The 71749-nt window shown below is 40.3% G+C and overlaps 4 protein-coding genes across 15 annotated transcripts; all 4 read right to left on the reverse strand.

Moving 5' to 3' along the window:
* Positions 1 to 12418: 12418 nt before the first annotated feature.
* Positions 12419 to 15574, reverse strand: LOC141613553 (sm-like protein LSM1B). The gene is made up of 5 exons (XM_074432293.1): positions 15368 to 15574; positions 13410 to 13478; positions 13194 to 13309; positions 13032 to 13094; positions 12419 to 12750 (listed from the first exon to the last, which is right to left on the reverse strand). Exons 1-5 carry the CDS (start codon positions 15426 to 15428, stop codon positions 12673 to 12675), a joined length of 387 nt encoding a protein of 128 aa, XP_074288394.1. The 5' UTR covers positions 15429 to 15574; the 3' UTR covers positions 12419 to 12672.
* A 3140-nt stretch (positions 15575 to 18714) lies between these two features.
* On the reverse strand, positions 18715 to 23456 carry LOC141613559 (protein NEGATIVE GRAVITROPIC RESPONSE OF ROOTS-like). Of its 4 annotated transcripts, none has more exons than XM_074432307.1 (7): positions 23370 to 23455; positions 22708 to 22797; positions 22511 to 22583; positions 19833 to 20389; positions 19511 to 19685; positions 19335 to 19391; positions 18715 to 19056 (listed from the first exon to the last, which is right to left on the reverse strand). In XM_074432307.1, the coding sequence occupies exons 2-6, from the start codon at positions 22711 to 22713 to the stop codon at positions 19372 to 19374; spliced, it is 831 nt and encodes a 276-aa protein (XP_074288408.1). In that variant the 5' UTR covers positions 22714 to 22797; positions 23370 to 23455; the 3' UTR covers positions 18715 to 19056; positions 19335 to 19371. The 4 variants fall into 4 exon arrangements, with proteins under 4 accessions (XP_074288408.1, XP_074288403.1, XP_074288397.1 ...); XM_074432302.1 differs by having other exon boundaries at positions 22708 to 23237; XM_074432296.1 differs by lacking the exon at positions 23370 to 23455 and adding an exon at positions 23133 to 23231.
* LOC141613576 (putative nucleoside diphosphate kinase 5) lies at positions 23279 to 35820 on the reverse strand. Of its 7 annotated transcripts, XR_012529259.1 has the most exons (8): positions 35611 to 35820; positions 34208 to 34432; positions 32357 to 32464; positions 32059 to 32153; positions 31681 to 31714; positions 27029 to 27083; positions 26195 to 26294; positions 23279 to 23456 (listed from the first exon to the last, which is right to left on the reverse strand). XR_012529259.1 is itself a non-coding variant. In XM_074432320.1 (7 exons), the coding sequence occupies exons 1-5, from the start codon at positions 35673 to 35675 to the stop codon at positions 31683 to 31685; spliced, it is 525 nt and encodes a 174-aa protein (XP_074288421.1). In that variant the 5' UTR covers positions 35676 to 35820; the 3' UTR covers positions 23279 to 23456; positions 27029 to 27073; positions 31681 to 31682. The 7 variants fall into 7 exon arrangements, 5 of the variants coding, with proteins under 5 accessions (XP_074288421.1, XP_074288416.1, XP_074288432.1 ...); XR_012529258.1 differs by lacking the exon at positions 26195 to 26294; XM_074432320.1 differs by lacking the exon at positions 26195 to 26294 and having other exon boundaries at positions 27029 to 27073.
* A 1865-nt stretch (positions 35821 to 37685) lies between these two features.
* On the reverse strand, positions 37686 to 47175 carry LOC141613590 (uncharacterized). Of its 3 annotated transcripts, none has more exons than XM_074432335.1 (13): positions 46620 to 47175; positions 42623 to 42775; positions 42250 to 42459; positions 42075 to 42164; positions 41843 to 41959; positions 41144 to 41413; positions 40753 to 40906; positions 39998 to 40075; positions 39467 to 39567; positions 38892 to 39062; positions 38615 to 38689; positions 38304 to 38411; positions 37686 to 38127 (listed from the first exon to the last, which is right to left on the reverse strand). In XM_074432335.1, exons 1-13 carry the CDS (start codon positions 47022 to 47024, stop codon positions 37792 to 37794), a joined length of 2268 nt encoding a protein of 755 aa, XP_074288436.1. In that variant the 5' UTR covers positions 47025 to 47175; the 3' UTR covers positions 37686 to 37791. The 3 variants fall into 3 exon arrangements, with proteins under 3 accessions (XP_074288436.1, XP_074288439.1, XP_074288438.1); XM_074432338.1 differs by lacking the exon at positions 46620 to 47175 and adding an exon at positions 44247 to 44280 and having other exon boundaries at positions 42623 to 42762; XM_074432337.1 differs by lacking the exon at positions 46620 to 47175 and adding an exon at positions 43876 to 43927 and having other exon boundaries at positions 42623 to 42762.
* Positions 47176 to 71749: the final 24574 nt, after the last annotated feature.

Genomic DNA, 71749 nt, shown 5'->3' on the forward strand with positions numbered 1-71749 from the left:
AGATTATACTTTCAAAGTTTCCAGGTGTAAAGAATAAGAATGAATGTATATTGATTATATTAACAACTAGATTTTGTGCCCGTGCGTTGCACGGGTTATAATATTGGTTCACCTCTCAATATTAATTAAAAAGGTAAGATATTGTAAATGACATGAACAGAAATGTGAAATTATTGTTGAAGTCAAATTTAAGTTATCAACCTCTTTATTTTTAAAAAATATTTAAATTTAAATTTTTATTTTATAATTTTTAATTTAAATAATAATTATCTAATCAAAACTAATTTAATCCAGATAATTAATAATTGCGTTAGCAATAATTATCCTCTTTATATATAGATAGAGTCCACATTATACCTAAAATAATTTCGCCAAATACAATTGCACCATTCTTTTTTTTTTTTTTTTTGAAGGACAATTGCACCAATCTTAATTCTAAACTATGAGTAAAAATTCAACGAAAAGCAAGTAACAATATGACCCGGTATTATAACCCAGGGTTTATTTATTAACCAAGATAGAATAAGATTGTGCAAGGATGAAGTTTCCAGATACAACAATCTTAGTCAATTAACTCAACTCGATAACACCCGAGGTCGCCCTAACACTTTCAATAGCATTATAATTGTTTCATTGAGATCTCTTCTTTAACAAAATTTTATCTTATTCAAGGTAATTAGCACATGTATCCAGTATCCAACCAAATATGCGGATCTTTCAAAGAATTTTTGACGGAGCATAGCCGCATAACTAATACTCCACGTAACTGTGTTGCCTCTGTCAAATTTTTCCTCATAAGTTTGTGCTTTTTGAAATTTGAAACACTAAAAAAACCCTTCGACTTTGAGGCTATTGTCTCATGTTTCCCCCTTGAAATCAATTATAGGAAATTAGGAAGCGTATAAGACTAAATTTTAGGACTTGTATCATTATCGCAATTGTTGATATGATGAAAGCTTTTACATTGTATATTAGCGTTTTCTTTTTCACAAAAATAAAAATAGAAAAGATGCAAAACAAAATGATAGTCTAGATCTTCTCTAATTCATATTCGGATCCGCTAAGTTTTAGCTGCATCGCTACTACAGAATCATATTTCATAATAATGTTACGTCATCCATTTCAATCGTTTCTATACACTTGCTATAAATTTGTTGAATATAGGTAAGTTATATTTTAATCAAATGTATAGAATTGATGGGAATAGAGGGAGTATATAGGAAGGGAGAGGAGGATCGTTGTTCTCTGATTTGAGACCTCGAAGCCCAGGCCAAATAATCCATATAGATAGAGTTATATACGTAAAATTCTATGCCTGGCCAAATTCATCCCACCAAGATTTGCATTATCTTAAACAAAATTTTATCTTGAGGTAATTAACACCTATTTATTTTTTCTTTTCTTAATTATTTTATTATACGGAGTAACATATTCATATCTTAACAGTAGTCTCAAAGTAATAACAGGAGATTAACATACTAACCTAATCTTGGTTGAGGTATAAATTGAACCCTCACGAAACATGTTTCTAAAGTAATCTGATTTTAAAATGATCCGTAACAGCCTATAACAATGATTTAATACATTATTAAGAGTAGAATATTGATTATTTTGTAGACAAGTACGGAGTAACTTATTAATAACTAATGTTGGTCACGTAGACAATCATGGTAGCTAGTCGACAATAATAATCCATGGGGTAATAAAAATCTCTCCCAGCAACGGTCATCTTAATGGACGATCATCTTCATGTACAAACTGCCGCAACCTAATAATCAGTTATACGCACATAATGAAGAATTCTGTAAAAAAAAATTCCTGTTAGAATCTGAATACAACACTAAAGAGTCCTCAGGATCATTGTTATGATTAGAATAATCTAAACTCTAAAGATATCATCAATAGATTTTGCATTAGAAAATACTGAAAGACACGCCTGGATTTGTGTATAGTGTGTCATTTTGGTGCGTACGAAAATAAAAAAGGTGACCTACTCATCTAGGAAGCATATAGAGCAATAAAGAAGAGATCAATTAAAATCATCCTAGTAGAAGCTCACGAATTCTCAATATCTACAAAAACATAAACCATAAATAATAATCTTTAGTCTTCATCAATATCAATTCAAAGAACCATCCTTCATAAGCTTTAAACTGAGGTTATTAAATCTGCCTCTTGAATAATGTCGAGATGCTTTTTTCCAATCAGTTCCAGTTTTCATCATTGCCACAAACTCGTCGTAGCTTATCTTCCCATTCTAAACCGTATAAATTTTGTTTAGGCACGCATTTTGATTTGTAGTACGAAAACTCTCATGCATGGTTTATATATATATACCTACTTTGTAATTAGTGTTTTAGTTCTTAACAAATTCAAATGGAAAATAAATCTTTTGTAGTTGTGATTAATTATAATATAATAATTATATCTTCTGCATTATCTGTGTGGCCAAATTTATATCTTTTCGTAGATATTAATATTTAAAGTATATAGGTGTTTTACAAAAATTGGAGACTCTAGAATTGTCTGAAAAAAGCCTCTTTTATATATATATATTGATTACAGTGTACAAGGGATGATTATATACTAAAGAATAGGGTGAAACCTAAGCTAACTAAACTCCTAGAGAATAGGTAACAGAAGAGTAAAAGAAGGAAGTACAAGCTAAGATTATTGACTAAGCTTTAACAACTAAGACTAAGTCTAGCTAAAGATTAATCACGTGGGATTTGAAGTAGTAGACTTAGTATCTTTAACATGCTCCCTCAAGATGGACGGTCGGAGAGTAAGGCCAATCTTGGATGATAATAGTAGAAACCGGGCCATTGATAATGGTTTAGTGAGAGTGTCTGCGATTTGATCGTCACCATTAACATGTTGAACTCGTATAGACCCACGTTAGACTTGTTCCCGAACAAAATGAAAATTTAATGCAAGGTGTTTCATACGGGAATGAAAAATCGGGTTGGCGGAATAGTTTTTAGCACCCAAATTATCACAGAATATAACCGGGGGCGATGGGACAGCAATGCCGAGCTCACTAAATAATGATTTTAACCATAAAAGTTCCGCACTGGTATTGGCAACATCTCTAAATTCCGCTTCAGTAGATGAGCGTGATATAGCCTTTTGCTTTTTGGACGACCAAGATATAGGATTTTGTCCAAGAAATACTACATAACCGGTGGTCGAGACATAATCATGAGGATCACCTCCCAAATCCGCATCACAAAAGGCATGAAGATTGAAGGGAGTATTCTTGAGTAAATGTATACCATGATGAATCGTACCTTTGAGAAACCGAAGCAATCTTTTAAGCGCGGTCCAATGATTTGTTGTCGGGTGCGTCAAGAATTGAGCTAACTTATTAACAGAAAAGACAATATCGGGACGCGTAAGTGAAAGGTACTGTAAGCTTCCAACAATGGCGCGGTACTTGGACTCGTCTTGAATTGGGTTGGAATCTTCACGATGCAGGGGTGGAAACGAAAGCATGGGAGTCGTAGAGGGACTACAATCAAGCATATCGTATCGGGTAAGAACATCAGTAATATATTTGGACTGATTAAGATGAAGGCCGGCTGATGTCGGGGTGACCTCCATTCCAAGAAAGTAAGAAAGGCAGTCGAGATCTTTGAGGGAAAAACGCACTGATACGGCTGCAATGAATTTATTAACTTCATTCGAATGAGAACCTGTGACAACTATATCATCAACGTAAACAAGAGCATAAATACGGACATTAGTTTTATCGTAAATAAATAATGACGGATCAGACAAGGAATTGCGAAACCCGTATGACAGAAAATAATTTTTGAGCTCAGTAAACCAAGCACGAGGTGCTTGTTTGAGCCCATAAATAGCTTTACGTAATTTACAAATATGAGACGGAAAGTTGGGATTTATAAAACCTGATGGTTGTTCCATGTATACATCCTCGATTAGCGTGCCTTGCAAGAAGGCATTGTTAACATCGATTTGACGAAGCGACCAACCATGTAAAACAGCAATGGAGAGTATAAGGCGGATGGTGGTTGATTTAATGACGGGACTAAAGGTTTCAGTATAGTCTAAACCGGGTCGTTGATGAAAACCTTTAGCAACTAATCGAGCTTTGTGTTGCTTTAGGCTGCCATCGGGATTATACTTGAGGCGAAAGACCCATTTGCAACCGATTACATTCGGGGCAGAATCAGGGGGAACAAGGGACCAAGTTTGATTGCGAGAAAGGGCATCGAACTCGGCCTGCATAGCTGCTCGCCATAAAGGGTCAATAAGAGCCTGTTTAACAGTCGATGGGGTTACAAATTGGGTGGAAATAGTGGAGAGTTGGGCATATTTCGGGTTAGGTTTGCGGATGTTGTTGCTTTGGCGGGTAACGGTTCGGGTAGGAGGAGGTGGAGGTGGTGGAGGGGGTGCGGCAGAGGCAGGGGAGGGAGAAACAGGGGAGTTTTCGGGTTCGGTGGGAGAGGGAGTGGTGGAACCAGGGGTGTGCGTGGGGTTGGGAGTCATGGCAGGGGTGGGTGTGGTTGAGGCAGGGGTGTCGGAGCTGGAGGAGGTTGAAGGGATAGGCGTTGGTGATGGGGTTGAAGCTATAGGAATAGCAAAGTTGCACCAGTCAGTAGAGGTAAGGGTTGGAGAGGATGCAGTAGGTTTTAAAAGCTCAGTGTAGGGAAATTGATCATCTACAAAACGAACATGACGGGATGTATAAATACGGTTAGTGAGCGGGTCAAGGCATAAGTAGGCACTTTGGGTCGTGGAGTAACCAATAAAAATGCATTGAGTGGAGTGGGGCTGGAGTTTGTGATCCGTGTAAGGTCGAAGCCAAGGAAAGCATAAGCAACCAAAGCTATGAAGTTTTGTAAGATTAGGAATTTTATTGAATAATTTAGTAAAAGGAGATGAATTTTGAAGGGACGGGGTAGGAAGTCGATTTATTAAATAAACGGCGGTTGAAAAGGCGTGAGGCCAAAAGGAAGTAGGTAATTTAGCGTGAGTAAGGAGAGACATACCCGTTTCGACGATATGGCGGTGCCTACGTTTAGCAAATCCGTTGTGCTCCGGTGTATGAGGTGGACTCGTTAAATGGTTAATACCCGTGAGATTGAGATGTGACGTTAATTTTCGAAATTCCCTACCATTGTCGGAATAAAATTGCTTAATTGGCTTATTAAAATAATTCTCAACAATGGAACGAAATTTAAGAAATGTAATTTCGGTGTCGGACTTACGTTTTAGCGGGTATAACCAAATATAATGAGTAAAGTGGTCAACAAAAATGACATAATATTGAAACGAATCGGTGGACAAAATAGGTGAACTCCAAACATCGGAAAAAATAAGATCTAATGGTGCCTTAGAAATTAAAGTAGTTTGTCCAAAGGGTACTTTGTGACTGTTATTAATGTTACACGAAATGCATTGCTCGGAATGGGAAATTCGAAAATTAAATTGCGAACTAATAACTTGAAGAGTTTTATTTGATGGATGGCCAAGTCTATGGTGCCACGAAGCTTGACCTGGGGCGACAACTATTTGAGCTTGAGGCGATGTCGGATGCCAAACGTAGGAACCGTCAATAAGGGGCCCTTGAAGAAGGACCGCTCCCGTCGGATTTGCCTTAATACAAAAAGAAGTAGGTGAGAAAACGGCATAGGCATTATTATCGGTACAAAATTGCGAAACGGATAATAATTTTCGTGAAATTTTAGGAACTACGAGAACATTAGTAAATTTAAGAGGAAATGAAGAAGAAGGCATAGTAAAAGAACCAGAGTGAGTTATGTTGAGCGCGGAGCCATCGCTGATGACGAGATCATCAGCACCATCATAAGCTTGATGAAGGGACAAAGTATTTAAATCATTAGTGATGTTGTGCGAAGCACCACTATCCACGGTCCAAGAAGTGGGTGGATGGGTAGAGGGATGAGTGGCGGAATGGGCCTGGGGTTGAGGGCCGCGGCGTTGACGAGTTGGGAAGACTACATTCGGGTATTTGGCCTGAAAGTCATGACAATTAGAGGCAACATGACCAACTTCGTCACAAAAATGGCAGCGACCCTTGTAGAGTTTGGAGTAACCGGGTTGAGGGGTTTCGGGATAGGACTGTTTGGGCGGATAAGATTGGCGTGGTTGGGATTGACGGGTATTGTAGTTATGGCGATTATTATTATTATTGTTGGGTCGATAGGTAGCAGCATGAGCGGATGGATTAAAAGCTTGGGTATTCGGGTTTGGGGTGTTTTTCAGACGGAGTTCTTGCTGTATCAATTTCTCATGAAGAGATTCAAAAGAAATTGATGTGTCACGAGCACGAACTGCCTCAATGACGGAGCGATATTTATCGTAGTTTAGGCCGTTGAGGATTTTATTGGTAACATCATCGACATCCATTGGATGTTCTAACTGAGCCAAATCATCGCTACATGCTTTGATAGCAGTCATGTACTCGGTGATGGTCATGTCATCGGTGTGAGATATGTTTTCCAAACGATCTTTAATTTGGAGACGATGGCCACGAGACGAGTTGGCAAAGGTGCGAGTTAGGGTGGTCCAGGCTGCGGTGGAGGTGGTGTCATTAACAATAAGGGCAGCAATCGGAGGGGCTAGGATACCGGTCAGGACGCCTAGTATAAGCTGATCTTGCCTATACCAGGTCGAAAAGGCAGGGTTGGCAGCGGTAGTGGATTCGGTTGCGGGTGGGACAGGGTCGACAGTGATGGTGCGTGGTGGTACAACGACGGTTCCATCGAGATAAGAGAAGAGTTCAAGTCCGTTCATAATAGCACGGACTTGAAACCTCCACTGTCGAAAAGTGATAGTGTCTTTCAACTGAATGCAATTGGCAAAGGTTACGAGGGTAAGGGGTCGGGTGGGTTCAGCGGTATTGACGATTTGAAGTTGATTGTTCGACATGGTTGGTCGGTGTTCGAAAAAGTCGAGTTGCTAACGTAAGAAGGTAGACACGGATTTGGTTTGATCGTGAGTTTGATCGTGAGGATCGGAGACTCGTGATACCATGTAAAGAATAAGAATGAATGTATATTGATTATATTAACAATTACAGTGTACAAGGGATGATTATATACTAAAGAATAGGGTGAAACCTAAGCTAACTAAACTCCTAGAGAATAGGTAACAGAAGAGTAAAAGAAGGAAGTACAAGCTAAGACTATTGACTAAGCTTTAACAACTAAGACTAAGTCTAGCTAAAGCTTAATCACGTGGGATTTAAAGTAGTAGACTTAGTATCTTTAACACCAGGTAAGGACTTCTAAGCAAACTCTGTCAAACTTCTCCGTTAATAATGCTTTAATCCCAGTTACCCTTAATACCTTGAAAAAAGATGCATAATACCTTGAATAAAGATGTAAATCTCAACAATGTCTAGAATTCAAGAATCTAATTGATGATGTAACTTCTGCGGATTGAAGGCCAGCAAAATATAAACATAAAAGATGAAAGTTACAATTTTAGAATACTTTGATTCCCAAGATTTAAATCTTTGATTGGTGGCACTGTCGAAAGAAAAAATGAGAAAAGAAACGATGACAAATTGACAATAGCCACTCTATCAAAGCAATCTTTAACTCCTCTCTTTATACTCACACTATTTTTGCTAAGCAACCACGGTAGAAGCCATATACTCGTCGCCGTCTAGCTTCATCAATTCGTCATCATTGTTACTCCGTTCGTCGTAATTCATTGAGCTCGGTCCCATAAAAATGCCCCATCCCTCCTCTCATTACAAGTTAATAAGCGGACTTCACCATAAGTAAGTCGTTCGCCGTTGGTCTAGTAAAACAAAAAATCGGCCCGTTTTTAAAATAACAAGCTCAAAGGAGTCGGGCAACAACGACAGTCTCTGATTGTTCAATAATCTCCAAACTGGAAATCTCATTCATAGGCTAACTTAACTGATTCATCTTCTTGATTTATAGTTCGTTTGATTGTGAAATGTGGATAGTAATGAACAAGGAGAAATATGTTGGTGATGGCAGGATCAATTAAGATGAGATCAACATAAATTTTGTAAAACCATGCATTGTGTCACGGTCCGGTACTTTTGCCGGATCGTGGCGCGCACCCTTGCCCGTCTCAAGGCAAGATGTAAGCGACAAGGATCTTCGAACTAGTGATGGATCGCTCACTAGCACGTTACTCGGGTCTCGGCAACACTCGACGGGATGCAACGAGAGCGTTAGGTTCTAGTGTTTGTCAGGCACTAGGCACTCGTAATCGGTCTCGGGGGTGTGAGTCGGGATCCTAGTGTCGATCCCACAAACACGGCTTGTTAGTAAAGTGAAGGCTAAGAGTCGTTCACAACAAAGCAACAACAAGCAATACGAAGGCACAAGGTAGGAAGCAGATTTTCATTCACTAGTACTCCCTAAAGAGGGAAATATGATAGTTACATCCTGGTAGCAGGAAACATTGATTTTACAAGTTTAGTTCAGAATAGCGATATACCTATTTATGGAAAGAAAAGCTATTCTAAAACTATGCTAGACTAAGAAATTATTTACTACAAATGTACAAGAGAAATGAAATTACATAAGCATAAATAAATCTAAGGGTTCAAGTGTGCGGATCGTCACACTCTCCCCCACCTAATCTAGCTGTTGACACCCTCGGCAACACAAAAATCTTGAATGGTGCTTCAGTGAGACATCCTCGGTGAGCTCTGACCGTCCATGCAGTGTTGGGGATTGGCTTGTACAACTCGGCTTGAATGTGCGTTTCGTCCCAAACAATGACTGGCCTCTTCGTCCCTTCAAGGATAGGCTGGAGTTCCTTGACATAGAAGTTGCCGAACATCATGTTCTCCAAGTCCACCACGTGCTCCTTGTCTATCGGGAAAGTCCACTTTGCCGTTGCTTGAAAAGACCTCTCTCGGGATTCCTTCAAGTACTGGCCCCAACGGACCTTCATCTTGTCTCTCGTCACTTCAGCACCTGCATTCAAGGGAATGTGAGATCTCCAGGACGCCGAATCAGCACTTCGGCGCGGCCCTCTTATGGTACGAGGCCTTATCTCTTGGGTCGACTGACCCGCAAACCAGGACGTCGATTCAGCACATCGACGCGGCCCCCTGATGGTACGAGACCTTATCTCTTGGGTCGACTGACCCGCAAACCAGGACGTCGATTCAGCACATCGACGCGGCCCCCTGATGGTACGAGGCCTACTTCTTTGGGCATCTCGGCCCTCATTGTCTACTCCTCGGTGAGGAGGTAGACTCTTCTTTCGTCCCCCAGGCCACTTAGCATTGTAGTTAGCCTGGGTCTTGTTCGCCCTCGGCTCCACCGAACCTTTAGGCATTCTCCAAGGTCGCATCCCTTGTTTCGGCGTCGGTATCACCCTCATAGCCGAAATTCGATGCTGCCCCTTGTCTTCGTCGCCGTCTACCGTCTTCACTACGATAGACCCCATTAGTAGCATCGATCCGTCACTCGGTTTCAATACCACCAAGGCTTTCTGAAAGAACTGCATCCCGAGTACTAACTTGAAGTCATCCAGCTGAACGGTGGTGAAGTCGAGCTCCCCCGCCCACTCACCCACTTGGACCGCGACCTTCTTAGCCACTCCTTGGACGCGTCTCAATTTCCCATTGACCGCTTCAGCACTGTTAGCATCCCGAGAACTAGCCCCAACCGATCAGCTTCCTCTTTCGTAACAAAGTTGTGGGAGGCGCCCGAGTCGATCAAGGCTCGTGCTTGCTTCCCATTCACCATCAAGTCCACGTACATGAGCCCGTTGGATTTCTTGGCGGAGGAATCTTCGTACTTCCCCATCGCGCTGATCCTTTGAAGTGAGTCCATCCGCTTTCTTGTGAAATTTACGGGGTTTTAAGATTAAAAACTCCGATAAAAGCGTTGAAATACCTTTGGTTAAAATGTCCTTGATCTCACTCGCTTACTATAGAGACGTAACACCAGGTCAGAGGACACTTCTTCATTCAGGGGGAAGGAAACTAGCTTTCCACTGGGTTGGTCTTCACCATCACTCGAGTCTTCGTTACACTCTTGGTGATAGTCGGCCAACGCCCCATCAAGACGTTCTTGAGCCCCTTTCGGCATCTTCTTGAACATGGCATTGAACTCCGCTTTGTTCGGACAATCGGCCATCTTGTGAGGACCCTTGCACACAAAACACGCGAACGGTCTTTTCGTTGTGGAAGCAGTATAGTTTCCCGCCTTCGAAGACGAGCTTGAGGGCGAGTTTGTAGTGCTCGCCGATTGGGCTTGACTTCCTTGTGAGCGAAACCGACTGTTCCCAACTGAAATGGCGCTGTTTTGTGGCCTTTGTCCGTTACCTCCACTTTATGACGCACCAGTATTCCCCGTTGGTGCCACAATTCTTGGTGCCTCTCGCTCCCCGTGAAAGTCGAGCAGGCGCTCCGCAGCCGATATGGCCGAAGACAGAGTTTTGGGATTTTGCCTCATGACCTCCTGTTGTGCCCACCTCTTCAACCCATCAATGAATTCGAATGTCCTGTCCGTCTCGGACATTTCGGTAATCTCGAGCATGCACGCTGAGAATTCCCTCACATATTCCCGGATTGATTTGGTGTGCTTGATTTCCTTCAACTTCTTCCGAGCAACAAACTCCGTGTTCTCGGGGTAGAAGTGATCCTTCAAGATCCTCTTGAAATCGGCCCACGATGTCACCGTAATCGTGCCCGCATCGATTTCCTTGTACCTAGCCCTCCACCACATCTTGGCATCGTCGACTAGATACATGCTTGCCGTGACAACTTCCGCGTCTTCGTCGAGCCCACTTACTCGGAAGTATTGCTCCATATCGAAGATAAAGTTATCGACCGCTTTCGAATCCCTCGCCCCATCGTAGGCACGAGGTGGAGGCGCCTTCACCTTATGGCCCCCCACAGATTTCCCGTCATTGGCCACCGATTTCATGAGCGTGGCGCAAGTATTCTCTAACATCTTGACCTTTCGATGCAGATGATTGATCTCTTCCTCCCGATCATCGGGGATCGCACCACTGATCGTTTGGATGCGGGTGTTCATCCCGTCCACCTTCGTCTCAAGGTCACAAACCGTCTTTTGCAACTCCTCGAGGCTCGCGGCCATTCGCATAACGATGCCCTCGAGTTTGGGAAGCTTGACGTCGATTGAGTCCTCTAAGGCATCCACTCGGTCCTCGATTGTTTCGCCCATTTTCTCGATCTCGATGAACAAATGCGGCGAGCAGAAACCCGTCCGAAGACCGGGCTCTGATACCAAATGTCACGGTCCGGTACTTTTGCCGGATCGTGGCGCGCACCCTTGCCCGTCTCAAGGCAAGATGCAAGCGACAAGAATCTTCGAACTAGTGATGGATCGCTCACTAGCACGTTACTCGGGTCTCGGCAACACTCGACAGGATGCAACGAGAGCGTTAGGCTCTAGTGTTTGTCAGGCACTAGGCACTCGTAATCGGTCTCGGGGGTGTGAGTCGGGATCCTAGTGTCGATCCCACAAACACGGCTTGTTAGTAAAGTGAAGGCTAAGAGTCGTTCACAACAAAGCAACAACAAGCAATACGAAGGCACAAGGTAGGAAGCAGATTTTCATTCACTAGTACTCCCTAAAGAGGGAAATATGATAGTTACATCCCGGTAGCAGGAAACATTAATTTTACAAGTTTAGTTCAGAATAGCGATATAACTATTTATGGAAAGAAAAGCTATTCTAAAACTATGCTAGACTAAGAAATTAATTACTACAAATATACAAAGGAAATGAAATTACATAAGCATAAATAAATCTAAGGGTTCAAGTGTGCGGATCGTCACACATTGCGTAGCACTTATGGAAAAGTTAACAGAATTGGCATAGAGGTCCTTAAACGGATAATTTTATAGTACAATCCCTTAACTGGAAAAAAATGTATAGTTTGGGTCCTTATCTTACCGTTATCTCGTAAATTTTGACATAAGTTCACTGTCAAGTGTCTAGTGTCAAGTGTCCCCTTGCAGCGGGTTGTCACCACCCACATCTTTTGGGTCTTTTGAGAACATCCAAGGCGCCTAACCGTGTTCCAAGCGTGTCCGGGGCACTCAACTTTAATCCACACCAGCTCAATACGAGTCCAAGCAAGTATAGTCAGGTCACGCTGAGTAGAGGTTAGCTCACACCAAGTCGAGGTTATCTGGAGCAGCTCAAGCCTAAGTCCACCCGAGTCCACCAAGCTAGGTGGCTACTTATATACTGTAATACTTTACGATTATTCCGCATACATATTGTTTCGTATAAGTATATTACTTTGACTACGATTTCCAAGTGATGCTTGTTGGTTTTTGCCTGACTCGCACCAAGTCGATAGTTTGGCACGAGTGGCACACGCCCTATTCTACTCTCAAAATTCAAAAAGTAACGACGTGACAGGGTGCTCTTAAACGGCTGGCCAAGAATTTAAACAAATATAAGCATTAAAACAGGTGTACAGAAGCTTATACAATCGATCAGCATGTCAGACGAAGATACTAAACAACAATGAAGAAATATAGAACCTACAGATTTCATGGTGGAGTGAAAATTAAGACGACATGCCGGGTGATATCATGGCACATCTGGGCATATCAGGAGACTAAGTCTACGACTTCAGAGATTTCAGGACGACCAGCAGATGATGTCAGTACGTCAACTGAAGATATCAAGATATATTTCAGTCCATATCCAAGAACTCCATTCTCTTTCTCATCGTTCCTTTAAGATCACAAGCATCCCTCTCTGCTTTTTGGGCCTGAAAAAGGAATGGTTAATGCGTGATGTACCAAAATCAGTTGAAAATAATGTCAGAAATATGAATTGGTCTAATTGGACAAGGCTAAGTGACTTTTTTCAATTCCTCAAAGCCACCGAGTTAATGAAAACTAGCCACGAGCTTGCTGTAAGACTGTCTACTTCTAACACAGCGCATCTTGCATCTTTGATCAACAATTCCAATGATATGTTCTAGGGAGTCGAGAACACTTGATGGTAACGAGTAACTTCAGATAAAGAAAACAATTCACTGATACCGACCTTTCTAATCTCAGGGATGGGTACACGAGTCATATGAGGCGGAAGATCATCCTTCTCTGAGTCCTAACCATTCATACAGAAGATAACAATAAATAAAGTTTGACAATTTAGTACTCAAAGCTAAGTTAAGAAAAACGTTGAATCGTCGAACTTATTACATACCAATTCACCAATCAAGACCACATTCTCCCCACGTATAACATACAGACCTAACGGGATATCGCAATAAAGTTCACCGACGATGACTCTTTCACACGCACCTTCAAGAACAGCATTAGCTGCAAAAAAACAAAAAATAAAAATAAAAAAGTCCTCAGCATAATAGGCACATATTTAGCCTAAACTATGCAAAAAAATAATTCAGGGGCGAAAAGATACCAAATTGATCAAATGAACAAAGTGTGCCCATAAGTTTTCTTCCATCTCGCAGCAAGACAAGAATTTTTCCTACACAAAGTTCGGAGATAATTTTAGACCAAAATGGAGTAAACGCTTCACACCAAGAAATTATGTAAAGATATATGGAGTACTTGGTAAATACACCCTGTAAGCAAAGTTTGAGCGATTTCAATATGACGAACATCAGTCACTGATCATCAGTCGCCTATTGTGCTTAAAACTACTATATGATGAGTTGTACAATGCCACAAAGGTGGCCAAAAATTGAAAGTGACGCACCATTGACCATACACACCATGCTGGATAGCATGGAACTTTTGTAAAACAAGAATAACAAAATACTAACCTCCATTTCACCGTGTTTTTCTCACAATTCAAAGTAGTGAGGGGGATTTCGGAGGGAGGAAAAAACTCAAACTAAATTCCCGAAATTAGGCGACAAAGATCAGAATTAGAGGGACGATCCTAGATATTGAGCTCCGAATCTACTAAAAAATAACCCTAATGCCTCAAGGGTTCCTACCCTGGCCTCCCAAGGGAGGAAAAGGGTGGACGACTGTACACAACCTCACTCCAATGTTAGATAACATAGATAATTGTTTCTAAATGATTCATAATGATGATTTCCAATTTCCAATTTCCATCATTGAGAATTGCAGTCTGGCTGCTGCTCCACATCACAAGAAGTGCACAGAGTTTAATGTGCCATTTTTCTTTAAATCATCATCTTCCAAAGACAAACGGGGAGTCTTTTGCTCAAAAGAAATATATTTGTAATTTTGTATACATTCTGCAACAGAACCACAAGATTTCATACCCCCCAAAAATTTACCTAAAACCTTTAACACGAGCCCTAACCCTCCAAAGTTATGCATACTGGTAGACAATTGAATGTCAATGGAAAAGCTCCAAAATCGGATCTTCATTACCATTTCAGGTCCCTAAACCCTGCATTTCTACATTTTGAGCAAAAGTGCAAAACTAACCAACGCACAATACAACTTTGCAGCTAAAACAACTTAATGACTAGGATATGAGCACAGTAAGAAAGTCTTCCATTCCTGAACCCACGATTTCACGCTACAACAATGCAGTTAGACTGTAATCTACTGCTTATGAAATAAGTAGCATCTAATCATGCCTTATCTCGTCCACTATATTTTTCTTAGCTTCCGTAACAATCTATGTGCAAAGCTAATTCTCTACAAGGAGTTATGTCTGTATATACATATATTAGTTCCTGTTAGGGTGCAAACCCTTGTCCCACATCGGTAGAATAAAGATGGAAGATCATCTTTATAAGTGTCTACAAAATATAATAGTACGAGGCCTTTGGGGAAGGAGCCCTAGAGTAAATCCGTGAGGGCTTGGCCCAAAGCGGACAATATCGTACTATTATGGATTGTGGACACAGATGCAGCAGAGGCCCAACACAAGGATATTCATGCTTCCCCACAACAGTTCCCAAGATCCTTGAGTATCTAGTTCGATTCTACCTTGATTGACACTACACTTAAAGAAACCAACTACTTCTGTACTACCACCGTGCAATCAGTTGCTTACCTTTTCTATTCTCTATGACGGGTATTTTAATCAAAGGTAAACAAATGATCAGGACGGAGGGAATATAACTTCAATCTCAAAAATTCCAACCCTTTGATTCAAACCTTTCAAATTTACTCTTTTAATATCTAATTAAACTTGAATCACAAAATTAACCAAGACCCAGATACCCAAAACAATACATAATCAAACCCATCAACCTAAAATTGATACCAAACTCTGAATCTTGGAAATATGAATTCAACAAATTCAATTAAACAATAGCACAAACATAAGAAAGATGGAAACTTTAAGCATAAAAAGTCATTAAAATAGCAAAAAGATGAAATCTTTAAGAATAAAAGGAAGAATTAAAGAGACAAAGAGGAGATTACTATCAAGATAACTGGCTAAGGAAGTTGAAAGGTAGAGATCTTCAGGGCCTGCCCACGACATTGCAGCAACTCAACTATTGTTGTTGTTTCTTGTTCTTGTTCTTATTTTGTGTTTAACTGGTTTTTTAAGGTTTCTTGTGTTTCTTATTTGAAGATTTGACGCAAAAAAATGAAACGGAAATTGTTTATGGCAAATTGGCAATAATCAATCGGTATACAATAATTCAACTCGGTATATTATTATTATTATTATTATTATTATGATTTTTTTATTTATTTTGATATATACCCGTTATTCACTTTGCTTGCTCAAGGACATCCTTGCGGATGAGAAAGGTAAATAAAATTCAAAGAGTATTCGTTTACTATAAAGAACCACAAAGTAAAAAAAGGGTTTTTGTGAGAAACTACCTTTTATTTAGGGTTATTTGTAAACAACTACCTTTCATTTTATTTTTGGCATTCAACTACCTTTCATTTCTTCATTTTGCGAAAGACTACCAAAAATCTACTTCCGGCGCCATTTCAGGTTGAATCTAACTCTTTACTTCATAACCCTAATAATCGATGATAAAGATTGATTAAACCCAACATTAATCACCTCAATTTGTCTATCTCTTACCCGAATCAAAGTCCTAATCCCCGAAACAAAATCATCATTGATATTGATCTTAATATTGTAAATAATTTTTCAACAATAATGATCAATTATGGCCTTGTTGGCAAAATTAACTCTGAGTGTTAACTATTCGAAAATAATCATGGATTCACTCTTAGGATCACTTGTGTGCTACTATCTCATTAGTTTTCTTATAACCACCATCTTACCATGAAGAGAGAAAGAATGTACTTTAATATGACTTAAATGGACAGTAGGTTGATGAATCATGAGTAGTGTATAAGGTTGTTGAAATGTAAGGGTGAAGGTGACACTGGTAGTAAAGGTGACGACGGAGATAGAGATGAAGATTGAGATGGTTTATGCGTTGGTATTGCTTAGAACAAATTTTTGATAAAGTGTTGGGCATGGAGATGGATTTTTTCATATTTTGTTTGGTGAATAAAGGGAGAAATATAAGTTATATGTTTGAAAAAGGGATAAAAGAGCAAGTCAACGTCGGAAAGTTGACATTTTTTTCGCCAGAAGTGGATTTTTGGTAGTCTTTCGCAAAATGAAGAAATAAAAGGTAATTGAAAGCCAAAAATAAAATGAAAGGTAGTTGTTCACAATGACCCTAAATAAAAGCTAGTTTCTGACAAAAAAACCCTAAAAAAAAGGTAGAAAAAAGGAGACTCTCATCGAAAAAGTTCGTCACTTTAAAACCCAAGAAAAGAATTAAAAAATAAATTCATCACGATCGGATATAAGCTTAGAAGTCATTGTATTTTTAATTATTATTTTTTTTTTACAGAATTTGACTATTGTATTACTCCATATGGGTCGGTCTTGTGTAAGCCTTTTTTTTTACTCACATAGCTATAGCTAAAATGAGAGGGGATCCTCTCCCTTTCCTATTCTCTCCATTTCCTTCCATTTCCTCTAATAGAACAATATTTAATCATTATCCACTCTCAACCTTTTCATTCAACTGACCGTTAGATCGTTTTGAGACGGAATCTAAACCATTAATAGGAAATGGAAGGAAATGGAGAGAGGAATAAATGGAGAGAAACTCAATTGAGCTAAAATGTACTCCCTCCATTCAACCCCACTTTGCATGTTTCTTATTTGCACACTATTCACAAGCGGACATTCAACTTCAATTTTCTCTCGATACATAAGTTAAAATATATTCATGTGGGATCTTATTTGATTCGTCTTTAAGAGTACATTAAAAATATCCAACTTTTATAATTTTTGCAAATGCGTAGCTAAAGATATTTACCGCGTAAAAGTCGCGTTGACAAACGTGATAAAGCAAACATGTAAAGTGGAGTTGAATGGAGGGAGTACTTCGTAATTACTAAAAGATTCGTTTTACGATAAATTTATGTAAAACTAAACCACCTTCTTACACATGTATTTCGGATAATATAAGATATATATACAAACATAAGATTGATGTAGGAGAATTTGTGATTTTTTTTCTTTTTTTTTTTTTCTTTTTTTTTTTCTTTTTTTTTTTTTTTTGTGACGAGGAAACCTGACGCCGCTATCTTCGGTGTGCACTGGGTAAACCTTCGGGTATACGAGATAGCCTGCAAACCCCGTAAACCGGGTAAGCCCCCTGAGAGTGACAGACTCAAAGCACAAATTCAATATCCGTTTATAGTTATAGACCGGCCAAATATCCACCCACTTTAAGCAAAACGGGCCAAATGTCACCACCTCAACGCCAAATGTCACCAATGCCATTTCCTAACTACAACAGGTAGTTTATCACATGGAAACGGAAATGGTAATGGTGACTTTTGGCATTAAGGTGGTGACATGGTCGTTTTGCTTAAAGTGAGTGGATATTTGACCCGTCTATAGCTATAAACGGATATCCCCGTCTATAATGAGAAGCTTTGGACTCAAAGTCCATTAGCATAAACTCAGGCTATAAATACTCACGAATTCTCCGCAAGATTGCTCTAGGAGGCTTGAACTTTGGTCTTTGAGAAATTTCATCCAAATTTTAACTACTAGACTCCTCTTTCAAAATTTTACAATTGCTTATTGTACCCTGAAGAGATTCTATATACGGAGTACCAAATAACAGTAAATAACCTATACAACCAGTTGTATTGGTTGTATAGAAAAGAATCCGAGCTTTAGAATTATTTAGTTGAGTTTAGACCTATAGATTACGAGCTTTGTTTAAAAGAATCCGAGTTTCATTATAAAAATATTGAACTTAAAAAATTATAATGAAACTCAAAAACAATATATAGGAGCTCAACTAAATTTTAATTTTTGACATCAAAAAATTAAAATATAAATAAAAAATTATAAAAGTTCGACAAAAATACACATAAGCTCGACAAGATTGATTATGATTGTACAATGCTCTTGTACAACCAGTTGTATAATAGTATTTGTGACCAAATAACCATAACCGTATTTTTTTAAAAAAATTCTTGTTTAAGATGGTAAAATGGAATCAAATAGATAATTAGATATCACATAACAAGGATAATTGTCTAGGTAATACCAAAAAGCTTGTGAGCTTTTCATTAAAATGAGATGAGTTAGCCAAGCTGTGTGCACCCTCATGGCCACATATAGCTATAATCTACTTATGTAAAGAGAGCGATCTTACACGAAATTTGCGTGATACATCGTAGTATTATGTAAATAGAGCGATCTTACAAGAAATTTGCGTTATATACCTTATTCGAAAATCTATGTAAATGCTCGGGAATTAACAACTGCACGATCTAAAATCTTTTTGCTATCATATAATCCACATGGTAGGTGTTTACAGATTACATACGCAACAGAACGTAAAAAAGAAAGAAAAACAGAAAGTTACGTAGTAAAGAGTACATACATAACATGAGTTGATCTGTGTATCACCAGATGCAACCATGAAAAAAGGGGTAAATTTCCCCGTTTCACAAAAGAAATACATATAGCTATAACCCCTTGTACTTTTGAAGCATAATCTGATTTTTTTCGTTTTATTTTCAGCTTACAGGAACTCAATCTTCTTGATGAATCCAAGTTATTGAGTCAAAAACGCATATGCATACGTATACCCAATCTGCAGAAATAAGAGTTGCAGCAAGTTAGACACGAATCAAAAGTCATCTAAACTGAAGACATTAACTGGCATAGTATTAATCTCGGTTTCGTATGTCATGGCAACATTTTGTTTGATGCTGTAAATATCCTCTCAAAAATGTAGTTAAGCTTTGGGTTACTAAACGATCGCACATCAGTGCACCGTGCACAACCTTAACTTAAAGCCATGCTACTTGGTGTACCCGTTTACAGTTTATTGTTAAGCTTTGGGTTAAAGCTTGAGAAGAAACTATTTACCTTGTATTAAAAATTTGTAGGAAGTGTTGATGCGATGTTAAATATCTAGAACAATAACTGCAAACAACAAAATAAAAAACACAAATTAATCTCATGATAATCACATAGATCTGGCTTTTGTGCAGTAACTTTTTTCCTCGCAAATAAGCATGATACTAGATATGCATTGGACTTACATTCTGAATCCGTCTTGTCCCATTTACATGACTCACTTGCTCTTGGTCTCTCCTCCGATTCCTCTTCGTTATCTCTCTTTTCTGAATCATGTTTGTCTCCAAGATATCTCTTCACTGTTGATGTGCGAGAAGGGGTTTTTGGGTACATCTTCTTATGAAGGATAGTCCGTAACAGCTGTATTCAAACAAGACATAATGCACCAACTCGGCAAGTTTGTAAACAAGACAGAAACTTATATACAGTACATTTTCTGATTTATGTAAAACACAGAGCGACTAATAATTAAGTAAAACGCAAAGTAACAGAGTTAGAAATTTATACCTTCTCCATTCTGGTTTCTTGGAGAGTATCTCTCAAGCTAGGAGTTGGTGAAAACCCATTTGCACAAACAAACATCTTCTTGAGCAGGAAAGTGAGAGACTTCTTCCCAATCGCATTCTTAGTCTTCTCAGCACGAACTTCTTTGCATTTACCAATAATTACACTTATAGTGCGCTCAATATCATCCTCCTTATTCTCCGGGTCCGTGCAAATCACAGCATTTGAGATCCTTCGGCTGACCTCCAAGCTTGAAGGGCAGTTGAGGAATCTATCCAAAGGAAGGTCTGCGTTCTCCTCCTCTTGCTTGGCTGATTTTCGCTTCAAGAGCTTTGTTAATTCCTTTTGCAATTGTCCAACCTCTTCAGGGGTGAATTCTGACAAGTCTGGAGATGAAGCCGTGGTCGGACCCTGTTCTTGTTCTTGTTCATAGCTGGCTGTATGGATCTCAGATCTAACGGCTTGATCTTTGAGATTATTGTTCCCAAATGTTCCAATCGTTAGTAGTCCTTGAGGCCAGTCATTGAACTCTTCTCTCTGAGGAGCTTGCTTTGATAAATCTGCACAGAGATAAAACAAACAAAAGAGGAGTAACAATTTTTTTTTTTTTTTAAATGCAGATCGATCTCAACAACTTATTAAAGAGGCTATTGAATGCTTAAGTCCAGAATGTCAAGAGACACCAGTATAACTATAGATGCACCAGCACCCTAGATATCACCAAAATGGAGACGGACACGAAACGGACACGTGACACGACATTCCATGAAATTTATGACATGGGACATGTTATTTAAATTTAATAAAATATATATTTTATAGTTATAATTTATAAACGTACGATTTTATTTTCGTAAAAGTTTGATATTAAATTTGAATTAGTGAAGGTAAAAAACTTGACCTAGACTATAACCCATTCTCATTTCCCACCCAAACCCATATTCTAATCAATCTCTTTCGACATCTCAATCTTCGTCTAAAGAACATCATTCACCCCAATTCAACTCATTTCTCCACCATAAAACAACGCACACTAATCATCTTAAATTCAAGGTGGGTCTAAAATGTGTCCAAATACCACGGACACATGTCCGAGACGTATCCAAATACCACGGACACGTGTCTTACACATGCCCTAATAAATGAAGAAAGTTAGACACGGCTTTATAGGTGTCCGACACGTTTAGGCGTGTGTCCTATGAGTGACGGTGTCGGACACGAGACGACTAGTTAAGAACAATGTCCGTGCTACCTAGCCAACACCACACAGCTTGATAAATAATCAAATTTCAGACGCTGTGGTAAAAAGATTTAGACAGGGCAAGGCAAGGATAGGAGTCAATTTACAAAAAAAAAAAAAAATTACTATGCTATTGACGACTGACGAGAGCGTAGAGGGACCCTATGCCTATGTAAATTTATTTCTAATACAGAGTAATTTATTATAGTTTCAGAGGATGATTAAATAAATAGATATAAGAAACCGTGCTTATTGTGCGAATATTGATGTTCAAGTATGACTAGAGATTACTGAAACTATGAAGACGTGATACAACAGACAAAAAAAGTTAATCTTTGGTTAATGGGGAATTGGGGATGAACTTGCAAATCGAGGATTATGCACGAGAACCAATCAACACCGATTTAAGAAGAGTACTATGAGATGAGAGCACTCAATCTCATACCGAATATAGATGTAAAATATGTACACCATTTCATCGGGTAGTCAATGGTGTAGACAATTGATAATTGCGGTCCAATTTTCCTGGGAGATCCACCGTAATAAACAATGCCTTGGACTAAACTATGTTTCAGGAAGAGTTATATATATGAACATAAAATAAACATCCAACACAAATTCGTGCAGGGGACAGTTAACCTACATAACCAAGCAAGAATGTTGGCTTGCCTGTAGCTAGAAGAAGAAAGGCACTTGTTTTCCAAACACGGCCAACATATTTTTTAAAAATCCTAGAAGAAAATCACGTATTTATGGCGACCAGATTAAACAGGAGGAGTCCTTACAGACAGAAGGGTAGCTTATAGTCAGACAAACAACGAATCCCCAGATAAGCAGCCGCTAAATTATTTACCTATTATTATTATAATTGTTTTGGTGATTTAAATGGAGGCTTAAGGTTTTACAAGTAGTATGAAAAGCTGTCCGTCCTCTAGCACAAACAGTGTGTAGTTTATTCGTCTCCTATTGTATGAAGTCTTGCTTTAAGGGTTAAACAACACATCACGGATTATGTTATATGCATGGATCTGAATACTTAATACGAGTACCTTATTTCATCTTCCAGACCTCCAAATATAATATCTTCCACAATCTAACATGCTGAATCCAAAAGCATGAGTTTCTAAACACACATACTCGTGTAAGGCAGTTTTACAAAGTTTTCGTAGTGATAGTTGGGTAAATAACACGCGGTATCCTCTCATCCATCCTATCCTTATTACCAAATTAGATTGATATATTAGCTCACATAGCTAAAGCGGACTTGAAGTTAAAAAAAAAAAAAAAAAAATGCGCCATGAAGCTCTAAAAATTAATGCATTTCTCATGCGATACGGGTTTCATCAGGAGTAGGGTTTTCATGGTTGTATGGACCTGAGAAGTTGCATGATAAGTTGTTAAGAGAAAAATAAGTTGGTGTAAGAGAATGAGAGAGTCATACTATTAAGTGGAGGTGTACTTTGTTTCTGGTTCCCTGGTTTTCCATTGATCTTGTTCTGCATCCAGTTGAAAAACTACAAGAACAATAATGATAACAGCAACCAAATAAAGCTCAGTTAACAAACAACACCGAATTATAATTTATTTAATTTCTATAGCAAAATATTACGAATGCTGAAACATTTGTCCTTCTCTAACCTTCATTGCTGTGGAAGCGAGATTCAGTAAAGCAAAACTAGGACTGCTATTTTTTAACAAAGGAGGAGAAACCCTTCACTAAACAAGATCCTGGAAGTCAATAAGAATCAAGCTGTGAAAGAATGAATAAGAATAAGTAAAACTAGGAGCTCTCTAATGGCTCAAGTTCCTAAATAGGGCTCTTGCTTCTCTCTCCTTCTTTCTCTCTTTCACATCGACTCAAATCTTTTTTTCAATGTTCTCTTAACCCTGTTTTCACATCACCTATTATACTCCCCCTCCCATACCTCTCTCCAACTAACATGCTTGTCTAAACTAAGGAACATTCTATTATAATATTGTCGATTAGCAAAATGTGAATCTTTAAAATATTATTATGTGATTGTGAGCATTTGTCGTAGGCATGCTTCCCTAAGAAAACTTACTTAGCCGCGTGTCTTAACACAGCTCCTTAGATAATTGGGATTCCTTATCCCGAAAAAACCTTGCTTTCAGCAAAAATGTTCAAATGCAATCCCCATAAATCATACCTTACAAAGATAAATATCATGCAAAATATCACTAAGAAAGCTTTCAAAGACGGATAATTTCATTCATATCTATAAATTGTTATCTTGAAGTTTCAGATTACAGTGATCGACAGATTGTAAACGACGTCAAACCTCTCCACAGATTACTTTGAACTAACTAGAATGCACTTTTCAGTAACGCTGATCAATGATGCTCTCCTTGCAGAACAATTCCACCACCTGTAATCACATGCAACATACGGAGCAGCATTTCAGTTTTACAAAGAACACGGAAATATAAGTGATCAAGATAAAGATAAATGCAAACAGTTTTTAGATATACAGAAAAGGAAAAAAAGGAACAGTCTAAAGAACTTTAAATGACAGCAATCCTTTCACAAAAATTTCGTGATGCAACTTCCAGATGATGGTACACTGTGAGATGGTAATTCAGATAATTATTGACAGTATTAGAGGATGGATTATATCCGGTGCAAAAATTACTAGTTCTTAGACAAGCATATGCAATTGGAAATCCCAGAGTTCGTCTTTGAAAAATGAAGTGAGATGCACCGATACAGAATCCAGAAAGTTTATAGGGCATTTGCAAAATTGCAAGCAGTAAACCTGTATTGTCATCATATGAACAAGGAAAGTGAAATTCTATAATCCTGCCATGCAAAGTGTACGAGGAAGCAAGGCATGCATGTTGCTAAAACGTATGCCTGAAGGTATACAACATATTATATTCTTAATTTCACTCTACTAATGTCTCTTACTAAAGTAAGAGTATATCGGGCTATCAGCTATACATGTATTGGCCACTAGCAATTTAAAATTCTCATATTTATGAACTACTATAATAATTCAATTTGTGCCCTAAAAATGAACTCAATATAAGGGAAAGATTGATGAATTTTTTTTCTAAACTGGTCGAAAATTGGGTAAAAAATTTGGCAGCGTCATTTTAATTTGTAGTGAGATGATATAAAATAGACAAATAAGCAAAAATAATTCAAATTCATAATAGCAATTAATGTACTTAGTACTTAAGAAAACAATAATAAAAGAGATTTAGGTTTCACAAATTTCAATAAATCTACTGCAACAAGGGTTTAAGCTTCCACAAAAAGCACAGCAGTCAAAGAAAATGCACCCTAAAAATTTATTGAAACCAGAGAGAGCAAGCAAAAGAATGACACAATAAGCGACATAGAATATACTTCCTCCATTCAACTCCACTCTACCATATTAGTTTTTGCACACTATTCACAAATAAACCTTCAATTGTAATTTTCTCTCAATACATAAGTGAAAATATATTCAAGTGGGATCTTATTTGATTCGTCTTTACGAGTACATTAAAAATATCTAACTTTTATAATTTTTGCAAATACGTAGCTAACGATATTTACCACGTAAAACACGCGTTGGCAAACGTGAAAAAGCAAAGTGGTAGAGTGGAGTTGAATGGAGGAAGTATTTTTCTTGACATTGTAGTCTATTGTCTCGTGAGATCAGCGGAATTCAGAAAATTTTCATTTGAACGGGGACAAATAAACAAGATAAAACACTATGCCTTCCGGAAGGTGAGCAAAGTACCTATGCACGCACTTCACACAATACAAGCTCAGCCAAGCAATGTTCGGTCTTTGGCGTATGATCAGAACTACAATATGTTGCAAGGGTATTTAAGAGTGCATCCATTTATGTTTTTTTCTTGGTTTTTTTTTTCAATCACTCTATATAACTACCAAGAAAATCACCATGCCAAACTGAGAACAACAGGTTGAAACCCCTAGATGATATACTCATATGGTATTTTCAAGTAGGACACCACAGTGTGATTCATACCACCCTCTCACACGCCTAATGTAACTTCCACATAAAAAAGAATGATTAGGTTACTAGGTGGGTGACCGTTAAACTCAATATCACGAGATGATTGCTTTCAGATTCAGTTTTGCGTTATTTTAAGAAGGCCTGAATTAACCATTGATCCAGAAGGCAAGTATAAAAACAAACTAAAATACATTCGACAATACAGTAAGCAATCTTGGTGGCAGACTTTGGTTTAATTTGGGCAAGGGGTCGACCCTTTAAGTCCACTACATCTCTTATTTGTCGCACTCTATCATTTGCTCAAAAATATCAAATCTTTGATGTTAATTTGGTTGAAAAGCACTAAATCTACATCAATGAAGTTTCCTTAACACTCCCTCTCATGCAAAAGCTATTTGGACTTCAAGCATGGATCAAATTCACAAGCCCCAATATCCTGTGCACAGTGCACTAATGTTACATTATTTGGACTAGACTTTAAATCTACAGCTAAGATACTCTAGCTTAATGTAACTAATATGTCATGTGAAACTCGATCAAAAAGATATGTGGTGGAGGAGATTGTAGAAATTCAGCCCTCCTAATAGTATCCAAAATTGAATAACTAAAATAGAACTAGCAAAATTCGGAACAACTTAATCCTTTATTGAGCAAGCAGACGCAAATATTTAAGTTAACGCTGCCATATTGTGCGACTCCGGATTAGAAAGACCGGCTATCACGTCTTAGTTTTCAGTTTCTCCTACTCGAGATTATACTCTTTTAATAAATGTTTTCTAAGGTGAAAGATATAGAACTCTTTAAACCAAACGTAAACTACCTACAAGAACAGATGAATTATAAATATTAAACCCGTTATTTACTAGATGTTAAAACAAAACGGAATATTTAGAGAAAATAAGTAACATGAGGCGCAAAATGTAAGTTGAGATAACAGGTTGAAACCCCCTAGATCACAATTCACAAATAACCATAGAAAAACAAAATATTTTAGTTAGAAACTTCATGCTTTCAGCAGAAAAGAGAAGTACAATCTTTACTATTGGCGAAGGTAGAAGATCAATAAGTCAAGCCATACATGCACAAATTTAGCAGGAATAAAACTAGAAATATGGCTATACAGAGATGCACTCAACTAGATAATCTGATTGGCAGACACATATCACAGCTGCCTGGACCACCTAAAGCAACTCCATGGTATCCTTCTAAAGTTTTGCCAAGATGAAATCATGAAAACTGAAAAGGATAATCATTTTAAAATGAAGAATGAAATTGTTTTGAAGATTGCCACGTATGTACCTCTACATTAATTATGTTGAAACACCACATTAAGCTATGTGTAAGACATTCTGTGGCTAACAGAATACTTGAGAACAGTGCTTAATCACAGATAATGAGCACATAACCAATCAAGTTTAGCTTAAAGTCCTAAATATTTCATAATCAAATCATGAAATCATTTCACTAATTTGGCTTCCGTCTTTCCTGGACACTTCCCTTCAAATTTCAGAAAACTCCACCTCGAGATGCAAGAGATAGAAGTTGCAAGAAAATAGTAGAAAATCCAAAAGAAATTCTTTTACACCCACCAAGAATGCAATATGTAGGAACTTTTTTAGGTAACTGGGAAATCTTGCATGTGGCAACGGCAGCTATTGGATGAAAATATATTATGTTATTAGGTATTGGGGGATCCGCCATAACCTAAAATGGCAAGTATGAGCTAGTCTATCCAAAAATGGAAATTCCACTTGACCAAAAGCCAATGATGTGGACCTCAATCCTCCAAGTCAGTGGCCGTAATTATTAAGGCTTTGACTGTCTCGCCCTCTCCCATTGGATCTTTCACAGTAAAAAAAAAAAAAATATATACTTTACTACACAAGTAGTAGCACAGATGTTAAGTGGCTAGCATGTAGACAAAAGTTGAAATCCTAAAAAGTAGTAAAATGGAGAATTTGGGTGGTCACCTTGTTTAGCACTTGATGATCATAGCCCGACTTTGGTGGGATAAGCTGTTCCTTCCTTATATTAGTATTGAGAACCAAGAAGATATTAAGCAATCCCATAGTTACAAGTTAATTTCAATAGCATAATCTGTATTATTAATCTAATTACTTTTTTTTAGTTAGAATTTTTTAATTAAAAATAGAGGTTCATTTCTATATAAAGGTAATAACGGGCTAAGCAAGCTTGGCTTTGCTCGGTTTGAGCTTAAGGAGTAAGCCGAGCTCACCCAAGCTTTGAAAAAATTTAGCTCATCGTCAAGCTAGCCAATTTAACCCAAGCTCAAACCAAATTCGAGTTTAACTTGAACCTATATATTATTAAATTTTTGTTTTTTTTTTTCCTTCGATATATTTTAAGAATTTGAGATTCGAAGGTTATATATAAAAATATACAAATCTATGAGAACATTTGATATGATGAAACAAATGTACAATCATGATATATGATGTTATAAATTAAGAGCGAGATATTATCCAATCACACAAGCCCGAGCTCCTCACGAGCTTTTCAAGCCGAGCCAACATTAACGCGACTTGAGTTAGTAAGTTCTCAAGCCACCCTAACTCGAGTTGAGCTCACACACACCGAGCTTTGACCAAGCTACGCTCGGGCTGCTCGCTAACTGTCTCGTTTCATTATCACCTCTATCTTTACATAATGGTTCAAACTTGCTTACAAATGTTTTCTAAGGATCCATACATGATATTGTAAAGAAATGAAAAGATGATATGAAGAATTTATAATAATCCATCAATTATAACCTTTAAATGACATTTATAAGATAAATTATGACCTCTAAATGACATTAATAAGTAAATTGGACTATTAAAGAAATAAAATAGACCCTTCATTTATTTGAAAAAATGGTACGAATTCCAACTTGTTCTTCAACATGCCATCAACAACATCAGAGCCTTAATCTCAAAATGATTTGTTGTCATCCTTCAGAACCGGACATCGCACGCCTCAAAATGCGAAAATATAAAAAAGAACCGTCCCGGGTTTTCTTCAACATGCGATACTAGTAAAAATATGTATTAAGGGTGGGGACCGTGGGAGCATCTCAGCCAAGATGTTAAGTATATAAATGAAGAAAACATATGCCTCTTCGCGCAAAAGTTTGGGTTAAATTTATGAAAAAAGGTCTTCGCTATACTCATAAAGGGGAGAGAAAGTTCGCTTCATAAGCCGAAGAGGTTTCATCTAAAAAACAATTGGTGATAAGAGGAGTAACTCCTTAACTGATAAAAGTAGTGAATCCCCTCCTAATTTTGTCAATGTAGGTCACTCACATGCGGGTAAGCCATATAAGGAACTGATCTCAACATCCTCCCTCTTATGTGTGATCTCTTAAAAACCTCGGACTATGCCACAGAAGAGGTAAATAAAGTCTCACCCACCTTGCTCTGGTACCTTGTTAAATCAGCTCTGAGATCCTGTTGAACTTTTAGTAAGACCAAGTCAAAGTATCTATACTGTATTACTGTTGGACACCTTATTGATGTTTCTTTTTCATAGGGGTAAATCTTTTTCATATAGACAATACAACAACAACAACATCAGAGCCTTAATCCCAAAATGAAAACTGGCCCATTAAAAAGAGAATGTTAATTACTTAACTCATCTCCAAGGGTCCAATATTAAAACTCGTCATGTATTCCCTTGGAGAGAATAGTGAAGACAAATCCCCTTCTGTATAAAAGTAGGGGACTTTAATACTAGCCATTATAATTTGTGAATTAGAACTTAAAAATCGCAAGTATTGATGGATTACACGGTCTTTTCATGCAAATATATGCAATATTGGAAGGACAATTTCAACAAGAAAATGAGAGCCAATTAAACTGTTTTATGCTTAACAGACCCCCTCATACTAGGTTTAGTACACAATATACATGGACCACTATGCATTGAGCTATTATTTTACGTTGACGAGCTATAAGCCCTCAAATTTCACAGCTCATGCTTTGCATGTACGAATGTCATATAAATAAAAGATATCGACCAAAACTTGAAATAAAGGTCAAAATCCTTTGATGATTTAAGTCTAATTAATGTGTTACACTTTTCAATTACATATATATGTATTAGTGTACAAAGCATTTTTTTTTTATATTTAGTTTGAGCCAAATTATCAAACTCCTTGTACCTAGTTAGCTATTGAAAAGTGAAAACTATTCAACAAAATGAAAAATTACAAATACTCGCACTACATATTCTGATATAACTATAAACAATAAATTAATACTCACTGCATTCTTTATTTTATACCTAGAGGCTAGAGTATTTAACACTGATAACACTTATATCAATGTATTAGTGTACTGCACTCCTAAGGAGTAGTACTACACCTAGTAGTGGACCAATACTAGGAGTAACGAGTAATGAGTAGTAGTGATTAGTCTCACAATTATGTTTAAGAAAATTATAGAATAAGGCGGTCTCTATTACTAGTGAAATTTAGGATCACCTCACAATTTAAGACCATCTTATGCAATAACTACTATTGTATTTATACAAATACAAATTATAGAGTAAGATGGTCTTACGCTGTGAGACGGTCCATTCTTGTAAGAAAAGTATTCATTTAGTACTAATACAAGAGTGACGAGTCTTCTTTTCACAATGGAACCGTCTCACAATGTGAAACCGTCTCACGTGATAACTCTTGTTATACTACTAAGGTTGGGGTAAATGAGCTTATATAGGGTTTCTTTTTCATAGGGGTACAACAACAACATCAGAGCCTTAATCCCAAAATGATTTGGGGTCGGCTGACATGAATCATCCTTTAGAACCGTCCATGGGTGAATGCACACCTCAAAAATGCGAAAAACAGAAAAGAAAAAGTGAAAAACAAAAGGGGAGTGAAACATAATACGAAAGCCAAGTAAACTTATAGGTTTTAAAATCGAAGTCCGGATTTCTTTTATAAAAACTTAGAATTTAAATCGAGAATAAAGATTAAAACGATTTTGAAAACCGAAATAAAACTTAAGGGTCCGGAATACCTTAAAAGTGAACCAAGTATTAATATATAAGAAAGTTGTTGGTAAAAAGGTGTAATAAATCCGAAAGAAACAAATAAATTTAAAAATTAAATAAAAAACATTAAATATATCAAAAAACGTCAAATACTAAAAATCCACATGTCAATTATTTTTTTGAACAAATTCCAAGATTTGTTATGTGAATTTAAATGAATAGGCGATTCATTACTTCTTAAACAGATTGATGATGGAGGTCAAGCATTAAAGCAGAGAGTATTTAAGTTGCATAATTTTCATCATCCTATACTCCGAGACTTCTATGTGGCAACAAGAGCAAATGAGCAATTAAATGTACACAGAAAACAGCAGATTAGTGTAGAAACAATCTACAACTCACAAGGCAAGAAACTAGGTGGGTGGAACCATTAAAGAAAAGAAAGCTGATGTAATCGCTTATGTCACATCAGAAGTAGAGTTACCCCTTTGGGCTATTGGAAGGATCAGAGACTCTAGGAGAAAAGGTTACATCAAGTAAAAAGAGCCAGTTTTGGTATAATTGCTCAAGAATACATAATAAAGTCAACGTCCAATATGGATTTCAAGAGAGTCAGTAGAAACATGGGAGAATGTTTAGGCATTACTTCTCCTGTCTGCCCCTTGGTTATGATCTCTAAAAAGAGGGTGCTAGAGAGTAAAGACCCTTATCACTCCCTGTGATTTAAGTGTTAAACTGCTGATTTGATCAACATGATAAGCAAGCTTTGAACCCTAACCTAATTAGGAAATGATGTAACCTAAAGATGCTAATATGATGTTTCCGTTGCCATGGGCATACTCGACTTCAAACCTCCAACCAACCACATTCAGAGTAGTATTGTCCTAGAGCAAGCATCCGCCTTCCCCTTCCTTCAGAAAAAAAAATCTAGAATGACTGCACCTTCTATAATAAGAATACGTCAATCCCCTACTGTGTTATACAGAACAGTCTGTACGAAGATTGTAAAACCTTTTCGGTGCTAAAAAAAGAGCAAAGAAACTGACAGTTCTACACCCCTTAACAAACATTTACTTATATAGGCCACACCCCTTAATTTTCAAGCAAAATACCATGAAGGGGATTCATGTAGACAGTCAACTAGCCAAGAGGTGTCTAGTCAGCTAATCCAATCCATCCACAAGTCCCAATTTCTGGGAAAAACATAAGCCGCTTGTATATATTATACGTCTAACCCCATCTCTGGAGAGGTGTGATATAATCCCTGTTTTTATAAGGTGTTTCCTGGTTTCTAAGTCAACATGCAATATATAAACTACTAGAATAAGCAGAAAGACAGGGAGAGATTAAAAAAATAAAAATCTAGGTCTCTTCAGATAACTAAAAACATACAAATCAGTCCTTATATACTCTACGCAAAACTTCAAGCAACTTGTTGAGATGTCCTAGCTGCTAGATTCAATACCTCAAATCAAAATCAAGAACTGGCAAAGTTTACTGGGGGGATCATAGAAAAGGTAGACCTAAGTATAATCTAGCACCAAGGAGATATTACATCACATTCCTATGAGCACATGGGGGATAAGCAGTATAGTAAACTGTAAAAGAACTGGTTTAAGTTCTTTACCTTCACAGCTCATCATGCCTTGTCTCATGTATATCTGTAATTTAGAAGAATAAATGAAAATAAAATAAGAAAGTCATTCACCATCAAGATATTAGTATATTACATAATTTAAAGCACGAACGACCCTCAACAATAACTAGCTTCTGGATCACAGAAATATCAGCCTCCGACCTATAGAGACACACGGTAAAATACGAAGTCATACCAAACAAAAACAACATCATCCCTAAAACCACCAGAAGGAATATAAGCAGAGGGTAACCAAGGCTTTCACCCTCATGCTATTTAGTATGGTTCTAGACTACATGACATAATAATCATGTGAACGTATCAACTGCCAACTTAAAATAGAATATATAATTGGGTAGAAATTTATACCAAAGAAAAATGATATCTCCCTAGTAGCTGATTGAACAGAATCTGAACCATGGACACAATTCCTTTGTGAGTTAGAGCCACACACCGCCCTAATGCTGAGGACAAAACAAAACAAAACCAAAATTGTAATGCAAATAAAACAACAGTAATGCCTTAGTCTAAATGAAAATAATAATAATAATAAAATAATTATGTAAATAACTACTCCGTATTATAAACTGCTATAAAAAGTACTGTACACAATTTGCTGTCTACACAAACGAATGTAACCTCTAGTCCTTAACATTCAAATAACAACCTTTTAGGATGAGTAACTCTAGCCTTCTCAGCATCAGTTGGTCCAATCAGCATACGCCAGTCAGCAACGGCATTGTCTTTCTCCAGAGCCATTACCAACACCGGGCCACTAAATATAGAGGGACAAACTGGTAAGAGAGAGGAGAAAGGGTGTACTGTTTACATTATATTACCTCTGTCAACGAGTATGTGCCAAAGCGATGAATATTCATAGCCACATTCATCCAATAACCACATTGTCCGTTTACCTATGTTATTTGGATTATTGGATACCTCGTTTTACGCAAAAATATCCAAATTTTTCATGAAAATAGCCGAGTCTCACACTTTAACACGCACCCATGTCGAATACTTCTAAATGAGTCTGAGTAACATAGCTCTATACATCTTTCATACAGAAAAAAATCTGCTGGCAGTATTAAGCTTTAAATGGCATGCCTATCATCAAACACTTCAACTTCCTTCTCAAGATCACTAGGAAGTAAAAGTAAACAAGAGAGCATCATGACACTTTGATCAAAAAGTTAAACAGCATTGTGGTTGGGATGGAGCATGACATGTGCCCAAAATACTCAAAAAGTATACAAAATTTGCCGCAAGACTAGGACGTCATTCTCACTCAATAGGTGAAAAATTATTGATATCCATAGTGCGATGGCTGAGTAGTGTGGCAAAGGCAAAGAGGTGGTGCATGCGTGGGTGATGGATGGGATGACAGTAAAGGTTCAAAATCTTGGCCGAGTTGTATCGTATCGGCCGAGTTGTATCGGATTTTCACTCTACCGATACGAGATATCACCCGAGAAATCACCGAGATTCACCGCGATCTGTCTGTGATGACCGATTATACCGATAACGCGACTACGACCGATACCGAGATTTAAAATCATACAAAATGGGGTGGCTGAACTGATATCTAGTGATATAATTTGGGGTAAAGGTGGACCAAAGCACTTCTACCCCACTTGCATTACCCAAAAACATGATCTAAACCAAGCGTAACTATGGAATGAGACAGATAATATACTAACTATATCCTTCGATTATAGAAGAAAGAAGAATTAAAGACAAATCAATGCTTTTTTTTTATGAAAGACAAAGTAATGCTCGGCGATGGATACAAAACCGTAAGAGGATTAGTAGAAATGAGCAGCTATCCCATCACAAAGAAACATGATGGGTAATTGAGCTCCAGTTTCATGATACCACTTAAAAGAATTAACAAGATGATATACCACAAAAGATTACTCTTCTAGGAACTTAGGTTAACATAACAGATTACCAGTTCCAAAACAATTATAAATTTGGAACTCGCTATTTGTTCTGACGGGAAGATAGGAAATGGAGGAGGGGGATGCGCAGGGATATAACTAACAAAGTTCTCTTATTGGATAAAAGCGTGGAGGGAAGGGGAGGTAGTAGTAGGGATCAATTTCACCTTTGTCACCAAATATCTCCACAGTTGGTGATAATAGGGGAAAAAATGGAACACTCCGTCCCTTCCCTAGCTCAACTCCTCACTCCCTTTTCCATCCTCTGCCCTTCAACTTAAGTATCCAAACACTCACTTAAAAGATACTAGTGTTAGACGCACAATCACAAAACCATTGTCCTGCTACCATGGGGCAGTCACAGTAACCCACCAAAATATAGTGGATGATCACACTTTTCTCTTTAAATGTTAAGTATATGAATAAAAAACAAGGTGCAGTTCATCAATAAGCAAACAACTCCCAAGGAAATGTACAACTCTCCGTAGAATCATGCGAATCCTAAAAAATAACCTATCTCCTAAAGAATTCATCTGAAAACAATAAGTTAAAAGTTGAACTGCTCAGCCATGCCCATATACCTCGTCATATACTTCACGAGATTAACGAAAAAGCTTTTGGAAGAATGCTCGGCGTAGAATCTTCCAGCAGTATCTTCATCAAGCTGGATCGTCAACTCCCTTGTAATGCTAAATCCAGAATCCAGAATTACTTTTTTGATTCTATCACTGTAGTTACCAGACAATCCATCTGGTTTTATCATAGCCAATGTTTTCTCTTTCTCAATTGCTCCGCAGCAAGAAAAACTGCAAGATTTTAAGTGTTAAATAATCAAGATTTCAAATCCTACATGATAGAGACTCTGAACCAATGCTAACTATGAAACCAAAGAAATCAAGATTCCCTAGGCCAGAAATTATGAAAATTCGATGAATAGGAGAGTCGCGTTCCTGGAGAAAGTATCACAAGTGTTCTATTTGGAGGGAATCCCGATAATCCAAACATGATGGAAATACAACAGTAAGTTTTTGTTAACTCCAGTTCTGAGATAACTTTGTTGCTATGAGCTAACTGGAACAATCTTGGTGTCGCAGTTCATGGAAACTTCATGCAAAATATGCTTCGGATAGACAGCTACTAGTTAAATAATGTACGCTAAGTAGAATAAGCAGAATACAATAATTTCTCAACTATGGCTTTCCATACTATAAATTTTCAGTTCTCTAGCCACAGTGCCACACTCGAGCACTCAAGCAGTCAAACAAAAGCTATTTCGCTTCCAACTCGTCAACAAAAAAACAATTCAAACTCCTCGGCCTCATTATTATTGTCACTTCTCCAACAAAACACCCAAGAACATACTATTTTTCAAAGAAGCTTACACCAAACATTTTTATTATGATCCGAACAGTTGTATCCTAGGATCTCGACTTACATCAAACACTCTTCGACATATTTGACTAACTCCAAATACAATTTACACACACACATAAACAACACGAACTCTAATTTACATCATTCCTGGTTTAAGGCCGTTCTAAATGTCACATTACAATGCATCAAAATACTAGTAACCAAATCAAAGATTCCTAGTGCCAAACAATTAAATAAGCTACAAGATATACTCATTTTCAGCAGAAATTTTAATACTAACACGATTAGGAAACAATTATTCATATAAACCTAAAATTACAACCTAGCAAAAAATCGACATCATTTCAGTGAATCAAGAAACAATAATTCAAGGATTTCTAGTGCCAGAAGAACAATTAAGCTACAATAAACGCTCATTTTCAGCAGTGTTATTAATTCTAACACAATTAAGCAACAATTATGCATATAAACCTAAATCAAAATCAATCGACATCAACATCCGAGTAAAAAAATAAAATAAAAATTACAAATTGAAGATAAAATAGAGCGAAAAGTAGTTAAATTTGAGTGAATAAACTCGTGAAAAGGAGAGAGAAAGAGAATAATATACCTGCAGGTATGAAAAACGGCGAAAAGGAGGAGGGAGGAGAGAGAAATGAGCATAATGGAAGCCATGGATGTGGCTTGAAGTACCAAATTAGAGAGAATTCGAGTGATATGAAAAGGTCAATTTCGTAGATGAAACGCCATTGAAATGAAGAGACCTTATTAGACTCTTTAAGAGTGCGAAGAGAGGTTTAAGGTAAGGCAAAGGCGCATATCGTCTATAGCTATAGACGGCACATATTCGTTTATCACATGGAAATTGTACCGATAACATTTGAGGGTGTTTGGTTCACCCAATATAGGTATGAGGTATGAGTTTGAAATAAACTAAACCCATACCATGTGTTTTTTGACGAAAATGAAGGTTTCATACTCATACCTCAAACCCATGTATAGGTTTCTCATACCATGGGAGGAGGTGGGTATGAGATTAATACCCATGGTATCAAATTAGAAATATTAAAAAGTGATAAAAACAATTGTAAAAAAATCTTTTTATATATTTATTTGATTAAATTTTATCTACATGATTTAATAGTATAAAAATTATTATTAAAAATATTGTATTTTGAAGATTTTTTTGCTTGATTGATTTCTAACCTCATACCCCTAAAATTAAACCAAACACAAGGTATGAGGTATCAAGTTCCAACCCGATACCACCCAGGTATGATTCCCGATTCTAAACTCATACCCACGCGTGAACTAAACACCCCCTTGGTCCGTTTTGCTTAAAGTGGGTGGATATTTGGCCCGTCTATAGCTATAGACGAATATGCGCCGTCTATAATGAGAATTTGTGTAAGGCAAGAGAGAAACTTTTTCCGACACTAGTTCTTAAAATCACAAATTATCGTTGTAGACGGATAATATCCGTCTCTTTGAATAGACCTCTCCTTAAAATACGTGAAATTGACCCGATTTGAATTTAATTTAATTTAACTTAAATATTAATTATGGACGTACAGTACAATTTAAGTTGATACGGACAATTTGATAGGTGTGGACTCGAAAATAACCATTTGTGACTTGGATTTTACATTTTATGCAGTAGGTGAATTATACATCTGATGTATTACCACTAATTTAATAGTTTCTGAGCATTTTAATAAAAATTTTGAGTTTTGTTTTAAAAATTACTCCCTCTAATTCACCATATTCTTCCCTATTTCCTAAAACGGTTATTCAGGTTTTCTTTCCCTTTTTATTTTTGGTAACTTTTACTCTTATTTTATTCATAGCTCTCTCCTATTATCACACCCCACCCAACTCTTTTAATCCTATTTTATTCCTTACTTTAATATTTGTGACCCACAATTCATTATTTAACTCTTAATTATTCATCTCTCCTGTCACCAAACCCCATCCAACTTTTTATCAATATAATACTCCATTTCTTAATCTTTGTGCCCAAACTAAAGAGGAAGAAAATAGTGGATTGGAGGGAGTATGAATTTACTATAAAGTTTCTGAGTTTATTCACTTAAATATTAAACTCTAAAAAATTACAATAAAACTCAAAAATATTACATATAAATTTAGTAAAATTTGAGTTTTGAAGGAAAAAAATTTAAATCTAACTTATAAATTTTAATAAGCTCAAAAAGAATATACATACTCAAAAACAAATAAAGTTTGAGGTAATAAGCTCAAAAAATATGCATATGCTCAAAAACAAAAAAGTTGGAGGTAGTACCTCCGAGGCTCCGATGTATGTTCCTTTTTCTCCATTTTATGGACGGAAGGACGGGTTAGCGGGTTTAAAATGAGCTATCTGAACAGGGATAAATACTATCAAGTTTATTTCTTGAAACGGTTTTTTTCCTTGGTCGCGCACGTTTAGCCTATGAACCAGATGGTGGACGATAATCTATAATATTGATAGATGAGGGATGTGGTGCAAAAGGTTTTAGGTTTAGATTTTCACTCCTTTTTAATAGTCAAAGTGGGATTATTGAAATTTTTTACTACTAGTTTTCGTAGTACTATCTCATTTTCCAATCAGGTTACCATATGTCGCGAGAAGTCGAAAAACATGATCTTAGTAAACTATTGCCAAGACCACTAGAACGCCCCTGGAAATCTGGAATGCATCAAAAACATTGACATTTTCAAGTACAGATATACTTACATAACAGGCACTTTTCATACATGTAACATAATACATATTGCATCTATGGTACAGCTAACAGTTGTCGCATAGATCATAGCAACATTCGAGGCATTCGCAGCAAGATAAGGCTGCGACAATTTGGGAGAGAGTAATTACAAAGCGATCGCTCACAGCCGAGAGTGCCTGAATGAAGCACATGCAGCAGAAACGATCGAGGAACTGGTGGCAGCATCCAGTTGCAGCTCTAACTATCTTATCTGTTGCATCCGGGTCTTTTACTGTCACCCCTGGTGGTAGGTTTTGGGCAGTCTTTTTTAAGTCCCCAAAGCCAATACCGAGACTCTGCAAGGGTAACAGTTTCTTACACCTCACCATTTGCGGCAGGTTTTGTTTGTCATAAGCCTCTTTCTGCACATTCAGATGAGCAAGCACAATTGTTAGTGAAAGAAAAAAAATGTCGTATTGGAAGGAGTGTCGTGTTGACACAAGACACACATGCAAAGTTTAGCGTCAATGAAACATAAGTAGCCGTTTTGTTCTTAGCAATGAAAGAGAGGGACAGTGACAAACTCCTGCATACATACCCCTTGGATGGTAATGAAATCCGACCCTTGATCTCCACTTTCTAACCGGGCTAAAATCATCCGAGTATACTCTGATGGAAACCCTGTTTGCATACTTAACTCCGCAACCTACAGAGGTTTCAAAATGAACAAGAACTCAGTGAACACATACAAACAATCAACTCAAGACTGGGTATGACCATGTGTATGACTATCGTCAGCTGAAGCGTCTCTAAGTTACACTTACGATGATGACATGTTATCCCGTCAATCAATGTTCTTGATTAATAAAAAAAACCATGAGACGGGAGAAAGACTGTCCTTGAACATACCTGTTTTTCCACTTCCTTGCTGCCAGTAAACCAAGCTAATGCTGTGAGCACATTGATTTGTGTCTGTGCATTTACCTACACGAAGGAAACAATATTAAGGGGGCATTATAGCCATACTATTTAGTTTTTACCATGACTTTAAAATAAAATAAAACAGAATAATAAGGACTTCTGAAACCAGGGAAAATGCTCGAAGGCCTTCACTAGCTAAACCCATCGCCCTTTTCTGCTTTTATTTTCTAAATTTTCGTAGGAGTCATTTGTGATGTTCCATTACCTTGTCCAGAGGTATATCTTTGGCCACCTGTTTTTTGAGGTTTGTCGTGAAACTACTCGTATCTGCGAAGGTAGCACGTATTTCAAGAGACTCTGGTAGTTTCCCTTTGTATCTTCCTGACGCTATCAGTGGACATTCATATGAAAGGTCTTGAATGGAAGCTGGATATAACTGCACTTGACAGATACAGAAAACCGTCAGTTGAGCAAACAAATCATTTTGCCCAAAGGAACAATTTATTTGTTGCCAACGATAGCAAACATACACACAGGAAATGTAACCTGCAGAGTAAAAGTTGGAAGAGGAAAGGCCAACGGCAAATTCACAAGTTGTTCAGTTTGACGAAGAGAAATCTGAGAATTGTCCTTAACTCTTTGTGTAAGAATCTTAACATTTTTTTTGGATCAAATAGAATACATGTTGTGAGACTTCCAAGGTCCGGTTAATGAGGTACCAGAAAGCAGAAAATTCTCTAAAAATGGAATTTGAACAAGGCAACTAAAAGTCGAGAGACCGGTCATTCACAGAACTAGTTTAAAGAACATCTATCAAAACTCTCAGTAAGTGCAACTCACCGTTAGTGATTCCGCTTGGTCCAAGCAATCAACTTCTATATTGGAAAGAATTACAGACGAAGACACTGTCAAAAACCTTTGCAATCGAAGAGCAACAGAATCTGCCCAGGAAAGTTATCAAGGTTAGACAGGTGATAAGACGTTAATAATCACAAACGTCCAGAAATCGGAAATATAGCACCCATGAGAGTTGGACTTGAGTAAAGAACAAGTTACAATTAAATACCATCCCAATTCCCATTCCATACCATTTATACTGTTCTCATTTGACTTCGATGGTCAAATGGTGTCAAATTTAACTTAATATTTTCTCCCAATGTACAAACAAAGCTACATCTTTCCAAATGTTATAATATGAAATAACTATTTTGATAAATCAAATGTTACAAAGTTTACATTTTATAGAGGTTAATCGTCAAAGCTGACATGATCACCAAAGTTAAATGGGAACAATATTAAGGAGATTGCGGAAGTATCAACCAGTATGCTTGTAGTTTTCAGAGCTAAACCAGAATGCTTAATACGAGTTACCTGCATCATAAGCAGAATCATACTGGCCTCTCCCTAGTTGTGCCAACATTTGCAAGAAGTAGTGATTACAGTATGAACCTGAAATATTTTAAATAGTTGACTTAGAATCTTAACTCAATGTCATGTAAACTGTGCATGTCAGTCAGATACTACAATGGGACAACAGTAAGGCAGCTCATAACTGTCATAACTTAGAACTTATAAGCACATACGGCCAGCAAAACAAGCATCGAATATAAGATACAAATACTTGTGTAAACCCGTCTTACTTAATTTACCATTAACCACTTTGGCTACAAAATAAAAGTCACCCCGTTTATATCATTAGTGAGTTAGTGACCCTTTTTAAAACTAACAATGACCATCTTAGTACTCATCATTCTCCTATTAATAATCAGTCAGTCGCCATTTTATCAGTCAGCAGTGATCTTCGTTGATTTACGGAGTAACTTGAGTTGAATTATTAGTGATCTTTTGACCAGTGTAAAAGACCCTTTTATTTTTAATCGTTGTGCAGTTTTACTATAAGTCGTATGACCGACAGAAGAGACTGATCAACATAAGGATCTTAGTATAACTGTATAAGAACAAAATGCAAATTTTAACCGTTGAGATTGAAGTCAGGCAAAAAAAGACAAGACAGACGCTATGAAGTACTACAATTTATAGATCCTGGTTCAGCAAGTGAGAAACGATAACTTATCGCATCCTCATATCGAACAAAAGCTATTTGAAATGAATGCTTAGTTGCTTACCTATGCCAAAGGTAGATATACGGGGAGAAGACGACCTTTTCATGCAAGAATCTTTCACCATATTGCAAATGTCAATTTCATTTTCAACGGCCCCATCAGTAACAAGAAACACAAAAGAAATGGAGTTGTCTTCATGCGAGACCATTTCTAGAGCCTGTATGAGCAAGAGGAGAAAACAAAAGTTTCAACAAAGCTCAAAAATGCTGAAATGCAGTGTGTGACAATAACCTTAAGCAGAATAAAGTAGAACAGATGGGAGTAAGAAAACGATGCAATGAAAGGACAACTGCCTTAACTGACATTGTCATCAACTCATCATGTAAAGCTGAGAAGAAAACAATAAAATAGCTAAGTTTGCAGTAAATTGGATCCATTAGGGAGAGCCATGAACCTGTTTCATAGGGAGCATAATGTTTGTATCTCCCTCTGCTACTAACTTACAGCTGAACCACTCACTAGCTCGTTCCAGCGCTTCTTGGGTTGCGAGTTCCATTGATGAAGAGAACATGTAAATTTCTCTATTAAAAGCTATAATGTTGAAATAATCATTTTGGCTAAAATTAGAAAGAGCTCCTAAGACTGCTTGCTTGACATTTTCAAGAGGTGCTCCTGCCATGCTTCCACTTATGTCAATGAGAAATACAGCTCTCTTCCTGAACACCTGACAGATCAACGAAAAGATACTCTTTAAGTAAAATATATTTTGTACAGACATAGCAGCAACAACATTAAGTCCATGGCTCAATGGCTCATGTCTGCGGCTGGGTAGAGAAAAAGGGGTGGGGGTACGCAGCCTTACCCTTTCTAGATGACCCATAACGAAAACTGCATCGTAAAATGCTTGATTCGCTGCACCTTCACGGTACAAGTATAGATAGTTTAGTGAGCCATTTTACTTTGTTCCTTCAAACTACGTGTACAGAGCTAGAGTTAACATGATAAAATCTTCATAATTAATTCAAAGACCAGGTGACACAGGTGAAGATGGTGGTTCATTAGGTTCTAGCTCTGAGAAAAATTAACCGAAATAGCGATATTAACCAGTAAAGACTAAAGCTCATGAAAGAGGTCAAAGTACAATGAAACACACCAGACAATCTTGGGGGTAACCAGGGAATAAATAGAAAGTGAAAATCTCCCTTTGATCAAGATCATTTGAAGGAGGAGTTTGAACAAGCATTCCACCGTGTATGTCTTTGGAAGAGACCTAGATTCAGCAAATTGATGACGTAAGCAAGCCCGTGAAACTTAGCCCAGTGCATTCAGAAACAGGGTTAAACTCTTAAAACAGTATGAAAATTGTAACGTGTATAATGCCTTACACGGTATGAGAATTCAAAATCAGTCTTTGACCACGTATCAGCCTTGGATTCATATGAGAAACAAAGTTTGCCAACCCCATGACTCAGTTCCTGAAAAGATTCAAATAATCATATGTAAGATTACAGGCTTACAGCTGACAGGAAAATTGAGATACGATTGGACTATAAATCATACCTTCAATGGATGAGTTACACTACTACATAGAGCTTCTGTCCGAGTACAAGAGTTCACATTCACTATTATTGTCTCTTTACTCATAAATTTCCGAAGTGGAGTGACATAGGATGGAAAACGAAAAGGCAAACTCAGGCACAATTGACCTTCACGGTAGGTTAACTTTTGAGACCATCTTGCTTTCACCGAAAGTGTTGATCCTCCATCCACCTTACATTGAAAATAAAGTTATTACAAAGCACTAAATTAACAAAATACAGACGACAATACGACATTCATTTCCTCCATTCACCTCAGCGGGACATTAAATCCAGAATAAAACTGAAGTAACATAAGTCATGATGATAAGAACGACAGTTCGTAAGTTGAAAACCTTGGGGATCTTCAGGATGAAAATATTGGGGTTCAGAAAGCCTCCATTCTCAGCTTTGATCAATCCACTCAATTCTGTTGTATCTTCCACTTTGACTAATTGAGAAAGGTATGATCCACTGGAGGCCTCGACATCAAAACCTAGAACTGAACCCTGTTAGCCAAATCATGATTTCTTGAGAGCTCAAAACAAGATTTTACAAGAATCACAATATAAGATCGCAATGTAATGTGCTAGATATGTCGGTCTTAACATCACGGTTCATGGACAGCAATAGAATTCAGGAATAATTTTTCTACTAAAAACTATCAAAGACAAACATGGGCTCTGTCCAAAACAAATTAAAGAGTCGTGCTGCTCAAACTGCAAGATTCAAGAATAACTATAGCTTGATTTCGAAGTTGAACCCCTCATCATTCATATGTAAAGTCAGTGGTAGGCGTAGCCAAAAATCTAAATAATGTGTAGGAGGTGGGATGTGAAAACTTGAACGCGTCCAAGTTTAAGTCCATCAGACCATTAATAGCTTTTATACAGACTGCAGAGATAAAATGGTACATGGAATTCCTTCAAAAAACTTGTAAGGGCCTTAACCTGACTATCTATCTTTCCTGATTTACTGATTTCTTTCCTTTTATACAGGCTGTGGAGATACATGTTATTGGTGAGGAGACTGTTCTAGTGATCCATTTGCAAAACCAGAAGCAGAGTAACCAAGCAGCCAGGTAATTAGAAAATCGTTAAAGTGCGATCCTTATGACCAAAAACGACAAGCAGCTGCACAGTGGAGATCCTAAAAAGAAACTACGAATCTTCAAAACTAAAACAGTTTCTTGCAAAATTTCATAATGACAGCAAAATTGTCTAATATAGACAGCAGAAGTCAGTTACATAATTTTTAGGTAGTAATCCCTCAATCATGGTAACTCCGCCTGTAACTGACCTCTGCTGTCCCTCAATCATGGTAACTCCGCCGGTCCCAAGCTTAGATGAAGGAGGATGGTTGCGGTAGGCTAGTGGCAGCCAGGCTAAAATTCCCGTCATACTTTATGGACATGAATAAATATTCTAATCCCTCAATCATGGTATGTTCAATTCTTACGAAAGTCTAGTAGACAGTGCAGTCTATTCAGTACAAAAACTGATGGCTCAATCCCTCAGCAATTATTACCATAAAAGATCTACAATTAGAACACAAATTTAAGATGTAAGAACTAAGAACTGAACAGAATAGAGGGGAATCATAGCCATACATACTACATGGGCCGCCAAAAATCCGAAACTAATCATTACTCAGAAATAGATGCCTCGCCAGAGTATACCCCGGCCATAAGTATTGACAGCATTGCATTTGCACCCACCTAATGAAGCTACATTATTTGCTAAGAATTGTGATCATAAAAGCAAAGACAGCTCAAAAGCCAAAGATGCAGGCCATAATCATGATGTTTATTACCATCATCTTTACAAATATTACTAAACTTACTGCGATGCAAGACACGCTCGAAAACAGTTTAGAAACTACCCGATTCACGGAGGCAAAATCAAGCCCCAAGGCCCCCAACAATTCTGATCACACTTATTAACACAAAATTATGATTCAACTTTTCCCCTATTAGCTTACTTTCAATCAAGACGAACATTTAGGCCACCGCGCCGTACATTACTCTATGGTACACGGATACACCTCCATGTCACTTAGAATCGGTTAGAAGTATCCCAACAGAAGTGTACATATCCATGTGCCCAACTTAGTTATATAATGAAAAATTCAAGTTTTTGAAAGTGTTTCATTGTCAAATACTCCCACCATAACTGAGTCTCCGGTACATGATTACAAAAGTGAAAAGCCCGGCAACCGTATTCTGCCCCTATTATGCAATCCTAACTCCACAGTCCACACTCCACAACAGCTCCTCACTCAAATGAAAAACTCTTAACAACAGGACAATAATATATGTCCACCACCTTTCATGCTTAAACCTAACACCACTAATCCAACACAACTAGCCGCCAAAAAAGAAAAGAGAACATAATAAATTGTCTTTGCCTATGTTCAAAAATATCTAGTAATAAAAGAATCTGCTTTTTTCCCAAAAGTTTACACATTTTTCTTTATCAGTTTGACTCAAAAGAAAAATTAATACTTCTTACCATACAGTCATACACTATTTGGCCATAGTAGGCTCTCATCTCTTAAATAAGTAATCAGAGTTCGATCCTTGACTTTTACGAATAAAAACACCAAACTTGGGAGGGGACCAGGGGTCTACCAAATTAGTTGCATTCAGTACCACGGAGGAGATTGCCCAACTGTCAGAAGGAGAGGAAAAAAAACTATTTGGCCTCTCACGTTGAGTCAGAATCCTCCCGATTTCTTTCTCTCCATTTCCTCACTCCGTTACCAAATTCATTCAACAGCATTCGGTAATGGACCATTCATTTCCTCTAAATAAAATGAAGACGATCCTAATTCCGTCACGTCATATTCCATGACAGTTGAGGAGAATTAATACTAGCAAAAGATAGTAGGGTCACCATTGGGTTAATGGACCATGGTCCATATCTACCGACAAAAGAGGACCCCAACAGTATTTTCACACTAATTTTCTCCACAATTCAACAGTTTGTCTGGCTTATTATTGTTACTCCTCTCCTATCATGCAATTATTCAACCAACCCAGTAATACTAATAAATCCTTCTGATATTTGTTCCTAAATGTTGTTGACCCTACAGGCAGTCAGGCAGATAGAGGCTTAATCAAATACAAGTACTCCTTATCATGAGTACCACCCTTGATAACTTTACCGATTTATAATCTTTCAAACCACGAATATTTCTCATTCTAGCAGGGCCGTCAATTTAAAAGACCGTTTGAGTCTCCATATCAAAGAAAAACTTGCTCCGTATTTTTGTAGTAGATGGTACACAAATCACTAAAACTTTGGAGAGACGGTCTCTCACTAAGTTATTGAGAGACCAACCTTTCGTATCCTTTTATTTATATTTCGTACCGCTTTTGTTGTTGATCGTATCATAGTACTTTCGTACCAATTTACATAATAAATATACCCATTTTATCTTTAATCATGATTTTTGATTGACCTATTTTATTACCTTTAATCACTTTTTCTTAAAATTGTACAATGGTCTCTCAATAAAGCTTATTAAAAGACCGCCTCTCAGGAGACCTACTCATATAGACACTTAGCTACTAAATTAGACTCCTAAAAGTTTGGAGATTCCGTTCCGAAAACCTTTTGAACTTGCTATCAGACGAGCCGCTACTTAAACACTCCCAACATCAAAATCCATTTACCAAAGAAGGAGACTATGGAGCTATTATAAATGACATGGGTTGTTAGTTCACCAACCATTTCCTCTCAAAATCAATTTAATACGGAGTAATTAACATAAACATTATTTTCTATTTACATAAAATTCAAATTGAAAAGAGGAAATACACACCACTCCATTTCTCCATTTCATTATCCACTTTAGTAACTCTATTCAAAAAACTTTTAACAAAAAATTTCGGGCTTTTATTTTTCAAATTTACCTTATTACTGTCTCAAATCTCTCAATTATTTATTTACCTAAATAAATAACTGGAATGAAGGAAATACGTTACTCCCTCTGTCCCGGTCATTTGCTATCCTTTTTCATTTTTGGTGTCTTAGTCATTTGTTGTCCTTTCTATTTTAAGAATGAATTTGATGACTAATTTGATCATTCATACTCAATTTATTCCACTTGTCATTTAGTAATTGGCTCTCTCCTCCTTTCCTTGGTCTTTGTGTCAAAATCAAAGGACAACAAATGATCGGGAAGGAGCAAGACGGATTCCGCCGATAGAAGGCATAACCATTGACAAAATTAAATATAGCGACTTATTCCCCTCCATTCATGGGAATCATACCATTTGAATAAAATACGAAAAGCACAAAAACTCCGGAGAGACGACAGAATAGAATTGCAATAAGTCGAACACAATACCTGCTCTCCCATGGGAATAGCGAGACGACAATCACAACTCTTAGCACCATCAACACAATGAACACGCCAACGTCCCGAAACAGTAACAAAAGCAACATCCATATAACATTCAACTTCAACATTAACACCATACATATGCAACGGAATCAACGCAGGTGGCTTACACTTCCCATGAACATAAGGCTGGTAACTTCGAACATCCGGATTATCAACAATACCCGGGTTCGATATCGCTGCGTAAACCATTGGCGCTGTAGGAAGGTATGTCTCTTGTGATGATAAAGATTTATCCATGGAAAGTTGTCGTTTTGGTGGTTTAGTACATGGTTCGAATTCTTTTCCGCAGTAGAGTCGTTTTGTAAGTTTGAGACCGAGGTCTACGGATTTTGCGAACTCGTCCGCCATGGATGATGATTATGAGGAGGAGGAGGAGGAGGAGGAGGAAGAGGAAAAAGGTGAAGTTTGAAAAGGTGGATGGAGTAGTAGTAGAATGTGGAAATACCAAACGTCTTTGATAGGGAGGTAAGGAGGGACGGTGTTGACTGTGGGGGACAAGGATGATTCTCTTGGGTATTCGCCTTTATATAGGACCATTTTCGTGTTACCTTTTTTTTTTTTTTTTTTTTTTTATAAATAAAATAAAAATAAACGCATTGTCGCGGGTAAGAGTTAAACCTCAGTTTCACGATTGGAGTAGAGGTGGCAATCGGTTAATCAAGTCGGATTTGGATAACGTTAAGCCGATTCGGGTCATATCGGATTCCGGTACGGACCATGTTCGAGTCAGTCTACTCTTTTGGGTTGAGTCAGGTCGTTATCGGGTCGGATCATTTCGTGTCAAATGTTATATCAGGTTTGGATCGGGGTCATTATCAGGCATTATTTAGTTTAATAACTTCATTATTATAGGTCAAACGTATCAATCTAAACACTCAGTCACTTTTACTTTGATCAATATTAAAGCCTAATAATTGTCAAGTCATCAATTTAATCGGTCAATCTCGGGTCGGGTCACTTAAACTAACTCTTGCTATTCATGTTAGGGTTTTTCTAACATGTGACTTTATATTTTAGAGTTTACACGGTCTCTACTCCTTTTTTTCCGATTTCGTTTCTTTTATTTTCTCTGGTAGAATTATTTTTAAATGAAACCACATTCAAAATTGAAAAACTAGAAGAACATAAATAGATACTCTCTCTCTAGAGGTAAATGTGTGTTTTATTCAAAACGAACCTCGACGATATGGTGATAGTAGAGACAAACTTTTTTTTATTAGGAAAGAAAACTAGTTCAAATATGATCAACTTATCTCATCCTTTCGAACGAGGGAGGAGAGTAAAAGTCAGTGACTTTCAACCCACTTCGAAGAAGGACATGAATGTCCTATCATAAAATCGGCTACTTTATTAGCCTCACGAAAACAATGAGAATACTTCACTTTCCTGAAATAATAAAGTTCAATCTTAATATTGGCGATTAAAGAAGAAATTTCCCATAGAATCTTGCACGTTCCGCTAATAGAGTTAATAACACATAGATTATCACCTTTTATAGTTAAATAATAGGTTAAAACCCAAATGGTATATATTTTGCTTTGTACTCCGTATTTACAGTAAGTGAATTATACATCTGATGGAGTACATCAGATGGTATAATTTTTGAGCATTAAGATAAAGTTTTTGAGTTTTAATCTAAAAGTTTTGAGTTTTATTATAAAGTTTTTGAGTTTATTTATTTAAACTTTAATATAATAAAGTTACATATAACTCAAAAAAAATTACATATAAGTTCAAAAAAATTTGATATTTGAAATCATAAAACTAAAATGTGATTTATAAACTCTATAGTACTTGAAAAAAATACACAAAAACTCAAAAAGTCATTAAGTATGAGGTAGTATATCTGATGTACAATCCTTTTTCTCCCGTATTTATTTTAGCTTTAGAGCAGATATAGATGACTTGGACAAAAATGTGTGTAGAATGAAGGTTATGGAAAACGAAAATTATGAATTGGTGAAGTACTTGTAATTAATTTTTATTTTTATATGAATATTTATGTCAAACATAACTATGATTATAGATGGCCAATTGCAAGGGCGGCTCGACCTCACACATTTTTCGAGTCTTTCAAACCAAGGCCTGACTAACCCACTTGAGGCCCAACTAACCGGCTTGGGGCGTGTCTTTACTCGGGTGGGTCAAGGTGCATGATCTCAGTCCGAAACAAAGATTAAAGAAAAACTTTGGACTACAATCAGGCTTATTGGCCCGACCCATCCTTGACCAGCATAAGAGCCGATTTAGGGTCGACCTTCCCTAAAATGGTTCAGTCCGACTCTAAGCCAACTCATAGCCACCTCTTACTAAGACTAACATGTGTGGCCAAGTAGCCTCATATAGTCATATTAATCATAAAGCTATTCAATTGTAAGAGATCATAAAACCCACCGGTATTTGTTTATGACGGATAAATAAACACATCTTAAACATAAAGCATGTCAAATAATTAGATGAAATAAAACACAATATATTTTGGGAATAACAAAAAAGTTTGTCTCATCTAACAATATGAATTAATTTATTACTTCCTCCATACCACACCAATGGTAACATTGACTTTTTCACACTTGTCGAGACACGTTTTGCAACGTGAATATTTTTAATTACACATTATTAAAAATTATAAAAATTTGATATTCTTATAGCATTTATGGCAATAAATCAAACAAGATCTCACATGACTATATTCGGTCTTATAGATTAAAAATAATATCGAAGATTCACTACGATCATGAATAGTGCCAAGATTTTCAATGTTACCATTGGTGTGGTATGAAGGGAGTAAGTTTTAACACTTATGATGGGGCATATTCTTCACCCGCTGACCGAGTCAACATATTGAGCAAGGTCAAAGATATCCACAGCAAGTCAACGTCTTAGACAGCCTAACCGACGCAGCTTGTCGGCCTGTCACTTGGGTCTCGGCCAGGCAACTAGCCAGCCGGGATACACATCCGCGTACTCACATCCAAGACCCCTCGGCATGGAGTCAACAGGGCCCGCCGGCCTGCCATGGGTCCTTCGGCCGAGGGTAGAACAGTCTTTCCACCTGCTCTGCCACTTGGCCACTTGGCCACTACGTGACAAAAGGTGAAAGTTTATAAATACTCCTCAACCCTCATTGAGGAAAGGATCCGAAAATAAGCTAATAATCCACAATTAATCTGGTATAAACTCCCTTATCTCTCTACAATATACTTTGCCAAGTAACACACAACTTAATCCCTTTAAGTTTACTGACTTGAGCGTCGGAGTGAGTTCGCTCGGTACCAAGCCGAGCCCTCAGTTTGTTCATTGTTTCAGGAGAGGCCGAAAGGAAGAGTCAAGCAAAGTCATCATTCTACAAGCTTACGTGGTCATAACACTGCTCCGTAATCACACCCGGAACAATTGGCGCCGTCTGTGGGAAACAATACTAAAAGCTAGTCAAATCCCTTACAAAAAAAAACAATAAACAAAACCCACCCAACAAGCTAAGAGGATGTCAAAACAGCCAGAATTTGTGAGTGTAGAAACTGAATTCTACCAAGATGACACAGTCCCTAATTCTGAAATCGGGCAGTCCCCCACCGGCCGAGTCATCCAACCGGCGTACGGGATGCCCATACTACCAGAAACACCGCTGCCTACCGGCCAAGTCACTGTCATGGGACATGTGGTCGATGCACCAAACCAAGCTATTCCTGGACGATGGGTAATACGCCGATCACCCCGCCGCAACGACGGTGACGGCAAAGACACCCGCAGTGACCGGGGCCCATAAAGTGACTCCGATCAAATTGACTGGAGCAATACAAGGAGCTGGACATGCGAAGACGCCGGCGGTGCCCGTGGTGTCAGTGGCGGACCAAAGTCTTTCCCCACCTCGCGGGAGGACGGCGTCGCGCGCGCGGCCGCCAACGAGGCCACCCCGGAGAAGTGAAGAAAGAAGCCCGACTCTCCAAAGTCGGACAACAAGAAGCCCTTCCCGCCACGGGGAGAGAAGCCGGACTAGAAATGCGAGGAGCCGATCGCCACGTGTCATTCGGCACGTGGTCAGACAGCCCCTCAGTGCCTACGTCCTCGGAGTCTCCGTGTCGACCAAACTGAAGCTGCCGTCCCTATCATACAAAGGGGATAGTGACCCAACCGACCACGCCGAGGCTTTCGAGTCTTACATGTCGGTATGGGAGCGACTGACGAGGTATGGTGCCGAGTCTTCCCAACAACCCCTGCATGGGATGGCCCGAGTTGGTACAAGGGGTCGCCTAATGGTTCGGTATCTTTGCTACGCCGACCTAAGGGATAATTTCATAGCCCAGTACGCCTACAACAGGAGAAGGGCCGTTGAGACATCGGATCTCCTCACTATCCGACAGGGGGAGGACGAATCTCTACGAAGCTATGTGAAGAGGTTCGACGCAAAAGCTCAGCAGATCCGTGAGCTGAACACCGAACTGGCAGCCTTCGCACTGATGAAAGGCCTCCCGAAAGGCGACCTCAAAAATGAGCTGATCAAGTGCGAGGTCCTCAACCTGGACTCCGAGGAAGGATGGCGGACCAAGCCGTAAAGGTGGAGGATTACCACAAGACTGGGTAGGCCACGGTGAAGCCGGGCACCAAGAAAAGAGGAGCCACGGGAGAATATCGACGAAGGTCGCCGTGACGATGTCGTCACGGCCTGAAAGATCTAACAGAAACGAGCTCGGCGGGCGCGGGGAGTTCGGGACCATACACCCGGGAAGAGGTATCACGGTCTCACCCCCGGTCAAATCACCGGCCGAGGTCTATGCCCGAGCAAGAATGAAGGGCGAAGTGGGCAAGACCCCCAAGACGAGGGCGGAGGGCGACGCAAACCAATTTTGCGATTACCACGGCCAGCCCGGCCATAAGACCGACGACTGTCGGCATCTGAAGAACGCCATCGAGGAGCTGATCCGGAAGGGGGCCCTCAGTAAGTACGTAGCTGGGGCCCCGGAAACGAGCTCCGACGGGGCGAACAAGAAATCAGTATTCCAGAGGATGGGAGTGATCCAGGTGGTTACCGGAGGAAACGAGAACGGAGGATCGGCTAATGGGCACAAACGGCACCTAAATGAGCTTTACCAAGCCATCAACTTTGTGCCCACCACAGGAATCCCCGCTTCCACCGTCCCCGATATAACCATCGGAAAGAAAGACTACGAAGGAGTCGTAGCCCCTCACAGCGACCCGCTGGTAGTCAACCTGGACATATCCAACCACTTGGTTAAGAGGTGCCTAATTGATACAGGCGCCTACACAAACATCATGTTCAGGGAATGCTTCCTCAACCTCGGTCTGAAGATTGAGGACCTGAGTCCCTGCACCAACCCACTGTACAGCTTCTCTGGGGCCGTCCTGGTACCCCTGGGGTCAATCAGGTTGCCGGTGATGTTCAGCCAAGACGATGCGGCCAAGAATGTTTTATCTGAGTTCGTGGTCATTGATGGTTCATCCGCCTACAATGTTCTGATAGGTAGGGTTACTTTGAGCGAGGCCGACGCTGTAATGTCCATCCGGGCCCTGACATTGATGTATGTCTCGGACCGGGGGGAGGCACAAAAGCTCGTCTCAAAGGACGAGAGAGACGAAGTTGTCAATGTCCAAATATCTGCCAGAGGGTGTAACATGCAATCCCTCAAAGTGGCAAAGAAACCAGAGAAGGGGAAGAGCCCATCCTTACGACAGGAGGGTGATCCGATGAGCACCAACAACGTCAGCATGGTCGAGGGGGCCGAGACCGAACAAGTAGAAATTGACCCGGGCGCACCATAGCAGAATCGGTGTCGGTGCCCGGAGCCAAAGTTCGAGCCGACCTCCTAGACTGCCGAGAGAGAACAAAGACGTCTTCGCGTACTCGGCCGCCGAGATGCCAGGCGTGAGCCGAGAGGTGATCGTTCACAAGCTGAACGTACTCTCCAACGCCGCCTGTCAAGCGAAGATGAGGAACTCCTCGGCCGAGAAAGATGAGGCCATCAAGGCCGAGGTAGACAAACTATTAGAGGCGGGCTTTATCATGCCTTGTACTTACCCTGAGTGGCTAGCAAACGTTGTAATGGTAAAGAAGTCATCAGGGGGGTGGAGAATGTGTGTTGATTTTACAAATTTTAATAAAGCATGCCCTAAAGATTGCTATCCCTTGCCTCGAATAGATAGCCTAATAGACGCAACGGCAGGCTACACTATGCTGAGCCTGCTCGACGCCTTTTTAGGGTACCATCAGGTATTCATGGCCGAAGAAGACATGCCTAAGTGCGCATTCATCACCATACACGGCACATACATGTATAAAATGATGCCGTTCGGTTTGAAAAACGCTGGCGCAGCTTACACTAGGCTGGTGGACAAAGTGTTTCAAGATAAAAAAGGGCGAAACATCGAGGCTTACGTCGACGATGCTATTGTAAAAAGCAAGTCTGACAGCGAGCACTTGGCCGACTTGAGCGAAACATTTTGTTCACTTAGAAAATACAAGATGAAACTTAACCCAATGAAATGCAACTTCGGTGTCCGGGTAGGTAAGTTCTTCGGCGTGCTTGTCAGTGCCAGGGGAATTGATGCCAATCCAGAGAAAATCCAAGCGATACTGGACCTACCGGAGCCGAGGAATCGAAAAGAGGTTATGATGTTGATCGGGAGGATGGCGGCTCTCGCCCATTTCATCTCTCGGTCAGCCGACAAGAGCACCCCATTCTTCAAAGTGTTGAAGGGGAATAAAGACTTCGGTGGGGGGAGGAAAGAGCACGGCTTTCGTGCAATCGAAAGCTCATCTTCAAACTCTCCCAACCCCGTCCTGTGTCGATCTTTGGGGGAGACGCTATATCTATACATAGCAGATTACCTCGGCCACGGTCGGTGCCGTTATCATCGAGAAGAAGACAAACAAAGAACACCCAATCTACTTTGTCACCATACACATTGCCCGCCGAAAGAAATTACCCACCGATTGAAAAAGCGCCTTTCTTTGTCGTCGCCGTTGCCGCAAGGAAACCGAAACCTTACTTCGACGCACATCCCGTGACGGTCTTAACCGACCAACCATTGGAGAAAGTATTGGAAAAATTTGAACAATCCCGCAGCTCATCAAATGGGCGAGAGCTATCCGGCCGGCATTCAATACAAGCCAGGCCCTCGATAAAGGGGGGCACTTGCGAGCTTCCCGGACCGAGTGCACATATCAAGAAGAACCAAACCCGGAGTTTGGGAAGTATACACCGACGGGTCCTCCACGGCGAACAGCTCAGAGCGGCATCCTTATCATCGGCCCAAACGGGGACGAGTTTGAGTATGCCTTGAAGTTTACCTTCTCGGCCTCAAACAACGAATCCGAATACGAGGCGGTGATAACTGGATTCGAGCTAGCTAGAGCTGCCGGAGCGGAACACATTGTGTTGAAGACAGACTCACTATTGGTGACTAACCAAATCAGAGAAGAGTGTGAGGCTCGAGACGACGGGATGGTAAGATACCTGGAAAGGGTAAAAGCTGACACCGCTAAATTGAAATCTTTCCAAATCCAATGCGTCCCCAGGTCTGAGAACAACCGAGCCGACGCTCTCTCAAAACTTGCCAGTTCAAGCATCAAGAATGTCAGCCGGACCGTGCTGGTGGATATCAGGAATGCTAAAAGCATCACTGAGACCGTCGGCATGGTGGGCGACATAGAAGCCGAGACGACGTGGATGACTCCGATAATGAAATTCAAACTTACAAATGAGTTACCGGAGGACCGCAGTCTCTCCCAGAAGATAAGAAGGATCGCCGCAAGGTACTTGGTGTTTGAAGGAGAATTGTATAGAAGGTCCATAATAAGGCCACTTCTGAAATGTGTCGGCCCAGCCGACGCAGAGCTCATACTGACAGAGATTCACGAAGGCATCTGTGGACATCACATGGGGGCAAGAACACTAGCCCACAAAGCTCTCCGAGCCGGCTACTTCTGGCCTACCATGCTTGAGGATTCCAGAGCTAAGACCAAGAAGTGTAAAAATTGTCAGATGCATGCTCCGGTGATACACGCACCTTCCCGAGACTTACAACCAGTACTTAGCCCCCTACCATTTGCACAATGGGGGATGGATTTATTAGGGCCATTTCCGACGGCCTCCGGAGGAAGGAAGTACCTAATTGTCGCCGTTGATTACTTCACCAAATGGGTCGAAGCTGTCGCGGTACCTGCCAAGACCACGGCGGCCGTAAGAAAGGTAATCTGGGAGCACATCATAACTCGTTTTGGGTTACCCCAAGTCATAGTATTTGACCACGACCGAGAGTTTTGGAGTGACTGGTGATGAACTGGCTAGAAGAGCTCGGTATCAAGTTTGCATACTCCTCCGTCTGCCACCCTCAGAGCAACGGGCAGGCGGAGGCAGCTAATAAAACGATCCTAAACGGGCTGAAGAAGAAGGTTGAAGATCTAAAGGGAAGGTGGGCTGATGAACTACCCGGCGTCTTGTGGTCCCTTAGAACCACGGAGAAAGAAGCAACGGGATACAGTCTATTCCACCTTGTCTATGGGTCTGAAGCCGTCCTACCAATTGAAGCATCGGTGCCGACGTTCAGAACGCAAACCTTTAACCCGATCGAAAATGAAGAAGGCACGAAAGCCTCCCTAGACTGGTCGAAGAAAGTCGAGACACGGCACGGCTCAACTTAGCCGTTTACCAAAACAGAATGAGAAGAGCCTACAACCGAAGGGTCCACAAAAGGGACCTAAGAGTAGGAGATCTAGTCCTAAGAAAGTCGGCCGCCACCAACAAAGGAAACATCCATGGCAAAATGACGGCCAACTGGGAAGGACCCTACAAAGTGGTTGAGGAAATGAGGCCGGGTACATACCGGCTGACAGACATGGAGGGAGTGCCTCTAATGAGCCATTGGAACACCGACAATCTTAGAAAATACTTCGTATAGCGGCGGAGGTGTCCGAGACCGTTGTGGGCACCCCAACGCTTGATTATATCTAATGAAGAATATTCCAAGTTTCTTATCAAAATGAAGTGTCCCTCCCATAGTCATACCAAGATATTTACAACAGCAGTCAAAACGTAAACTCGATCACCTCGGCCAAAGCCGCGGGTGACGAGGGAAACGCGACTTGCCCCACAAATGCCAGATTGATCCAACATGCTTAGGAACGTATAAGTACGGTTGAGAAACGCAAATCGGACGCCTCGGCTAGGCCGAGAGTGAAAGAGGAAGCGATCAACACGTCTACGGATACGAATCTTTGTCGCGCCAGAACCCCGATTGCCTCGGCCAGACCGAGAGTGACGGGGACACAACGACCGATACGCTAACATGTTCACAACGGCGGTTGGGAAACGCAAATCTGACCGCCTCGGGCGGTGGAGGAAGCGACCGACACGCCAACATGTTTAAAAACGTTAAGTACAGTTGAGATACGCATTCTAACTGCCTCGGCCAAAGCCGAAGGTAGAAACGAAAAAAAAAGCGCTCAATTAATAACGAAAGAAGACAACTCAGATGAAAATGAGATAAAGACCTCGGCCAAGCCGGAGGCAAAATAAACAAACTCTTATTAAAAATGTTTACAGGTAATACAAGAAAGAAGTCGACGGCCGTCCCCATAGGGATAGCCTAAACACTACCTACCAAAGTTTACAAAAAAGAAGGAACAGCAAAAGGGTACAGACATAAGACATGAAGTGCCAAAAGATGGCAGGGAGGAAAGGCTTAATAATTGGCCCCCGAACAGCTGAAGCTATCCGAGAGATCTTAGGGTGAACCTGGTGACGACCGCCCGTCTCCCTATGCTTGTTCTTTGCCGCCACCGGCGACATCAAAGACATCATCTTTGGTGGGCGACCCGAAGCCGACTTGGCGGCTTCACCCACCGCTTTGCCTTTGCCTTCTCGGCTTCCTCCCGGCCGCCTTCACCTTTTCAAAGACGGGCCGCCTTCTCTGCGGCCTCCTCGGTGGCCCTCTTCGCCCGCTGCCTCCTCCGCAACCTTTGCCTCCGCAGCGACCACCTTATCATCAAGCATTTGTTCAAATTTTTGCCACGGAAAGAGCCGTCGGGAAAGAGCTCTTTGATTACTTCCCTGGCAGCTTCTTCGGCCTGGTCCCGGTATTGGGCGCACATGTTAGGGATGACGTCAGTTTGGAGCGTCTCAATGTCCTTCTCCCTCTGGTCGAGGATGGCCCTCGTGTTCCGATGCGCCTTCGACTGAGCCAGATACAGAGACTTCCATTCTTCCCTCTTCTTAACAGTGAAGTCGAAAGCAGGCTGAAGCTTGGCCAGCTCCTCCCGCAGCTTAGCGGCGTCAGCCTCCGCAGCCTCAACTTTGGCCCTCTCGGCTAGGATCGCCTTGTCAGCTTCCTCCCTAAGCTTTCGCTCAGCAAGGAGGCCTTTCTTAGCAGCCTGGAAGTTCTTCGCCGACTCTTCGGCCTCCTTCTTAGAGGCGGCGAGCTCGAGCCCAAGCCGTTCAAGCGCAGGGGCGCCCTTCACCATGACCTTTTCTTGCTCCCGAGAATGTGAGCACCGGCCACGTCGCCCCACTTCGCCAAAGATCTTCCTAATCGGGCGGGGAAGGCTTCGGGGAGGAGGAGACGACGGCGGCATTCTTATCACCCGTCTGCACAGGCCGCTTCTCAGAGGGACCAGTAGACGGCGGCGGTTGATCTACAAAAAATTCGGACAAAGCATCCATGTCAACATTCATTGACATGCCAGAGAGCCTGTCATCAGGAACGCCTAATGAACCAGCTAATACTGAGCCACAGGTTAGATCTGTACCAGGCTTGGCCTTCTTGGTGGGAGGACCCATTTCTTTGCCGGCCTCGGTAGCGATAGGCACGGCAGCAAGAGACGCCGTCTCTCTTTTCTCTTACGTAAAAGAGGAGATTCCTCTCGCAACGGTGACCTCCTCATCGGTAATATCGACGACCACCACCTTCTCCTTTTGACTGCGCAGGATTGAAGGTTGAATCGAAGTTGACGCCGTCGCCGCCGTAGACATTGCTCTTGGCTTTCGGCGCGGCACGCACGGCGATCTTCCTCCGAGCGCCCGCATCCAAAACCTTCAATCGCCGATCCATAAGGTCGTTTGGGGCGGTCTGCGATCACGTGTCGCGGCCTTAGGATGCAAATTAACAACTTTCCCGTCCTTGTCAAGTCCCAACCTCTCGAGGACGTCAACAGACAGTTTCGGGCCAAAGCGGTCTGCAAAGGAAACGAATCAAGAGTTAAGTAAAAGAGATAAATCAAAGTTCAAAAACAGAAACATTAAAAGCAGAGATGGGCCTCACACCGACCCCACTCACCCTGTTCGAGGGCCGGTATGAGGCCGACGTGGCGTGAGCAGCTCATCCTCGAAGAATGATCTCGCGTCGGGGTATCCATCCCTTCGGCATCCCATCCTTCTCAGCCTCAAACAGCTTCATTGCCCGCCTTTCGTCCTCATTGAGATGGACCCTAAAGGCGTCCATCTTAAGCTTATTCCGGGAGACATATTTCTCACGCTCCCCCCGACTCTCACACCGCAAATTGACACGGTGCTGGAAGGACCAGGGCAGTGGGTAATCCTCCGGAACCTCGACGTACACCCACCGCGCCTTCTAGTCCTTGCAGGAAGTAAGCTTAGAGACGGTGATATAACCCGGCTCTGTCTGCACGCTGTACCACCCCGTGCCACCGGGGGTTGACGGCCGAAGATGATGAAGCCGGCGGAACAAGTTAACCGTTGGGGCCTCCTTTTTAAAGAGACAGAGCCACACAAAGCCAACTATAGTCCTAATGGCCAACGGATGCAGTTGAGCCACGGTGACATTCATGGCTTTAATGATGGCCGCAACGTATCCATTCAGAGGAAACCGGAGCCCATACTCCAGGTGTCTGATGTACACGCCGATATAGCCCTTGGGAGGGCAACAGACCGCTTGACCCTCCTTAGGGATAACCATTTTATATTCCCTGCCAAAGGAGTAATGATCCTCGAAAAGATCAGAACCGGAGCAACTGGCGAACTTGTTTGTCCAAGCACGATCAGGACTGATCTTACAGGCGTCGCCGTGATCCAAGAGATGCGGCCTCTCCTCATCAGAATGAGTCCTTTCCACATCATCATCATCATCGTCAGCATCATCACCATCATCATCCGAGAAACCCTCCAAATACTGATCGTCAACCTCAGGAGAAGGAGACCTAGGGCCCTCGGACCTTATCGGGATGGCGGCCAGTGCCTCCTCTTCATCAAGACGCGACGGGGAGCCCCCCGGCGCAGGATTACTAGGTCTGGCATCAGCAGAAGACATGACAACGAATATTTAACAAGAAAAAAGATTGAAGAATTTGTTTGATTACCTTGGAAGGAAATGTTACACCGAGTAACGCTTCGAGAAATTAGAAAGAGAAAGGAACTCTGCGAAAGAAAAACTAAACGAGAGGAAATTTTTTGAGAAAATGAAATTTGGAAGGCCAAAATGAGGGGGTAACTGCCCTATTTATAGAGCAAAGCCCACTCAATCCGACCAATCAGAGCAAAGCCCATGAGGCGTCAACCAATCAACGCCGAACCACGTGTCAAGCATGCAGCCATGGAATGTCAATCGACAAACAGTTACAAAACTTCTTCAACACGCTCCTTGACAGAATGTCAATCGACGTATCTTCTTCAACACGATCCTTGGTATCTACTTGCCAAACGGCCCGCTGTTCAACCGAGCTTGGCAGCACCGGCTAGGGGCAATCAAAAGCACACGGCACTCACAACCTCGGTCTCGGCCAGCGCCATTTTCTTTTCCACATTTGATGCCCTTTACACATCCATGTGGAGGGGGATACTGACGGCCAAAGCGAGAACCAAGCCGAGGAAGAAGAAGCAAAGCGAGAATATTTTACTTGCGCAGAATACGCTCAACACTCATCGAAGGTCCATACCACGGCATAGACTACGCTGGGGGCAAATTGATGGGGCATATTCTGCACCCGCTGACCGAGTCAACATATTGAGCAAGGTCAAAGATATCCACAAAGAAGTCAACGTCTTAGACGGCCCCTAACCGACGCGACTGTCGGCTGTCACTGGGTCTCGGCCAGCAACTAGCCACCGGGATACACATCCGCGTACTCACATCCAAGACCCCTCGGCATGGAGTCAACAGGGCCCGCCGGCCTGCCATGGGTCCCTCGGCCGAGGGTAGAACAGTCTTTCCACCTGCTTTGCCACTTGGCCACTTGGCCACTACGTGACAAGAGGTGAAAGTCTATAAATACTCCTCAACCCTCATTGAGGAAAGGATCCGAAAATAAGCTAATAATCCACAATTAATCTGGTATAAACTCCCTTATCTCTCTACAATATACTTTGCCAAGTAACACACAACTTAATCCCTTTAAGTTTACTGACTTGAGCGTCGGAGTGAGTTCGCTCGGTACCAAGCCGAGCCCTCAGTTTGTTCATTGTTTCAGGAGAGGCCGAAAGGAAGAGTCAAGCAAAGTCATCATTCTACAAGCTTACATGGTCATAACATTGCTCCGTAATCACACCCGGAACAACTTAAAACGGAGATAACTATCTTAAGAAATGTCAACTACATAAAACCACATGGATTTACTCTCCCCTCAATCACTTTATTTCATAAGTACATGTAAACTACTTAATGTAATAGAACACTAAAAAAATAAAAAATTAATGTAATAGAAGCATGAATGTTTTGTCGTGATGGGGTCATATTTAAGTTGAAAATGACTTGATTTAATAATATTTACCGAGTAGTGAGTAGTGAGTAGTGACCATCATATATGATCTCAGATCATCATATTTTTCAAAACACATGTTATACATGAATAAAACTTAACAATTAGGCTTGTGGTGGGATGGTTTTGTACTTCAATTGGTCTTCCTTGTGACGGATTACCATTTGTGACGGATATTTTGTGAGATAAAATAGTAACAAAATGGGTTAGTGGAGAAAGGGGACCACATGAATAGTGATGCAGAGAGAGAAAAAGTGGGTACTTTGTGAGGTAAAATGATATCCGTCTCTTGTTTGTGACGGATAGGTACCGTCACAAACAAGAATTTGTGTTTGTACTTTTGTCTAAATCTTTTATTTATTTATGTTGTACCTATCACGTTGAAGTTGGGTACTTGATCAAAGATATTGATTGACCAGTGTTACGGCATAAATTTACTGATTAAATTTTAATCATCAGTTTAAACTTTTAATGAAATATTATGCAAATATCGAATCAGAGTCTGATAACCTATGAAAGAGTAACAAAGTAAAGTATCAAGCAACAATTCTATTTTTTAAGTTCTGATTCCTAATCTAAAAAAATAAAGGGTCGAGTATCATGTCACAAGTGATATTTTCGTAGATGATGCATGAAAGTAACATAGGTACTGATGGGGCATATTCTGCACCCGCTGACCAAGTCAACATATTGAGCGAGGTCAAAGATATCCACAGCCAGTCAACGACTTTAAACAAAGATATCCGTGACGGCCTATCGGCCGATCACCCGTCTCTCCGCTAACTAACTAACCGGTAGGAGACACATCCGCGTACTCATATCCAAGACCCCTCGGCATGGAGTCAACTGGGCCCTTCGGCCCGACAGGGTCCTCGGCCGAGGTCGATCGGTCTTTCCACCGCTAGCCACTTGGCCACTTGGCCACTACGTGACAAAAGGTGAAAGTCTATAAATACTCCACCTCTCTCATTGAGAAGGGGATCCAGAATCTAACCTAAGAACCACTTAAATTGGTATTATCTCTCTCATCTCTCTACAATTCACATCATCAAGCAACATACTACTTAATCACAATAAGTTCACTGACTTGAGCGTCGGAGTGAGTACGCTTGGCACAAAGCCAAGCCCTCAGTTTGCTCGTTGTTGCAGGAGAAAGTCGAGGAGAGCAATCAAAGCTAGAAGGGGCATTATTCGACAAAGCTAGCGTGGTAAACAAACCTACTTCGGAATTCATACCCGGAACAATTGGCGCCGTCTGTGGGGAGACGATACTAGAAGCTAGTCATTCCCAAACCAAAAAAAAAAAAAAAAAAAAAAAAAAAAAAAAAACCACCCAAAAAGCTAAGAAGATGTCAAAAGAACAAGAGGTGTTCAGAATCAAGAGCCCCTCCACCCGGATGATACCGTCCACAGTGAGTTGTGCGGCCCTCCACCACCGGATAATTCAACCGGAGTTCGGGATGCCAATAATGCCGATACGCCACGCCGCCGACCAGTGTCACCGTCATGGGGCGTGTGGTTGATGCAAAGAAAGTCAAGCGACTCTGGACTCGATTGTCGGTGCGCCGGCTCACACATCACACCGACAAGAGCGGCGGGACCCGTCCAGAAGCTAGGGCCCAAAAGGTGACTCCGAGAAACCCGAACGAAGCACTAAGAGAGGCCGAGCCTACCAAGACGCCGGGGAGCCCGAAGTGTCGGTGGTAGAACTAAGCCCTTCCCGCACTCGCGGAAGGACGATGTCGCCGCGACGCCCACGAGGCATGCCCCGACGAGCGAAGGAGTCCGACTCACCGAGTCGGAGAAGGAGTCCGACTCACCGAGTCGGAGAAGGAGTCCGACTCACCGAGTCGGAGAAGGAGTCCGACTCACCGAGTCGAAGAAGGAGTCCGACTCACCGAGTCGGAGAAGAAGCCCTTCCCGCCACGGGGAGAGGGGCCGGACTAAGGATGCGAGGAGCCGATCGCCGCGTGTCATTAGACACGTGGTCAGACAGCCCCTCAGTGCCTACGTCCTAGAGACCCAGGTGCCGCCAAAGCTAAAGCTACCATCTATATCATACAAAGGAGAGGGCGACCCAACCGATCATGCCGAGGCTTTCGAGTCTCACATGTCGGTGTGGGAGCAACCTGACGAGGTCTGGTGCCGAATTTTCCCAACGACCTTGGTTGGAATGGCGCAAAGCTGGTACAAGGGGCTACCCGATGGGTCGGTATACTCCTATTCCGACCTAAGAGACGCGTTTTTGGCCCAGTACTCTACCAATAAAAGGAGAGCCGTCGAGACATCGGATCTCCTGACCATCAGGCAGGAGGGAGGCGAGTCACTCCGAAGCTATGTGAAGAGGTTCGATGCCAGGGTTCAGCAGATTAGGGAGCTGAACAGCGAACTAGCGGCCTTCGCACTGATGAAAGGCCCCCAGGGGACTTGAAAACGAGCTCATCAAGTGCGGTGGCCCGAGCCTTGAGTCCGCCAGAAATTGGCCGACCTGTGCCATTAAGGTCGAAGACTATCACAAAATATGGATAGGCCACGGCGAGGCCGGTACTCGAGAAAGAAAGAGCCACCGGGAGGACAAGCCGGATGAAGGGCGCCGTGACAATAATAGGTCGCGGACCGACAGCCCGCCGGGAAGCGAGAACCCGGCGGACGCCGGGGGGAGTTCAGGTCCGTACTACCATAAGAAGTACAAAGATCACACCCCCCTGGTCGTATCGGCCGCCGAGGTCTTCTCCCTGAGCAGAAACGAGGGGCAGAAGTGGGAAAGGCCCCCCAAACCTAGGGGGGACGGTGACACGAGCCTGTACTGTGAGTACCACGGCCACACCGGTCACTTAACCAACGATCACGGCATTTGAAGAATGCCATTCAAGAGCCGATCCGAAAAGGAGCCTCGGCAAGTATGTTGCCGGAGGCCAAAAGACTAACACCGGTGGCTCAGATAAAAAATCCGTCTTTGAACGAATAGGAACAATTCATGTTGTCATCTGGGAAACGAGAACGGCGGATCCGCTCGCGGACACAAACGCACTGACCGAACGGATCGTATCAGGCCGTCAACTTCGTGCCCACTACAGCGGCCCGCGCTTCCAACATCCCGAACATAACTATTGGGAAGGAGGACTACGAAGGAATCATCGCCCCGCATAGCGACCCACTCGTAGTCCACTTAGACATAGCCAACCACCTGGTCATGAGATGCCTGATTGACACGGGTGCTTACACGAACATCATGTTCAGGGAGTGCTTTCTAGGGCTCGGCCTGAAAATTGCGGACCTTAGCCCATGCACCAACCCATTGTACAGCCTTCTCCGGCAGGCTTGGTCCCCCCTGGGGTCTATCAAGTTACGGTGATGTTCGCCGGTCCGACGCGGCCAAGAATGTGATGTCCGAGTTCGTGGTCATCGACGGCTCATCCGCATATAACGTTCTCATCGGTCGTATCACCCTGAGTGAGGCCGATGCTGTAATGTCCATCCGGGCCCTGACACTGATGTATGTCTCGGACCGCGGGGAGGTTCATAAACTCGTCTCAAAGAACGAAAAAGACGAGGTGGTCAACGTCCAAATATCGGCCAGAGGATGCAACATGCAATCCTTCAAGGTAGCAAAGAAAGAGGAAAAAGGGAAGAACCCATCCTTACGACAGGAAGACGAACCGATGAGCACCAACCACGTCGGCATGGTCGAAGGGGCAGAGACCGAGCAGATAGAGATCGATCCAGGACGCACCGTAATCGCTTCGGTGTCGGCCTGGAGCCGTAATTCAGGGCCGATCTCCTAGACTCGCCGAGAGAGGAACAAAGACGTCTTTGCGTACTCACCGCCGAGATGCCAGTGTGTAAGCCGAGAGGTCATCGTTCACAAGTCGAACGTACTCCCCAGCGCCCGCCCTGTGAGGCAGAGGGTGAGAAACTCCTCGGCCGAAAAAGAGGATGCCATCAAAGCCGAGGTTGATAAATTGTTAGAGGCAGGCTTTATCATCCCTTGTACATACCCTGAATGGCTAGCTAATGTTGTAATGGTTAAAAAGTCATCAGGGGGGTGGAGGATGTGTGTTGATTTTACGCAACTTAATAAAGCATGCCCGAAAGATTGCTACCCCTTGCCTCGGATAGATAGCTTAATAGATGCGACGGCAGCTACACAATGCCGAGCTCGCTCGACGCCTTTTCAGATACCATCGGTATTCATGGCGAGAGGAAGACATGCCTAAATGCGCATTCATCACCATACACGGCACCTACATGTACAAGATGATGCCGTTTGGTTTGAAAAACGCCGGCGCGACTTACACAAGACTGGTGGACAAAGTATTCCAAAATAAAAAAGGGCGAAACATCGAGGCTTACGTCGACGATACTATTGTCAAGAGTAAGTCTGACGGCGAGCACCTAGCCGATTTACACGAGACATTTTGTTCACTAAGGAAATACAAGATGAAGCTTAACCCTACAAAATGCAACGGTGAGAACCGGCAAGCAAATTCCTCGGCGTGCTTGTTAGCGCCGGGGGAATTGATGCCAATCCGGAGAAAGTCCAAGCAATTCTAGACCTGCCGGAGCCGAGGAATCGCAAAGAGGTTATGATACTGACCGGGAGGATGGCGGCCCTTGCCCGTTTTATCTCTCGGTCAGCCGACAAGAGCACCCCATTCTTCAAAGTGCTAAAAGGGAATAAAGACTTCTGGCTGGGGAGGAACAGAGCACGGCCTTCGAACAACCGAAAGCCCATCTCGCAAACTCTCCCAACCCCGTCTGCATCAAGTCGGGGAAACGCTATATCTATATCTAGCAAGAACCCTCGGCCACGGTCGATCGCCGTAATCGTCGAGAAGAAAACAAGCAAGAAAGACCCAATATACTTTATCGCCCATACATGTTGCCCGCCGAGAGAAACTACCGCCGATTGAAAAAGCAGCCTTTGCCGTGGTTGTTGCCGCAAGGAAGTTGAAACCCTACTTCGACGCACATCCCATGACGGTCTTAACCGACCAGCCGTTGGAGAAAGCACTGGAAAAATTCGAACAATCGGCGGAGACTTATCAAATGGGCGGTGGAGCTATCCGGCTTCGGCATTCAATACAAACCAAGGCCTTCGATAAAAGGGCGGCGCCGCAGACTTCTTGGCCGAGTGCACGTATCAGGAAGAGTCATGTCCCGGCATGTGGGAGGTATATACCGATGGATCCTCCACAACGAACGGCTCAGGAGCCGGCATCCTTATCATCAGCCCAAGCGGGGACGAGTTCGAGTACGCTTTGAAGTTTGCCTTCTCAACCTCAAATAACGAATCCGAATATGAGGCAGTGATAACCGGAGTTGAGTTAGCCGAGCCGCGGGGCGTAACACATCACTTTGAAAACAGACTCTCTCTTGGTGACTAACCAATACGAAGGAGAGTACGAAGCTCGGGATGATGGGATGGTAAGATACCTGGAAAAGGTAAAAGCCGAGACCTCAAAATTGAAGTCATTCAAAATGCGACACATCCCAGTGTCCGAGAACAACCGGGCCGACGCTCTCTCAAATCGCCGTTCAACCATCGGAATATCACCGAACCGTGCTAGTGGACATCGAACGCTAAGAGCATTGACGAAACCATCGGCGTGGTGTGCGACGTAGAAGCCGAGACGACATGGATGACGCCGATAAAGAGGTATAAACTGACACATGAGCTACCGGAGGACCGCAATCTCTCACAAAAGATAAAGAGGATCGCAGCAAGGTACTTGGTATTTGAAGGAGAGTTATACAGGAGGTCCGTGACAAGGCCACTCTGAAGTGTGTCGGTCGGCCGATGCGAGCTAATCTTGTGAGTAAATACACGAAGGCATCTGTGGTCATCACATGGGGGCAAGAACACTAGCCCACAAAGCTCTCCGAGCCGGCTACTTCTGGCCCACCATGCTTGAAGATTCCAGAAACAAAACAAAAAAAATGCAACAACTGTCAGATGCATGCTCCGGTGATACATGCACCTTCTCGAGACCTGCAGCCGGTGCTTAGTCCTCTTCCTTTTGCACAGTGGGGAATGGATCTACTAGGGCCATTTCCGACGGCATCCGGAGGAAGAAGGTTCCTAATCGTCGCCGTCGATTACTTCACCAAATGGGTTGAGGGTAGCAAGACTCGCCAAGACCGCGACGGCCGTAAGAAAGGTGATCTGGGAAAACGTCATAACTCGTTTTGGGTTACCCCAAGTCATGGTGTTCGACCATGGCCGAGAGTTTTGGAGTGATACAATAATGAGCTGGTTGGAAGAACTTGGCATCAAATTTGCATACTCCTCCGTCTGCCACCCCCAGAGCAACGGGCAGGCAGAGGCAGCCAATAAAACAATGTGATACCCCAAATAAAATTAAGTAAGTTATTCGTTGAAAGAGAAAAGAATTTTTATCAATGTGGAGTCGAGAGAGTACATAAAATGAAATGAATCCATCCTAGAGGGAGATATTGACCTAATAAAATTCGAAAGACGTAGTAACCTAGTACAACTAAGACCCTAGAATAAGAATAAAATAGTTCGGTCGGAATCCGACTTAATAATAACTGCACCCGTAGAATTTTTATTAGACCTATCTCAAAGAAAATAACCCGTAAAATAAAATATCTAGATATTTATAGATTTTATTATATAATATTGATTTTCATCCCATGTTGAATTAACAAATAAAAAAATTAGAAAGTAAAACATGGTCCATGTCTTACCACGTACCAACCTAAATGTAGAAATCCTAGGACCTAGTTTTCACAATGGTGAAAAACTACACCACGTAAGATTTGATAGGGAGGTATACTCTAGCATGTAACCGACTTAGTTTGCCTATAAAAGGACGTGAAGTCCATTGGGAATCCATGCACACAAACAAAAAAACTAACTAGCCAGCTATAGTTGGAACATAAGGACGAGTATTCGGAGTAGTTGATCAATTATAAAAGGTATATTTCCTACCCCTTCGTCTTAAGTTAATATAATGAGTAAGTATATTATCGTTATAATTACTTAACTGATATTATAATGTACGTGAATTATTATTTATGTGATAAAGTTATGTTATACTTGTATATTTTACGTAATGCGGTCTCGTGAGATATGATTTGTGATATCTTTTTGTTTGTGTTAATAATTGACGTTATAATGCTCACGTGATAATGGTAAGGTTAAAATACCATTGCTAAGAGGTACATTTGGCCAATGTATCGTCTGGGACATTATTATTGGAAGGGACCGGACCACATTATTATTTTATCCCGTGTACATGGATGTGAGCTCTGAAGTGGGCTCGGCAGGGGGCTCGGCAATTGGCTCCGCCCCGTTATATCCGGATAAAAAGAAAGAAAGAAAAAGAAAAAAAGAAAAAGAAAAAAAGAGAAAAAGAGAAAAAGATGGTTATCCTGTGTACACGGAGGAGGGCATAGCCTAAGGGAGTCTCGGCTCCGTAATGTGGCCCTGTTCAATAATAATGACCCGAATTATATTAATTTGAGTTGGAGGTTATGGGAAATATACTCAACCGGTGGTTGGTTGACCCTTTATTTTATTAATCTTTTTTGTCACAGAAACAGGGAAGGGCATGAGTGAGGTTGACGCAAGAAAATAGAATAAGGATAATGTATCATAATAAGATAGATCTATCAATAAAACTTGTTACTGGTTATTTGGTTGTACTAAAGAATAATGTAAGCCTTGTATTTCTCTGTATGGGGAAATACGGCGGTAACGCTCTGTAATTTCCGCTGCTATTAATAAAATATACCATTTTGTACTCCTGTTGTTTACGGGGCGTTACAAAAGTGGTATCAGAGCTTAGGTTAAAGAATAAAAAAAAACATTATTTAATAAATTATATGGATAAAAAAAACATAAATTGACCGAGAGATGGGTAGACGTCCTAGAAATCATGGGTAGCTTATAGGATTTTATCTTGTTTATTTGCTTGTTTACTTATGTGATTACCTTATTTGACTTAATGATATTGTTTGTGTCCTTTTAATATTTATCGTTGGTGCATTATTTGATACTGTCCTTGTGGACATATCTTTCTATATATGAGCACACTTTTAAGATCATAAGTTACATGAGAAAAAAAAGTATAAAGAACTACTAGGCTCAGTCTTACTGTCATGTCACAAGGTTAGAGATATTAGAGGATACGTGAGAAACAGAGTCTAATTCCATAAATGCATAGTGAAATAAAGATACTATACTTTAATCATTTCGAGTCCCTAACCATGAAAAATACAATATTATATAGTGGTATAACAAATTTCTTTTAATATTTAACATTTGATGGATATAGTCCAAACTAGAGTGCACTAGATTTACTTAACGGCAGCGACATAGAAAATGTCGATATAGTTTATTTTGACTAAGATGTAATATATGCAGGATAAACTGAGTTAAGTGATCGACTGTCACGATTTGTGAAATCATGACTTGTATAGGAAAACAAATAAGGGTTAGTTGTATTTATTATGAAAGGAGAAGGTCGTGCCTAACTTTGTGAAAAAAAAATGAGAGGCGGAAGTTATATATGAGTGTAGAAAGGAAGTGAGTAACGCGATTTTTATTTGATTGGATAAGCTTATCGTTGGAGGCATATAGGAAAAAAGAGAATAGAAAAAAAAAGAGTCGAGTATGATGGAGTCAATGTAAGTACATTTATGGAGTTCGAATTTTAGAGGCATTTATATGGTAGACGCAAGGAGGAAGAATTTTAAAGTTTGGGTTAGAAATATTGTGGTTTCATTCCTATATATTGAGGATGTTAAGAAAAAAAAAATTGGAGGTTTGAAGATATAAAGTTTTAGGGGCTTGTAACTATTGAAGTGAACAGTTATTTCGGTTAAGGAAAATATTGAATTAATGTATTTGGGGATCATTAGTGAGTGTCACAAAGTCTTATTAGAGTTTTGAAGATATTGTGAATTGAGGACTTGGATGATACTATAAAGGGATTTATGGCTAATAGAGTTGTACTTAAGTTGTTTGGATTATGCTAATGAGATTGACATGAATTGGGATACTTAGAGGTAAAAGGAAAGGATAAAAATATTTTCTGTTTTAATTTGTATTTTGAGAATGACTGTGATTTTGGGGATTGAAATTTGGAAGTTGTTGGTTGTTGACAGTAATTAGGTAATATTCTGGTGATGGTGAAATTTGGATTATAGAGTTTTGCTTCAAAGAAAGTACTAGATTAGTGAATGCACTTTTTGTAAGTTACTTGTGATTAAGATGATAAGATCGTTATACCATGTGATTACATTAATTACTTTATGGATCTATAGATCGCATAGTAGACATGAGTGAGGGTATCTTGTGGAATTAGTGGTTTATTAGGGAGTATTAATGTGGGTTACTAAGTAATAATTGTGGAGTAGTGGAGTATTGAGGATTAGAGTTATGATGTTTAATTTGGGGAACATTTGAATATTTCATGAAGCCCAAATTGAAAGAGCCCAGTTAAGATGATGTGGTCATTTACTGTTTTGAAGTATCGATGTTGAAACGGTATTAGTATAAGACAATATCGTAATATTTTGTAGTTGAGATGTCAACTTGGGAATGGAGCCTAAGTGGTCCGAGAATCTCAGATCGTTTAAGAAGTCTGAGGTTCGATTTCTAATAAAAGCCAAAAAAAGGGGGTTACCCTATTTTTAACTTTTCAAACATGATTAATATGTGTAGTTTATTTGACAAGTTGTTAAGGCGATAATCAAACTTCTAAAAATAAACAAAACACGTAGATGAATAACATGATTGATAAGATCAAAGAGAGGACAAGCAATAATTATTCATTTCGTAATATAAACTATAATTATTGCAAATACCGCTACTAATACACATATTAGTATCATTAGCAAGCTAATGAGTGTCTTCACTTCATTAAGGGACTTTGTAACGGAATTATAAAGCTCGTCGGAAGAGATATCGGGTGATTTATTGGATGAATTACCGGATGATTTATCCATAATTTAGAGAGAAGATTTTTATGAGATTATGGATAAGAAGTAAATGAAGTGGGTGGATAAAATGGTTAATTTTTGTGGTTTTTATAGAAAAAAATAATAATATTAAAAAAAAAAAAAAAAAGTGTCGGTGGGTACTGTACTACTGTAGCGTCAGTGGCTACTATTGCGTCAGTGAACAGTAAGTGTCGGTGGAACCGTAAATAAGTAGACAGTCTATTTATACAGTCAATAAATTAAGTTCTATAAAGTGATAATGTATAAATTAGGACAAGGCAGAAGAAGTTGGTTTGAACTTAATATTCAGTGCGCCTATTCCTAGGCATAGAAGCTAAGCTATACAGTGACGCCTTTAACCAGAAGTTGGTTGATTCTTGGACAAACTAGAAAAGGCTATTGGGTTTTTATCAAGATAGAAGAGAAATGATGGAGGTTTTAATGAGATAAGGTAAAATAATCGAAGTTTCTCATGGTATAGGAATTCAATACCCCATTTGTAGGACATATTTGGTAGTAGAGGCAGTTAGTGATAACTGTTTTATAGTGTACCTACCCCTAGTTAGATAATTATGGATTCAATATGATGATAGAGGAAATTAGATTTAGTTAACTCCTTTTGTATGTTTAGAAGATTTAAAAAGATAAGGGATTAGAAAAAAAAATAGTTTGACTTATTATGTATGATGACGGGTTTTATGATTGTTAGAGCAGTGACTGTACCTAATAGTGGAAATTTTGAAAGAAGGAGAAAATAATACACATGTACCCTATATTAGTACACCTCTTAAGGGAGTTATATGTATAAAAACATTGAACATATGTGATGGGGTCATAGGAAAATACGAGGCGCTAGAATTCGTTGCAAAATTTCTAACCCGCTAGCAAGCGAAAATTGAATGTCAAAGGCAAGGATGACTTTTACAGCCTTTAGACATTCCATCATAGAAATGGGAGTTGATAGGAGTGAACTTTGTGACAATGTTGCCTTTGATACCAAAAGGAATGAATGAGATATGGACGACTTAGATCGACTAACCAAAAGTACACGCTTTTTCACAACCGAAACCACGTGGAACTCTGAATAGTTAACAAAGAGAAATATAAAAGAGATTGCAAGATTATTCGGAATTTCCAAAACCATCGTATCGGATCGTGACACAAACTTCTTAGCAAAATTTTGGTAAAGTTTCCAAAATGCAATTGGTACTCATTTGAACTATAGCAATACTTATCACCCACAAACCAATATACAAACACAGAGAGCAATTCAAACTTTAGAGGAATTGTTGAGAGCATGTGTTCTAGAAATTCAAGGGACTTGGGAATAATATTTATCCTTGATAGAATTTTCATACCATAATGATTATCGTTC

This window comes from Silene latifolia, chromosome 1 (assembly GCF_048544455.1).
Source record: "Silene latifolia isolate original U9 population chromosome 1, ASM4854445v1, whole genome shotgun sequence".
Classification (NCBI taxonomy): domain Eukaryota; kingdom Viridiplantae; phylum Streptophyta; class Magnoliopsida; order Caryophyllales; family Caryophyllaceae; genus Silene; species Silene latifolia.

Excerpts from the sequence above, each read along its gene's own strand:
- LOC141613553 (XM_074432293.1), bottom strand. The coding sequence starts at position 15,428 with ATGTCGTGGGCAGGCCCTGAAGATCTCTACCTTTCAACTTCCTTAGCC. Across the intron at positions 13,310-13,409 it reads TTGTTCATTTGATCAATTTG|CTAATGCTGTTCTTGAAGGT; the intron begins GTATCTTTTCGC and ends GTTTTTTTGCAG. Across the intron at positions 13,095-13,193 it reads TGGTCTTGATTGGTGAATTG|GACTCAGAGAAGGATGATCT; the intron begins GTATGTAATAAG and ends ATGAATGGTTAG.
- LOC141613590 (XM_074432335.1), bottom strand. The coding sequence starts at position 47,024 with ATGGCGGACGAGTTCGCAAAATCCGTAGACCTCGGTCTCAAACTTACA. Across the intron at positions 42,460-42,622 it reads TCATCCTGAAGATCCCCAAG|GTGGATGGAGGATCAACACT; the intron begins GTTTTCAACTTA and ends TTTCAATGTAAG. Across the intron at positions 42,165-42,249 it reads GTGTAACTCATCCATTGAAG|GAACTGAGTCATGGGGTTGG; the intron begins GTATGATTTATA and ends GAATCTTTTCAG.
- LOC141613576 (XM_074432320.1), bottom strand. The coding sequence starts at position 35,675 with ATGGCTTCCATTATGCTCATTTCTCTCTCCTCCCTCCTCCTTTTCGCC. Across the intron at positions 34,433-35,610 it reads GCCGTTTTTCATACCTGCAG|TTTTTCTTGCTGCGGAGCAA; the intron begins GTATATTATTCT and ends AAAATCTTGCAG. Across the intron at positions 31,715-32,058 it reads GGAGATATCATTTTTCTTTG|ATATACATGAGACAAGGCAT; the intron begins GTATAAATTTCT and ends TCTAAATTACAG.
- LOC141613559 (XM_074432307.1), bottom strand. Across the intron at positions 20,390-22,510 it reads AAGTACACCTCCACTTAATA|ATTTATCAAAGCAAGCTCCT; the intron begins GTATGACTCTCT and ends ATCTCTGTGCAG. Across the intron at positions 19,392-19,510 it reads GGACAAGACGGATTCAGAAT|TTATTGTTCTAGATATTTAA; the intron begins GTAAGTCCAATG and ends TGTTGTTTGCAG.